We start from the raw sequence: 69234 nt of genomic DNA on the forward strand, positions 1-69234 counted from the left end.
GAAAAGGCTTCAGATTCAAAGTGTTGTAGTCAAGACCAGCAGCGTCGTCAGGGGTGGGGGGGCAGGGGGGGCCGGGGGGCCACGGCCACCCTGAGAAAATTGCTGGTCCCCCCACTAACCCCAGTTCTGCTAGAAAGCTGCTGGATATCAGTAGTTCTCATTTTTGTAGAGTAACATGTAAAAAGTTGTGTTATACCTGTGAGGCATCGGTCAAGTTTGTCCTGAGTTGCAGTCTGACAGACCCACTCATACAGGCATATTGCCTGTGCAGGCCTCGGCTCTGTGGTGCCCTATGCAGACGTGTTAGCTCTCATCTGCAAGAACGATCTGTTGACCTTCACATTCATTTACGAGGCAAGATGCTAAAGGTCACAGAAGGTTGTAATGATTCACTGTATAGAGTCATCTCTAAGATGGAGTCTTATTAGTCTTTTAACAGAGAGAGAAAATGAGAGGGGGGATGACTAGTATTCAATAACTGTATTTGATGATAGGGCAATTGTTTTGGGTGACTCATAACCAGGGGTGGACATTAGCCTAGTACATCTATTTTAGTACTGTAGTTAAGTAAATTCTTCAAGTATCTGCTTTACTTGAGTTTAAATATTTTGGAAAGCAAATTACTTTTACTCCACTACATTTGAAACACAAATATGGTACTTTTGACTCCACTACATGTCTATGTAGGTTTCCATGACTCATTACTTTGGAACATACCTTTTGAAGTCAGCATATCATTTTTCTTCTCTAAAATGTGGTAGACCATACACTGTGTCCTTTTAAAGAGAAAACACAAAGCTAAAACTCACGTTTAAACGTGGTTTCTGCCTATTTTGAACAGTTAAATTTGAACTTGGCACTGGTGATTATGGCTACAGCGGATAAAGATGACTATTCTTCCCAAAATGTAAATGAATAACGTGACAAGTATTTGCCAGGAGTATCTATATTTGGATTCAAGTAATTAAGTTGTGTACTTTGTCCACCTCTGCTCAAAGCCCTGCCTGTGACCTGATCACTTGCATAGTCTCAGTCCTGCTGATGTCATGCGAGATACAGGCTTGTTACCTCGCCTCAACTGCTCAGGCTTCAAGCAACATGCGCATGAGAACAAAAACAAGGAAGTCAGTATGGGCCAACTTCCTCACCAAACCTCTGCTTTCACTCTCACCCACCCTTAGCTTGGAGATCCTGCAGATTGCTAAAGCTGGATCTCACCTGTGTGTACAACGTTTTGCTCTCCTCACTGCCCTTTTAACCACCTGCATTCTGCACGGACCTGTACAAACTGCATGGGTACGTATCTCATGTCTCCGTCTTTTGTTTTCAGCACAGATGAGGATGAGACGAGAGGAAGAGATTGCTGTAGACTATTGAGGCACAGTTTGCTTCTGGTGAGAATTCCATTCTTAGACTGCCAGTCTGGACAAGAAAGGAGGGAGGGAGGGAAATCAGAGGAATTGGAACCCATGAAATGTAAACGTTCATCTAGCTAGCAGGGTTGTATTGTGCTGACCTATTAGATTTAGACTCAGGTCACATCACATTCCCTAAATGCTTTCTCTCTTTCTCTCTTTCTCTCTCTCTCTTTCTCTCTCTTCTCTCTCTCTCTCTCTCTCTCTCTCTCTCTCTCTCTCTCTCTCTCTCTCTCTCTCTCTCTCTCTCTCTCTCTCTCTCTCTCTCTCTCTCTCTCTCTCTCTCTCTCTCTCTCTCTCTCTCTCTCTCTCTCTCTCTCAGACAGACATACACACACACGCCCGGAGCCAGCTCTCTAACCTCTCTGGTTACACCCATCCAAGCCCCTCCCTTCTTCACATCTGGGACTGTAGAGCAGCGAGGCACAGTCAGCCAGCCAGCTGACACATCAGCCCAACGATCCTGTTTCCCCCACAGCAGCCCAGCGCCAGGAGCGCCACTCAACCAGGAAGTTCTGACCAAAGAGCATCTGACCTGACAGCGACTCAGAGGATCCTGCAGGAGCCCGGATTCCAAAACCAACCCCGGTTAACTGCACAGAACGAAAACAGTGACAGGTATGTAGCATATGTAACTGTTGTGACCATATTCACATCCAGCCCCTGGCTTTCAACTCTCCTTATGTCTGTCTGTCGCTCGTGTTCACACCCTGTCTGTAACCCTGTCTCTCTGTTTCCCTCTCTCTTCCCTTCTCTCTCTAAATCTGGGAATTGTATGTTTACTGAATAGTTTATGGTTTAGGAAACAACACTAATGCAGTGCTCAGGCTTTTTTAAGCTGATCTTTGATTGGTTAAAAAGGAACTGGGGACTTTCACTCAAACCGCAGCAAGACAGAGATCACAACAGCGTATGTGGTGGTACCTCTCACATAGGGGAAGAGCAGGAAGCCATTGAAGGTGCTATGTTTATTAGAATCACTGTACGTCCCCAAACCCAGAGGGAAGATTCATCCCCTGGAAGCAGCTCTAACACTAAGGCATTGGAAATGCACATTTCAAACCCATCGTTATTTCTTTCATAATTGTAATTCATCACCCTATTGCCGTTCAGATAGAAATACGATAGATTTATGCTCATCCTAGGCAGTGAATCTGGTGACTGGTGAACGTGAGGTGAAGACCCCTGCCACAGGGCACTGAGAGATTAGAACTGCCCATAGTGTTCAATACACAGGCCTGAATCTGACTGACTGTGTGTGGGTCATGGTTGTGCGTGCCTGTATCTGGGTTCTGCACTACTGATGTCAGTGAGGATATGAGTATAGGGGAGCCTGGGGTCAGACTTGAAGGATCCAATATTTCCTGTTGTCAGACCGGCTGAGGCGGCCACCTTCGGTTTAGCTCTGGGGTGAAGACATGGGAGTATTCACTCACATTACATTTACATTACATTACATTTATGCATTTAGCAGACGCTTTTATCCAAAGCGACTTCCAAGAGAGAGCTTTACAAAAGTGCATAAGTCACTGATCATAACAACGAGATAGCCCCAAACATTGCGGGTATCCAAAACATGAAGCACACATTGTGAAAACCAAATAAGTCCCAAAGGGAAGAACCATAAGAGCATGCAGTTAAACAAGTTACAACTAAACAACATGAACCTCAAATCCAAAGAGTATTATTAATTTGCATGACATGCTTGGTTAGTAACTAATCCTATATTATTATTTTGAAGAAAATTAAATTATTACATTACATACATCAATATGTTGCACTGCTCATTTCTTGCACATACCAGGCATACCAAGGAATTTGTGCTGTTTGCAATTAGATTGTAGTATTATGCATATAGCCATTTTTATTTTTTTCTCTTTGTCATGCATGTAAGTTTGAGAGGGTCCATATTTTTAACATGCATAATGTGTAATAGATTAATAAAGAACCATACACGTGTCTGTAAGTCCAGTTCCTGTGCCTAACCAAACCCTTTTTTTTAATGGTCATGTCATTGAAGTGATACAATTATTCACTTCTCCAATTCGTCAACTCTGGTTTTCTGAAGTTGCAGTTCAGTCTTCAGCTCCTCTACCTCCGTCTCATTAGCCGAAAGTCTGGAACCTAGAGCTGACAGTTCATCCTCTTGGGCTCGAATAGGAAATAAGCTTAATCCAATTGTTTGACCCAAAGTAGAACACGCACATATCAACTGGAATGCTATTAATGACATTCAATACCTGCAGTCACTCTGGCTAGTTGTTCTACCTTACATAGAACTAAGCTAAAATGGCCCTTTTTTAGTTTAAGTCTTGCCCCCATGGCTACATAAAAGAAAAGCAAGACCATTGAAGATCAGTGTTAATATGTAATTATTAGGTTTTCTGTCCTGGCATATTAAAACACTATGCAGCAATGTTATAGAATCTGTGAAAATTGGCAGGCAAGGTAAACTTCACTTATTCACCACTCTAGGTCAGTCTGGCCTAACACCAAATAAAACATTTGTCAGCATGTCTGCTAGCAATGGTTATGATTCATGCAGATTGCAGACAAACTTTATAGCGTATCAGACCACACTGATTGGTGTCCACATAAAATCAACACAGCCCAAACTCTCGTCTGTGGAAGTGTTGATTTAACAATGTTAAATTAAATATCTGTTTGAAGCTTTTGTGTGTTGGGGTCCATAATGTGAGTGTGTACGTGTGTTTGTTTGCATGCTCTTTATTGCTTATTTAAAGTGGGTTGTCAGAGGGTGTGACTGGAAATACACAGGAAACACGGCAGTGACCTGCAGGAAGCCGCAAATGAAACAATCGCCCTTTGCTCTGACAAACACTTGAGTCACTCTAAAGAAACACCAAACCGTTTGTGGTAAAACATGTACATTCCCTAGAAAACAGTTCCCTATCGTCACACCTACAAACATATGAGTCTAGAAGGGGTTACAGCTTGGAAGACCAACGTCAGACTACTCAGACACATCTACGACATACCAAAATAAGAGCATAGGTAGCTTTATCCTCCAAAGAGTAAAAACCTACTGTTCAGTTTATATTGCTTTTCAATATCCATAATATCCACAGCCCCACTCATGTAACGCTTTCCACCATTAACTACTTCTTCGTTCTCATCCTCGTAACCATTGACGTTCCCTTTGTTTGTGTGCCCGTTTGCGTGTGTGCAGGCGGGATGCCATTGGGTGGAGGCAACAAGTGTGGCTGCTGCCAGAAGACGGTGTATTTTGCCGAAGAAGTACAATGTGAGGGGCGGAGCTTCCACAGATCCTGCTTCCTGTGCTGTGAGTAAACGCCTCCTCTCCTGTGCTCCCCACGGCCTGTCCACCAGGAGGTTTGAACCGTGAAACCCACTGATAAACCCACACGTTATGCCCGTACAGTTGTCTAAACCTCAGGAACACTTCCCCCACACTGATAATCTGATGACCCTTCTCTTTCCCTACATGTCCATCCTCCCTCTGAATAAATACTAAACAATATAGGATCATTCCTTATCAAAGACATGCAGTAGGATGGCTATAAATAAAAACCATCCAAAAGCAACTGTCGAGTGTGTGTGGTTTGGTGTTCCGCTCTCTTCCGTCAGGATGTCGGGAATGTCCGCCCCGGAGAGAGGGGGTTGTTTGTTGAGGCCTTGTGGAATGGAGCTTTTGCACATTTTTGTGTGATCGATGAGATATGTCGATTCGCTCCTTATGTAGTCAAATGGGAGACTATGAGTGTTATGGTAATGCCCAAAATTCAGATGAATACAATGTGCGCATGAATGTGTCTCTGTGTGTTTAAACAGTGGTGTGCCGGAAGAACCTGGACAGTACTACAGTGGCCGTTAACATGGATGAGATTTACTGCAAGGCCTGCTATGGCAAAAAGTATGGTCCCAAAGGCTACGGCTATGGCCAGGGAGCTGGGACCCTGTCGATGGATAAGGGGGAGTCACTGGGCATCACCCACGCTGAGTAAGTGTGACACCCTTCTGATGACAGTAACCTAGGTTACAGCCTTGTATCAATAGGAACTCCATCTCTCTCTGACTCTCTCTGTTGTTCCCTCCTAGGCCAGCCCCTCACCAACCCACCAACATCCCAAACCCCTCGAAATTGGCTCAGAGGTTTGGAGGGTCCGACGTGTGTCCTCGCTGCAGCAAGGCTGTCTATGCTGCTGAGAAGGTGGTGGGGGCTGGGAACGTAAGTGAACACACAGACATGCCGTATCTGCGCTCGTACAAAAATGGCGGGAAAGTCAAAATGGGGTGTCAGTGTTTATGGCTCGGGTTAGCGCGAGTTGGCGTGAACAACACATACACGTCCTGGATGAGCTTTACATTTACATTTAGTCATTTAGCAGACGCTCTTATCCAGAGCGACTTACAGTACAGGGACATTCCCCCGAGGCAAGTAAGGTGAAGTGCCTTGCCCAAGGACACAACGTCATTTTTGCACAGCCGGGAATCGAACCAGCAACCTTCTGATTACTAGCCCGATTCTCTAACTGCTCAGCCACCTGACTCCCTTTGTCAACTTTGTCATGTCTCTATTCATCTCCAGGCCTGGCATAAAAGCTGTTTCCGCTGTGCCAAGTGTGGGAAAGGCCTGGAGTCTACCACTTTAGCTGACAAGGATGGAGAAATCTACTGCAAAGGTCACGCGCGCGCGCGCATACATAACAATGGCTACAATGACATAAGTGTAATTGGCACGATAGGGATTGGGCTCACAGTCTGGGAACTCAGGTTCCTTTCAAAAAACATGATACTGTTTGTGTTGTTACCTCACCTCCTCTTGTTTGTGTTTTCAGGGTGTTATGCCAAGAACTTTGGCCCCAAGGGCTTTGGCTATGGACAGGGTGCTGGCGCACTTGCACATGCTCAGTAGAGACTTGTACAGCAGACAGTGGAGAGAGGGCCGTCCACACAGCCGTGTCCGCACAGCAGTCAAGACAGAATCTTACTTTGTGTATGGCATTGTGTGAAGGTAGGGAAGTGAGGGAAAAGGTCCGTTTGAGGCTCTGTCTCAATGACATGCCACAGAGAGAGGACCAACTGCCCCCAACTTTTTGCTGCCCCTCGCCTCCCCCTTTTTTTCTCTTTTGCTCTTTCTCCCACCTCTAGGGGGAAGATGAGAACAAAAACTGCAAAAAAATCCTCAGATCATGAACATACATTTGATCAGTTTGCCTTCACATAGAATTATAGCAAATACCATCATGCTTTGAAATAGCTCAGAATAGATGTATAGATTATTTGAAACTGTAATATGTTATGATATGATGCTTGATCTGAGCTCCCTCGTTCCTGCCTCAAGTGTTACTCTCATGTTTCTCCCTTCAGCTCAGTTTAGCCCATAAAACTACTGTTAGTGATGATTGGCATGCATGCATACAAAATTGTATTAAACACACAAATATGTCAGATAACGGTTCAATAAAATGTATTCCAACACATTATTGCAGCATCTGAGCTCATGGGTGTCAGGAACAGAGTATGTGTTCGTATGTACCCTACGTGTGGGGGTGCAGTAGGGTCAAATGGTGTACAGCACCAAATGATTCGTTATTTGTTACTGTACTGAAGTATTTTTACTTTTACTTTGCTGTTTTAATTATTATTTGATGTTACATGTAAAGGGTGAGGTATCATGACAAGTGAAACACCTGACACACAGAGGTTCTCATTAACCAATCATTGCTACTTGTTAAAGCATAACAGAGAGTTACTTTTTGCTACTCATTTGATTACAAACGTAATAGTATGTCAATCTTTGAAATTCTGGGGGGGGAGTCGTGGCCTTTGCCAACACAGCATTTTACCCGTGCTTCGCAAATTTACAACTGGCTCTGGAACCAATCGTCACTCCTAATGCCTAAACCTCACAGTCAATCAGGGGCAGAGTGGGGATAGGTTTTCTACATTGATCTAGCCTCTTAATTTTGCTCTCAAAGTGCACTAGATTGATGCGTTTAACTTTAACATTTGAACGTGTTGAATTTTTACGATTCGCGATCGGGGCGGGTCCGACCTTCTTCCGAGAAAGTTCGGTCACTCTTAACACACCTCACACCAGGGGAAAGTCTGATAATATAATCTGTAGATATTCGGGACATTTCCTAGGATTGTCGGGACTTCACCTAGGATTGTCGGAAGGGGGAAATCGGCCCAAAATCAGCCCGATTATCTTGTGGTGTGTACCCAGCATTAATTATCCTGTTTTATTCAACCTTGGGAGATTCATATACAGCTGGTCACCACTCTTCCTGCAGATTTCCCTTCCTGAAGGTTTTCATTCTAACCACAATTGGAACAAATATGATTCAGCTTGTCAACCAGGGGCCTGTTGCACAAAACTAGGATAAGGGATTAAGCCAGGATATCTTGGTGATCCTGGCTCAATTGATCCGTAATCCGGTTGCACTAAAGATGGATAGGGGGCAGGAGGATATGTTATGGTATAAATTACCATGGAGATTTATTCTGTGGAGCTAGCCTGCTCCAGACCAGGCTAAATTCCAGGATCTATTTAATCTCATCCCTAATGTCAGTCAGCAGTCACCACAAATGGAAACCAATAGTTATTTCACTGCTCACTATACATTGTTATCACATATAACTAGACCCACTGTCATTATTTAAACGTTTGTGATCATTAATTTCAATGATTTTGGATAAAAAATGATTTTTAGATGATGTTGCTATCATTAGATAATTTACAGTTTCCCATAGACTATAAGGCTATATATAAAATGATAGAATATTAGGGCCACAGAGGGGAAAAAAAAACAAGTCATAATATTGTAACCAGTTGTTTTAAAGGAGGACAGTTGTTAAAATGACAGATGTGGGGCATTTCGTGAAATTGTACTTCAGTATGGTTTCATAAACAAAGACATGCTGATGTGCCAGAATATTAAGTATCACATTGTCATAAGTATCAAAACTGTAAAAACAATATGTAGCTTTTCTGCAGAAAGAACCAGCCTCATAAATTTATGACTTTATCCTTTTTCTTCAGTGTGGCCCTAGTACTCTGTCATATAAACAAATACACATTCCATATGAATATAAAAACACAATGTGTAACATTATGTTCCTTTATTGAATAAGGACAAAACAAAGCAGGTAAACCATCAGCTCCTTTCGAAACTGAAGTCACAGTGACTCTACAAGATGGAAAGCACAGAATCCAAGCATATTATACAAAATGATACATACACATTCAAAGGTCTGTATATAACACACCCTGCATGTCTGCACACTAAAATAAATGCAGGACAAATCCATACACATCAACTGAACAGACAAATGAATGGATGCAGTAGCCTCCCTGCAGCCTTGTATTACACACAGTATACCGCACAAACATCATAAGAGGCCAAATTCGTAAAAAAACGAACCCAAAAAAACCCAAATTCCTCTGCCACCGCAGGACATATTTAACCAAAATTGAAAGCACACATACTAACTAAAATAATTCAACACATATTGGTCCCTCAGCAGCCGACCACTGTCGTCATCAGGGAAGATTGCCGGATTGTCCCAGTCCATGGCTGGTGGCACTCTGGGGGCCCTCTCCTTCCTCAGGCAGGCCACATTGTGGAGGACAGCACAAGCCACAGTAATATCACATGCCCTAACAGGGCTGACCCTTAATTTGTGAAGGCAGTGAAAGCGTGCCTTCAGGAGGCCAAAGGTCATTTCAACTCTGGCCCTGGTCCTGGCATGGGCATGGTTGTAGGCCTGCTGTGCTTCCTGGGGGTCTGTGAAAGGTGTCAGGAGAAAAGGCTGGCAGCCATACCCCCTGTCTCCCAGCAACACACCAGAGAATTCACCTGTCAACACAAAATCTCATCATTACTACCTCATAAACACAGTGATATTCTTGACACAGCCATGATGGTTATAAATAGGGGTTGTGTGGCTTACCTTGTGATAGGCACTGATAGATTTCAGAGGCCCGAAAGATTCTGGAGTCATGGACTGAGCCAGGCCATTTTGCCACAACATTGCTGATCACACAGTCAGCATTGCAGACCATCTGAAATCATAAGATGAGGAATATTACACCAATCAATGCACATCACTGGCAATGCAGAGTGTTCGTCAATGGACAATATCAAAAAGTTATGTTCACCTGAACATTAATGCTGTGAAAGGATTTCCTATTCACAAAATCGGCCTCATGGGCACCTGAGGGGGCTTTTATCCTTATGTGTGTGCAGTCCACTGCACCAATGACATTGGGGAAACCTGTCACACAAAGTAATGAGTATCCTACTATGTGTTAACAGTTGTCCTGTAATTTGTAGATCCTCTTACCTGCAATCCTATAGAACTCCTCTTTGATGTCACAGAGTCTTCTGTGGCCAGGGAAGGAGATGAAGACATCTGCTAATGCTTTGATAGCCAGACACACACTCCTTATTGTGTGGCAAATTGTGGCCTTGTTCAGCTGTTCTGCATCCCCCACTGAGTACAGGAAGGCTCCACTAGCAAAAAAGCGCAAGGCCACACAAACCATTTGCTCCACACTCAGTGCATGGCTCCGTGCAGTGCGGTGCTTAATCCTGGGACCCAGTAGTCTGCATAGATACCTGATGCCATCTGCAGAAAACCTGTATCTTTCATATAGATGGTCATCAGGGAAGGCCAGTGGGTCCAACCGGTCCCTGAAGACCCTTTCTCGCCTGAAGGCTCTCCTCAGCACAAGTGCTTCTTCATCCACCACATCTCGCACGAATGGGGCATGCCATTGTCAGAGCAGAAAGGAACACACAATTTTGGGCCTTCATATAGGCTAGTGGCCACACCTGGTGCTGGGGGGGTGGGCAAAAGAGGGCGATGCCTTATAACGATGACTTGGTTGTACTGATTGCTGGGAAAATAAAAAAAACCTTAGAAAGATGCCACCGTCCTGTGTGCTCACAATAAGAGCTCATATGTCATGGCTCACTTGACTTTACGAGAATATACCTAATTTTTATTTTCAGCTGTGTCATCTTCTTGGAGCTGGGGGAGGAAAGAAAAATAATGATTAATACATTTGTGTTACAGTTAGCATACAGTGTACATTGAAGGCATATCTCACCTCCCTCTCAAGTTTTTTTATTTCAAGGTCCAGTTTCCTAATTGTCCTCTTTTTTATTTCGGACTCCAGTGCAAGATTTTCCATCTTTTTCTTCTTGTACTGAATGTCTATGTCTGCCAGTTCTATTTGGCGCCGGAGGTGGTTGCCATACAACTTTCTGATAGCTTGTGAGCTCTGTGAACACAAGACAATTAGCGCAGCTGGAATTTGGCAGGATGTGGTGTCCTTTTATTAATACGCACTATGTTGCCAGGCTGGTTTTCCCACTGTATAGCATCTGGGTCCTGTAAAAGAAATTAGATTTTTTGATTTTGATGAGGACTCCTCACCATTGTAGAGTAAATAGTACTTTCACAGTCTTAACATGATACCTCATGCCTTCTGGAATCCAGAGAGATGGTCTCCTCCTCATCATCGTCTCCATCATGTGCTGTTGCTGCTGCACTGGGGCCTTCACCCTATCACATTTAATCGGATTCATATTGAAGCTAGTAGACAAGACATGCCAGGCCTACAGTGTGCCTTTGATGGAGTACTCACTGGATCAGCATCGTCTGGTGCTTGTGCTGGTGGCTCTAACAGGAACACAGTGCTGCCAGACACTGCAAGGCAATAGGTAAACCAAAGTCAGACAGTCCAAATTGATTCAATATGAATGTGGTTGTATCCCATGTAGAGATGGAAGGACATACCTTGAATGAAGCGGGTGGCATCTTGGGAGGAACCTATGCTCGTCTCTTTCCCCCCAGGGATCCCCTCTAAGACGGGCCTGCCTTTATTTAGCTCCAAGGCCATGTCCTCTGCTGGGGTAAGGTCAGCCTTTGGTGACCCACCACCCGTGCCTTGTCTGTGGGTATTCTTTTTCACTGCTAAAACAGTACAGACAATGTGTGAGCAGGCACCTTCTGGGTACAATATATGCTTGTGCTTTGTTAAATATTAGTCAGGGACCATACCATTCTGCAGAATGTTCTTGTATTTGATTTTGACCTGCTGCCATGTCCGTTTTGGCCCGTTCATGTTTAATCTACACACACACACACACACATTTAATGGAGTCACACTGCAAAAAATTACTTGGTATTTTTGTCTTGTTTTCAGTAAAAATATCAAAAAATGTATCATAGCTTTATACAGTGTGATGGAGTTACTTTACACAATTTCACTCATATCTGCAGTGCATTTCAATTAAAAATTTAACCGTTTCATAATTACAGTACAACTGCATTTTTGGAGATGTGAATTAAATATTTGAATTGTAATTGTGATGTTTCAGCGGAGCGGTGAGTGTGTAATTGTGCACTACTTACGCATTCAGGCGGTCTGCAATACTTTGCCACGCTTTTTCTCTTTGCTTTATCACTGTGGCGGTGTTGCCTTTCTTCTTAATTATATCTTTTACCTCCTCGTATGCCTCCATGAGGATTTGTGCTTCCGACGGGGAAAAGTACGCGGCTCTAGTTGCCATGGTAAATCAGTTAATCTGTGATCTGTGGCGGGGTCTATTTGAGTGAGCCGTGAGCGCGCACCTATCCAGGATTGGTTTCACCTGGCTTAATGAATCCGTGTCTGCTCATCCTGGCTTGGTCTTTGTGCAACCAATTAAGCCTGGACGCACATGTTTTGGCTTCATTGAGCTCAGCTGAGTCATTTATCCCGGATGTCTTAATTCTACTTTTGTGCAACAGGCCCCAGGTAATTAGAATCTGGTGTTTTGGATTAGTGTTGAAATCAAAAACATGTCCCTCTGCAAATACAATGACTAGTTACACACCTACATATTCAACACATGCAGCTGCCAAATTGGGGATTTAACTTGCTATTTGTTCAAGAGTGGGAGTTAGCCTCTATTAAAACGGTGTCTGAGGAGAGGTTGTCATTCGTATAATATCTAGAAACACCATGAGTCTTCGTCTCACGCTGGGTGCTCTGATCTGTAAGTATCTGGTCTCTCTGGGGAGGGGGGCAGCTCCTTAGAGAGCTGAAAGACTAGTTTATATTTACATCATTAAAGCTTGTCAGTGTTTGATGTTGTAGAATTGGATTATGGTTTGTGACTGGATTCACTGTAAGGTAAATCCTATAGATCCCATTTTTTAAATGTAACCTTAAATGTTATGGAATGATCACAGTTCCATAGACAAACATTTCAAAGACTCTTGTTCAGAAGTTACTTGCTCTGAGATACTGTAATGAAGGGTGTATCTAACATTCCCACTTTTTGGATATTTGTACATTTTAAAGCAACTGTTTGTTTAAGATGCTAATCTTTGAGTGATTTTTGCATAACACCGAGTGTTACATATACACCCAATGCAGGCAATGACAATTAAATATGTGTAATACTTTATTGTATTAGTGTTACTCTAGGGCAGGGTTCTCCAATCCTGGTCCTCAAGGTCCCCTGTCCTGCATGTTTTAGATGTTTCCCTGCACATCTGTTTCAAATGAATGGGTTGTTATCAAGCTCTTTGGAAGCCAGGTAATGGCCATTCATTTGAAACGGGTGTGCTGGAGCAGGGACAATTCTAAAACATGCAGGACAGCGGCCCTCGAGGACCAGGATTGGAGAACCATGCTGTAGGGGGATAAATATTGGCCAAACAACTGACTGTTCCCCTACGGTTTAAAGGAAGAAGGGTACACTGAACTGTTGACATTAACCAAGTAATACCAATACCATTTGACTATGGGTTAAATCAGAGCAAGAATAGTCAAAGGTTAAATGGATATTTTAACAACAAGGAAAACATTTTACAAAATGAAGGTTTTAAATCTTACCTACTCCACCATGATTATTGTAAATCAGAGAGAAAACAAGAGGTGGATAAGGAGAAGGAGTAGGACAAGCCAGAGCTGAAGTCCTCAAGAGATGAAGAATTCACAATTCCCTTTATACACAAGAACAACCAATCACACCAAATCTTCACCTTTATCAACATATGACTAGCAATGCAACAGTAAGTTACACAATGAGGTGTGAGACATTCACATTTACATTTTGTCATTTAGCAGACGCTCTTATCCAGAGCGACTTGCATTAAGTACTAACATTCCCCCAAGGCAAGTAGGGTGAAGTGCCTTGCCCAAGGACAACAACGTCAGTTGGCATGACCGGGAATCGAACTGGCAACCTTCGGATTACTAGCCCGATTCCCTCACCGCTCAGCAACCTGACTCCTCAAGTAGAGACTCAGATTTTAGCATATGAGGTGTGGGCAGGGTGGCACCCAGCCTTGCATTACTATAATGAATTGTTAAAGTTTTGTTTATGAAATGTAAAGGGGTGTGGGTGAGTTTCCACAAATATCCAGATTGAGTTGTAGATGTTGCAACTGGGACTAAATCCAACTGTATACAATACTGTAGTAATGTTCACCGTCCGTATTTGACCAGCTGCCAGATTGTGATTGTGGTCTTTGTGTCTGTTTCAGTGATGGCATGTTGCATGTCTACAGGAGCAGGTAAAACTCAGAAGAACGTGATTGTCCAAGCGAGGATCTGTTTGTGAAAGTGTAAACAATTGACAATTATCATTTGTACCGTTTTAGAGACGACAGACATCTGCGAAGGTCAGCAGGCCACCCTGAACTGTGGTATGTTGCTACACTGTTACACTGTTACTGTTGTCCTGCCATACTGTTAGTTTCTCATTACATTCAAAAGTTACATTAACTTTAAGAGCATAAGAGTTAACGTCTTCCTGTTTCCAGGGAGTTCTGTGATCAACGTGGTCAGTGCTAACTATGGACGCACAGTGTGACCTGCATCTCTGGTCGTCCAGCCAATCAGATTAGCAAGACGGACTGCATCAACCCCACAACCTTCCCGTTGGTGGCAAGCATGTAAGACACACACACACACACACACACACACACACACACACACACGCTCTCTTGCACACATACTTATTTTGCTCCTTCCACCTTCCCAGATGCAATGCAAAGACAAGCTGTTCTCTGGATTCCTCCAACTCAGTGTTCTCTGAGCCCTGTAATGGAACCTACAAATACCTGGATGTTACCTACACCTGCATTCCCCCAAGTTAGTAGTGTGAGTGTGTGTGTGTGTGTGTGTGTGTGTGTGTAGACCGTAGACACTGATATTTATTTGTACTGTTTCAGTGAGGACAGTGATCTGTGAAGGTCAGCAGGCTACCCTAAACTGTGGTAGGTTGTTGCACTGAATGCGGTTACCCTGCTATACTGTTATAGTTCCACACTGCATACACTTAAACTACACTAACATTGATGGTAAGAAAGCAAAGGTATTTTCTTCCTGTTTCCAGGGAGTTCTGTGATCAACGTGGTCAGTGCTAACTATGGACGCATAGACAGTGTGACCTGCTTCTCTGGTCATTCAGGCAGTCAGATTAGCAAGACCGACTGCATCCTTTCCACAACCTTCAGGATGGTGGCTATTATGTAAGATGCGTGTGCACACACACACACACATACACATAGACACGCTCTCTCGTGCACACTTATTTTGCTCCTTCCACCTTCCCAGATGCAATGGAAAGACGCGCTGTTCTCTGGATGCCTCCAACTCTGTGTTCTCTGATCCCTGTATTGGAACCTCAAAATTCCTGGATGTGACCTATATCTGCGTTCCCACAAGTAAGTGATCTTTGCATCAGTGTGTGTGTGTGTGTATATTTGATTCTGGCACATTTTCTGTTTCAGTGAGTATTGTTGGAGTGGACCCCTACTGGACCACTCCTTAACGACTTCTGCAACAGCCTGGACCTGGATGTGAACCTGTTCCAATGACGAAGACTAATTTAATACTGAATAAATTCCTACATTTACATGTATCGGTGTGTTTTGGTTGTTTCCAGACACAGTCATAAACACATCAGGTCAGTGAGAAGCACATCAGGGTCAAGATGATCAGTGATACAGGAAGCACTTGGTTTATTAAACCCACTGAGACCAAAGAAGTCCAGAGCAAAGCTCTGAGTAAAAAAACAACTTGGTTTCAAATACTTTTCCCAGGCATCACCACATCCTTAATAATCCTGTTTTCTTAATCAAGTGTTCTTATGCAAAATGTAGACCCATATGAAATGTTAACAGGAAGGTTTAGCAGATAATATTGACAGTACACCAATTCATTTTCTCATGACGTGTTAGCTGTGCTAGAAACCCTTTTAACCCTTCTCCGCTCAGTGAGCTGTGTAGACATTCTAGCACGCTGGGTCTGTTGACCAGACGCATCACACAACACCTGTCCTCTATGAATACAATGACTAGTTACACAACAACATATCCAACACATGTAGCTGCCAAGTGGGAGATGCATCTTGCTGTTCGTTAATGAGGGTGAAGTTGAGTTATTTGTATAATATCTTGAAACTCCACGTGTCCTCGTCTCACACTGGGTGCTCTCACCTATTTGATACTGTAATATGTTATGATATTACATGCTGCTTGATCTGAGCTCCCTCTCTCCTGCCTCAAGTGATACTCTTATGTTTCTCCCTTCAGCTCAGTTTAGCCCATAAAACTACTGTTAGTGATGATTGGCATGAATGCATACAAAACTGTATTAAACACATGTCAGAGAAAAGTTCAATAAAACGTATTCCAACACATTATTGCAGTATCTGAGCTCATTGATGTCAGGAACAGAGTTTGTGACTGTGTTCATATGTACAGTAAGTGTGGGGGTGCAGTAGGGTTAAATGGTGTACAGCACCAAATGATTCATTATTTGTTACTGTACTGAAGCATTTTTACTTGTACTTTACTGTTTTAATTATTAGTTGATGTTACATGTAAAGGGTGAGGTATCATGACAAGTGAAACACCTGACACACAGAGAGGTTCTGATTAACCAATCATTGCTACGTGTTAAAGCATAACAGTTAATTTTTGCTACTCATTTGATTACTAACATAATATTATGTCAACTTTAGAAATACTGACAGAATAATCACGTGCAAATACAGTCACTGTAAGAAAATCACATTTAACAATAGATACAGACATGAGCACATCAGAGTACACTGACTGGTATCCACATAAAATAAACACAGCACAAAGGCTGGTCTATATAAGAGACCAGACGGAACAATATGATTAAATAGAAAATAATCTGTGACGAGAGTTTGTTTGTGATAGAGTTGTGACACAACAGTGCAAATCCACAGTTAACAAACCAAAAATGGTGTACTCAGCATCAGAGAATCACGAAGGTTTGGCACCAAGTATCAGGAACTGGAAAACAAACACAAAGGCCCAGTTTCCCAGACATGGATAAAGACTTGTTGTAGACTGATTATTTTTTTCATTAGAGATCTTCATTTTTCTCTTACATTTACATTTAGTCATTTAGCAGACGCTCTTATCCAGAGCGACTTACAGTAAGTGCAGGGACATTCCCCCGAGGCAAGTAGGGTGAAGCGCCTGCCCAAGGACACAGTGTCACTTTGCACGGCCAGGAATCGAACCTGCAACCTTCTGATTAATAGCCCGATTCCCTAACCACTAAACCATCTGACCCCCTCTTAGCATGTAAGACACACACACAGACAGACAGACAGACAGACAGACACACACACACTAAGACAGACAGACAGACAGACAGACAGACACACACACACACACACACACTAAGACAGACAGACAGACATGCTCTCTCACTCACATTTTTCTCCTCCCACCTCTCCAGATGTGATAAAAAGAAAAGCTGTTCTCTGGTTGCCTCCAACTCTGTGTTCTCTGATCCCTGTTATGGAACCTACAAATAACTCGATGTGACCTATATTTGCGTTCCCACAAGTAACTGATCTTTACATCAGTTTGTGTGTGTGTATATATTTGACTCTGGCACACTTTCTGTTTCAGTGAGTATTGTTGGGTAGAAGTGGACCACTCCTGGAACAGGACCTGGACCTGGATGTGAACCTGTTCCAATGACGAAGACTAGTTCAATATTGAATACATTTATTTACATCCATTTACACCACATCCTTAATTATTTTGTTTTCTTAATCTAGTGTTTTTATGCAAAATGTAGACCCATATGAAATTTAGTGTTTATTTAACAGGAAGTCTTGTTAGCAGAGCATATTGACAGTACACCTATTCATTTTCCTTTTACAGTTTTTTTCAACTGCTTACACACAAAATACGTACTTGTTACAGTGGTGGGTTGTGGTGGAAATTTGGAATACAGTTATAATGTGTGTGTTTTATATATGAGGAATGTGTTTTAAGGGAAGTCTAAAAGTTGGTTAAGAAGCTTGATACAGTGAAAGTTGATTCAACTAATTTGGTAGAGATGCCACCTGTAGTTTTATAACACCTAACTAGGAGACGTGAAGTCTAGGGACGGGAAGTCTGGGTGACCTTGGAGAGTTCTTGTCACCTGGGGAGGAAGAGATAGCTGGGAACTGATAAAGCTGCTCTGACCCTTCCTGTTGCATGGGTGGTGTTAATTAAATACTTGTTTGAAGTTGCCCACACAAAGGACAGTTGACCATTTGACTGATCAACTTCTGTGGCTTTAGTATCTATTGATTTGGGGAGAGATGCCACATCAAAGAACTGTGGGACAAATGGTATGGAGATGTATTGTTTCAAACTGTCACTGAGTTGAGTTAGCCAATCACAGAGTTTGCTACATTGATGGATTGACCTTATAGAATGCCATTTGATCTAAAGTTTATATAAGGTAGCGTTTATGATTGTTCTTCATCACTTTTGCGAACGATCTGTGGCTAGCACCTCCTTCGTTAGACTGATCACAAAGTACTTTGTTAAATCTTATGCTAATGTGCAAGCTAAATAAATTAAATTGAAACCGCCATCTCTTGACTATTCAAATCTACACAGTGCCACTAGAATTATTCCACAACAGGGTATAATTTGAACCTTTACTGTAGAAATGATAACAGGTATGTAACAATCTACTATAGTGTAAACATGTTTTAATGTGCACATAATAACTGTTTCATTTTGTTTCAGATACTTTACACTGGCTCCCTGTTACCTTCAGAATTGACTTTACTGTAAGGTCCTTCCACGATCTCTCAATCATCGGTGTGACCTGCATCTCTGGTCATTCAGGCAATCAGATTAGCAAGACTGACTGCATCCTTTCCACAACCTTCCAGATGATGGCTATCATGTAAGATGCGTGTGTACACACACACACACATTCTCTTTCTCTCTCGCACACTTATTTTGCTCCTTCCACCTTCCCAGATGCGATGGAAAGACCAGCTGTTCTCTGGATGCCTCCAACTCTGTGTTCTCTGATCCCGGTTATGGAACCTACAAATACCTGGATGTGACCTATATCTGCGTTCCCACAAGTAACTGATCTTTACATCAGTTTGTGTGTGTGTATATATTTGACTCTGGCACACTTTCTGTTTCAGTGAGTATTGTTGGGTAGGAGTGGACCACTCCTGGAACAGGACCTCGACCTGGATGTGAACCTGTTCCAATGACGAAGACTAGTTCAATATTGAATAAATGTATCCATTTACACCCCATCCTTAATTATCTTGTTTTCTTAATCTAGTGTTTTTATGCAAAATGTAGACCCATATGAAATGTAGTGTTTATTTAACAGGAAGGCTTGTTAGCAGAGCAAATTGACAGTACACCTATTCATTTTCCTTTTACAGTTTTTTTTCAACTGCTTACACACAAAATACGTACTTGTTACAGTGGTGTAACAATCAGGTATGTAACAATCTACTGTAGTGTAAACCTGTTTTAATGTGCACATAATAACTGTTTCAGTTTGTTTCAGCTACTTTACACTGGCTCCCTGTTACCTTCAGAATTGACTTTACTGTAAGGTCCTACCACGATCTCTCAATCACCCTGGGATCTGCGACGGTGACCCCTTCATCCTCTGCCAGGAACCTTGGGGTTACCATGGATTATGAGCTCTCCCTCACGGACCACATTGCTGCAGTCTCCCGGTCGTGTAGATTCACCCTCTACAACATCCGGAAGATCAGGAGATACCTGTCTGAGCATTCAACCCAGCTGCTAGTCCAAGCACTTGTTCTCTCAATGTTGGACTACTGCAACTCGCTTCTCGCCGGTCTCCCAGCATGCGCAACCCGCCCTCTCCAGAGGATTCAAAACGCAGCGGCCCGCCTGGTCTTCAACCTACCCAGACGCTCCCATGTTACCCCACTCCTCATGTCCCTTCACTGGCTACCCATCACGGCCCGTATCAGATTCAAGACCCTGGTACTGAACTTCCGAGCGGTGCAATGCTCCACAACATAGCTGTGAGAGCTACAGCACCCTTGGGTCCTCATGAAGAGCAGTTGGAGGAGGACGGTGAGGAAGAATGAGATGGGCCCCCCCTGCAGAACCACGATCCCCGGCATGTCCAGTATGTTGCTGGCTTTGAAGCACGGCAACATCTCATCAACGATTTTTTTGTGTAGGCTATCTTCAATGGCTTTTATGATTTTTGTATGAGTTTTCACTCCCTCCCAGCCCCTTCACCCTGTGTGACTTCCCAGTCAACACTGTGGAGACTTCATTTGGGCGCTACCATCTCCCAACATCAGGCCCGGCTCTGCCACCAGCCTCTTCATCCACCGGGCTTGGCGTGCTACCAGCCCTATAATTCTAATAAACATCTTCAATGTTCAATTATTGTTGTGTTATTGCACTCGTAAAAGCGTTTTGTTAATGCACTTCTAGTTACTATTGCACATTACAACAGCCATGTTTAAATGTTATAGTATTTTTAATAAGAGTGACATTTGTTTGTTAAATCTACCTTAGTTTATTGCATGCGCCAACCCACAAAATCAAATTATTTTGTGTAACCAAAATTTACTTGACAATAAACCATATTCAAACCGTATTTGGACCAATCATCACCTCCCATGGCTTCTCCTACCACTGCTACGCTAACGACACGCAGCTGTACCTGTCGTTCCCCCCGACCGATTCGGGGATCTCAGCTAGGATTGAGGCCTGCCTCACAGACATCTCCGCCTGGATGACCGAGCACCACCTCCAGCTGAACCTCGCCAAAACAGAGCTTCTCATCATCCCGGCCAAACCCTCCATCTCCCACGATCTCTCAATCACCCTGGGATCTGAGACGGTGACCCCTTTGTCCTCTGCCAGGAACCTTGGGGTTACCATGGATGACGAGCTCTCCCTCACAGCCCACATTGCTGCAGTCTCCCGGTCGCGTAGATTCACCCTCTACAACATCCGGAAGATCAGGAGATACCTGTCTGAGCACTCCACCAGCTGCTAGTCCAAGCACTTGTCCTCTCCAAGTAGGACTACTGCAACTCGCTGCTCGCCGGTCTCCCAGCATGCGCAACCCACCCTCTCCAGAGGATTCAAAACGCAGCGGCCCGCCTGGTCTTCAACCTACCCAGACGCTCCCATGTTACCCCGCTCCTCATGTCCCTTCACTGGCTTCCCATCACAGCCCGTATCAGATTCAAGACCCTGGTACTGAACTTCAAGTCCCGCCATCTACGGTCTTCTTTTGACAACCGTCTGGTGGTCCCACCGCTCAAGAGCGCCCGGTCCCAACACAAGCTCTTCTCCTGTCTGGCCCCCCAATGGTGGAATCAACTCCCCACCTCCATCAGAGACACTGACTGTCTCCCCACCTTCAAGAAAAGGCTCAAGACGCACTTGTTCCAGGAGTACAACGGTACTTAGGAATGATTTGCTGGACCTAATGTTAGTTTCCTCCAGGATCACAATGACTCGTATTGAGAGACTTGTTGCTCTTGTTGGTTAGCTGTAACGGATTTAAATTATTGTACTCGCTGTGAAATATTTTACTGTCGATTGCTTTTCTACAGGTACACTCTTGCACTTTTTGAGGTTCATGTTTAATTGTAACTTGTTTACAGTTTTTTTCAAATGCTTACACATTTTTTTTAAACTTGTGCTCTTCTTTTCAAAACTTAACACACAAATCCAACAATTGCACACACAAAATGCTAAATGCCTCGCTTCTCTTGCAAAATGAAGCACTACAATCAAAGTATCACAAACACGTCTCAAAAGCACACATTTGTCTCATGTTGCAAACACTTTTGCCATTATATTACATTTTTGGATATATCATATACACACAGTTATTCAAAACCTAAAGCTCTTCTTTCATGAGCTCCTTTGTTCATTTCTGTACAAGATTGAAAGTAAATGGCAGAGATGATGAAAAATTCATGGTAAACACGAAAACAAGATTGAAACCAAACTTATTTTTTTTACTATAAGCATTTGTGGTTGTGAATACAGTATTACACAGTACAAAAGAAAGAGTGTAGTAGGACAGAAACCAAACCTAATTTTGAAAAAGGTGATTACGGAATGGTGTGTCTGTGTGTGCCATGAACTGTTCATTTTGCAAAAGATTGGAGGTGTTCTGCTACTTGTGTGTCTAGTTGTGTGAATCGTGTGTTGTGTTTTGACAAAGTGAGCCCTGTTTTCAAAATTGTGCTTACAGTTTTTCTCGATTGGTTACACACATTTTCTGAATGCATACCTCATACTCTCAGAACTCTACACACAAATAAAAAAAACACACACACAATGGGCAAAACCCCTCACTTCTCCTGCAAAATTAAACTTAACATTCAAAACAATGTTATTTAATCTCAAAATGGTATTTTGTTTTCAAATGACAAAAACAAACCATCATATGAATAGACATTTATAAGAACCATTTGAACACTGATGTGCTCAATATAAAACACTATGATGAATGGAAAACACTTCTTCTTCATTCATCATAGTGAGTTAGGCCTTTTTTTGTTCAGTGTTACATTTACTACAGACAGTACATACATAAGTGTGTTGTAAAATATTTGAGAATATTGTTTTTATACTCAGAACACAGAAATACACGGTAACAAATATATTTTACATATTTTTCCCAGAAAAACAATGTACACAGTGTACATCCCAACCAACACAAAGTTGCACGTACAGTGGTCTAAATACAAAACAACAGAATAATTTACTGTATAGTGTATACAGTTACATTATTATTATTTTTCTTTGTATTTGCCGTAATGTTATGGCGTTATTTTCTAGGACCATGTTCATGATTTCAGTTTCCTGTTCAGGAGACAGAAGACGTTCCCGACCACCTTGTGTTGGTAATCTTTCAGTTCTGCCAAACAAATAGTAAAATACTGTAAATACTGTGTAGGAATACAAAGTAGGAATACATTTTCCAAATACTTGAAACATTGTTTATTTTTACAGTCCTACAGAACAGTCCACAGGCAATACTGTACTACTGTACTCATTGAGTACTGTATTGATATGCAGTAGGCCTACTGCAATTTTGTATTGAGAGTAGATTTCTTACCTATTCTCATTTCGGAAAGTCCGGATGATGGTTGCTACAGTGTACCTGCTCAAATTTGGCTGTACTCTTTGCCCAGCCTCCCTCATTGTTAGACCATGGTTGACTTTATGGTCAACCAAAGCGGCTCGGATCTCATCAGAGATTATGGTCCTTGGCCTTCCTCATCCTCGTCCTCCCCGTCCTCCTCCTCTTACTCTCACTCCTCTGCCTCTGTTTCCAATGTTGGCATCCATTGCTCAAAAACAGAAAAGGTCACCTGTTGCCCTTTTACAGTTTTTCTCAATTGCTAAGACACATTTCTTGAATGTGTACTGTGTTTTCTCCAAACTCTAAACACACATCTTCATACTTACACTGTTTTGGCCAAACCCTTGACTTTTGACCCAAAATCAAACACTGTAGTCAAAACCATATTATCTGTCGTATAAACCTAACTTTGCATTCAAAATACACACAAAGCCCTCAAATAAGTTCAACCTTCTGAATACCCTTTAGACACTGATGGGCGGATTTGAAAACACTATTATAAAAAGGTTTTCAAGAACCATTGACTATAACATGTCCCTGAATTTTAGATATGTTACACCTCATGAGTTTGACATGTCATAAAACTCACAATTACTGCAATTGTCTTTCTTACAGGCTGTTTATTTTCTATTTACATTATACAGCAATTGCATTTTGAGCTATTGTTACTGTAGTGGTCACAGTATACAAATAGTAGTACTGTTAGTCAACAACACAAATGTATTGCTGTAAATTGTAATTTGGGGAACAAAGGCTAAGAAATCAAGGAAATAAACAAATATTTTTTACCTGGGTAACAGCGCTTGAGTACAGCACTGTTCATTGTGGGTCAGCATCCTATCTCTGACCAGGGTCAGGCCAGAGATTTTCCTCAACATCACAGGCAATGTTTTCTCTAGCCAAACAGCAGGGAAAATGCCCCTGAATGCCTGAGCCATCCATGACAAGACTCAAGAGCAATGTCCCCACAAACTTCTTCCATGGCTTGGAGAAGGTTGTTCTGTCATAGGGATTTCTGTCATAGTGTGGCATGGATCTTATTTGAGATTATTGTTCTTCTTCCTCTGCCTCTTCCTCTCCCTTGTCCACCTCCTCTCATTTGGACAATTATTCCTTTTCTTCTGATATTTGCATCCATGATTTCAAAGTACAGATGAGCTTACCTTTGTATTCATTCCAAACCCCTGATTGCTTGTTGAGTATATTTGCTTGTTAGTGCTTACACACTGTTTGAATTGCGCTGTTTTGGGTTTACTTATCAAATGGCAGTGTTTTCTGAATGACATAATGGTGATAATTGTGTCTTATAAAGTAAGAGGTGTGTTTAGACTTTTGCAAAGAAGTGTGAATGAACCTGAGAAATGTGTCAAAAAGGGTAAATTGTGTTTAAAGACTGGGGTACATGGTCTTTCTGCTGGGATTTGGCAAAATGGTTTTGTGGGGGTGGCTTACACATACCATTTTAGTGTGTTAGCAATCGAGAAAAACTGTATGCTAAAGCTCTGATTGCTAATTGTAAAACTGTGTGACAGGTGTTTGTCCATGCGATGAGTCAGTGTGCGTATTTGAATGGCAGTGTGTTCCTTGTGAAAACAAAAGATTTTCTTCATGAAAATTGTGCCAAATGCAGAGAATTGTGTGTAGTGTTTTGAAAAAAAGTGTGTTTTAGAACTGCAATTTGAGTGTAAAGCAGGAATTGTGCTTGTAGTTTAGCAGAATTGGTTCATGGGGTTGATGCATGAGTTACATGTTGTGGTCATTGTGTCTCAAGTACCAGTATTTGTGTGTAAACAATTGAGAAAAACTGTATAGGCCTATTCTAAAGCCATGATTGGTTGGTGTTGAGTAAAGCGTTGCGTGTTGCGTGTTGAGTGTTTGCACATGTGAGAAGTTAGTGTAAGGCACTGATGAATTAGTGTGGCATTTTGATTGGTTGTGTTTTACAGTTTTTTTGGATAGCTTACACACTAAAATTAAAAGTAGTACACTATTAGCAAAACTTTACACTCAAGAAGCAAAACATCAGCCCATATTTGCACAACTATAAGCACATTGTCAACCTCACACTTGTTGCAAAATTCTACACACAGTGATTTGCAAAACACTAAACACACTTAACATACATTACACACAAAAATCTATCATGAAGTCACTTCCTTGCAATACCAAAGCACTGACTGTCAAATTAACGCACCTTCCAACCAATTGGTTCAACACAGTCATCAGGTGTGCAAACACTTGTTTGCTTAATTGTAGACACACCAATCAGGTGTGTAAGCACTATAAAAAGCAGCAGGTGAGTTCATCGGTTTTTAAGCACAATGGAAAGAGTCAGAGAAAGAGTAAGACGGGGAGGAGAACGAGGAGGAGTACAAGGAGGAGGAAGAAGGGGAGGAAGAAGGGGAGGAAGAAGGGGAGGAAGAAGGGGAGGAAGAGGAATCAACAGAGGAAGAGGAAGAGATGGAGGCCATGCTGGAGGTAGAGGTAGAGGAAGAGGAAGAGGAAGACAAGAAGGTGCTCAAAGAGGACCGAATCTGACAAATGAGATCCGCGCAACACTGGTTGACCACGTTGTCAACCATGGCCTGACGCTGAGGGAGGCTGGACTGCGAGTACAGCCAAATCTAAGCCGATACACAGTGGCAAGTGTGATAAGAACATTTCGACTGGAAAATAGGTATTGTAAAAATATCATCATATCAAACACATCTGCACGGTTTCAGTAACTGCTTACAGTACTGTATTCTATGCACTATCAGCACTTCTGTTACCTTTTCCTGTGAAATTACTGTACTATTGTATACTGTTTTTTTTTCTACATAGGATTGAGGGTCAGGAACGACAAGGGGGAAGGCCTCCTATGTTCACAGAACAGCAAGAGAGGGAGATAGTAAACATGGTTTTGGCCAACAATTCTATAACACTCAATCAGCTCCAAACTAACATTGTCAATGACCACGCCAGTTTCAACGATATCCATCAGGTCTCAACATCAACACTGGCACGCATCCTAAAAAAAAAACATATTCAAATGAAGCAAATTTATCGAGTGCCTTTCGAGCGCAATTCCGAAAGGGTGAAACGACTGCGGCATGATTATGCAGAGGTATGTATTCACTTTAGCAGTGTGATCTTGCATACTGTCTCATAATCTTTTACTGTACTGTAATATGTATACTACATCTACACTGAACTACACAATTTTGCCTGACACTGTTCTTCAGAGAGTTTTACGAATGGATGGAGAGGAGATCCAGCATGAGTTCATTTACGTAGATGAGGCTGGGTTCAACCTGACGAGAGCACGAAGGAGGGGAAGAAACATCATTGGCCACAGGGCTATAGTCAATGTCCCAGGGCAACGTGGGGGTAATATAACACTCTGTGCAGCCATTACACAGAATGGGGTCCTCCACCGCCATGCCAATATGGGCCCTTACAACACAGCACTCATACTTACATTCTTGGACCAATTGCACAACATAACCGCAGCAAATCAAATCGATCATATGCAATACATTGTTGTCTGGGACAATGTGTCTTTCCACCGCTCTGCTCTGGTTCAGAACTGGTTTCAGCAACATCCACATTTCACCGTCCTATATCTTCCACCATACTCTCCATTCCTCAACCCTATAGAAGAGTTTTTCTCGGCATGGCGGTGGAAGGTATATGATCTCCGTCTCCAGGCTGAGGTACCCCTCATCCAAGCCATGGAGGAGGCCTGTGACCAGATGGAGGTAGCAGCAATGCAAGGATGGATTCGTCATTCAAGACGTTTCTTTCCAAGGTGTCTTGCTAATGACAACATTGCCTGCGATGTTGATGAAATTCTCTGGCCAGATCCAGCTAGGCGAAGAGACAATGTCTAGTTTTGTTGTGTTTGTTTTTTACAGTAAACTTACAGTACAATACGTAAAGTGACATTTTGTTACAGTATTATGAATCTCCATGTCAACATTTTGGGCGTGTTGAGAAATAAATGAGTTTCTTCAGTCTGCAACATTGGTCTTGTGTAGTGTTTGGTGAATTTACATGATATTTGTACTTTGTTGATGGTAGCCTACTCTAATCATAGGGAAGTAGAAGTGCTAAAAGTGTTTTGGGTTTATCACAGAAGAGTGTAACTTGTGCAAACAGAGTATAGTAATGTGAAACGTGTGTGTTTCATATGGTAACAAAGTGTGGTTTTTAAACAAAAGTGTATAGTTTTTACAAGAGTGTTTAATTATGCAAAGGATCTGTAGTGTTTTGCTAATTGTGTGTGTGGTTGTGCTAATTGTGTGTAGTGTTTTGAAAACACGGGCCCTGTTTTGAAAATCGTGCTTAAGCAATCCAAAAAAACTGTAAAAAGGAAATCAAGATGCTTCCCGTTAGAATTTTGTGTGTTACCTGAAGAATTGTGTGTTGTGTTTTGCAAAAAGTGTTTTATGAAATTGAAAACTGAGTCAAAGGCCCAAAATGTGTGTATGGTTTTGCAGATTTGAGGTGAGGTTCTGGTGTTTGAGTGTCAGGTTTCAGAAATTGTGTGAAAAGTAAGGAATTTGTGTGAAAGCATTTGAAAAAAACTGTAAGCAAACAAGTGTTTGCACACCTGATGACTGTGTTGAACCAATTGGTTGGAAGGTGCGGTAATTTGACAGTCAGTGCTTTGGTATTGCAAGGAAGTGACTTCATGATAGATTTTTGTGTGTAATGTATGTTAAGTGTGTTTAGTGTTTTGCAAATCACTGTGTGTAGAGTTTTGCAACAAGTGTGAGGTTGACAATGTGCTTATAGTTGTGCAAATATGGGCTGATGTTTTGCTTCTTGAGTGTAAAGTTTTGCTAATAGTGTACTACTTTTAATTTTTGTGTGTAAGCTATCCAAAAAAACTGTAAGACACAATTGTCACCATTATGTCATTCAGAAAACACTGCCGTTTGATAAGTTAACTCAAACCAGTGCAATTCAAACACCCTTAACAACCAATTATCCATGTGTAAGCACTAACAAGAAAATATACTCAACAAGCAATCAGGGGTTTGGAATGAATACAAAGGTAAGCTCATCTGTACTTTGAAATCATGGATGCAAATATCAGAGGAAGAGGCAGAATTGTCAGAATGAGAGGAGGTGGACAAGGGAGAGGAAGAGGCAGAGGAAGAGGAAGACGAACAACAATCTCAAATGAGATCCATGCCACACTATGACAGAAATCCCTATGACAGACCAACCTTCTCCAAGCCATGGAAGAAGTTTGTGGGGACATTGCTCTGGAGTCGTCAGGGATGGCTCAGGTATTCAAGGGCATTTTCCCTGCTGTTTGGCTAGAAAAAAACATTGCCTGTGATGTTGAGGAAAATCTCTGGCCTGACCCTGGTCAGAGACAGGATGCTGACCCAGAATAAACAGTACTGTAGCGTACTCAAGCCCTCTTACCCAGGTAAAAATGATTTGTTTATTTCCTTGTTTTCTTAGCCTTTGTTCCCTAAATTACAATTTAGAGCAATGAATTTGTGTTGTTGACTAACAGTAGTACTATTTGTAGACTGTGACCACTACAGTAACAAGAGCTTACTGTAAAATGCAATTTCTGTAAAATGGAAATGGAAATAAAAAGCCTGTAAGAAGGACAATTGCAGTATTTGTGAGTTTTATGATTTACATCATGTCAAACTCATAAGGTGGAATAATTCAGGGACACGTTATAGTCAATGGTTCTTGAAAAACTTTTTATAATAGTGTTTTCAATTCCTCCCAGCAGTGTGTAAAGGGTATTCAGAAGGTTGAATTTATTTGAGGGTTTTGTGTGTATTTTGAATGCAAAGTTAGGTTTATACGACAGATAATATGGTTTTGACTACAGTGTTTGATTTTGGGTTAAAAGTCAAGGGTTTGGCCATCTTTGGTCGTCCAGCCAATCAGATTAGCAAGACCGACTGCATCAATCCCAAAACCTTCCCGTTGGTGGCTACCATGTAAGACGCACACACACACACCATGTGAGACACACACACACCATGGACACACGCACAGACACTCACACACATATACTCACATTTTGCTCCTCCCACCTTCCCAGATGCAATGGAAAGACAAGCTGTTCTCTGGATGCCTCCAACTCTGTGTTCTCTGATCCCTGTTTTGGAACCTACAAATACCTGGATGTTACCTATGTCTGCATTCCCCCAAGTTAGTATTGTGTGTGTGTGTGTGTGTGTGTAGACCGTTGACACTGACACCTATTTGAACTATGACTTTTTCAGAGATAACAGTGATCTGAGAAGGTCTTGTGTGAATATGTGTAGGCATTTGAAAATTACATCAATTTGTACTGTTACAGTTTCAGAGACGACAGACATCTGTGAAAGTCTGTTTATAAATGTGTAAGCAATTGACAATGATCATTTGTACGGTTTCAGAGACGACAGACATCTGTGAAGGTCAGCAGGCCACGCTGAACTGTGGTATGTTGTTACACTGTTACACTGCTATACTGTTACAATGATAGTTATACTGTTGCAGTATCCATTACACTGCTACTCTGTTATACTTGTACTGTTATACTGTTGCTCTGCTTTACTGTTAGTTTCACACTGCATACACTTAAACTACAGAGTTTCATCAAAAGTAAGCGAGCATAAGAGGTAATAATGTCTTCCTGTTTCCAGGGAGTTCTGTGATCAACGTGGTCAGTGCTAACTATGGACGCACAGACAGTGTCACCTGCATCTCTGGTCGTCCAGCCCATCAGATTAGCAAGACCGACTGCATCAACCCCAAAACCTTCCCGTTGGTGGCTACCATGTAAGATGCGTGTATACACACACACACACACGCTCTCTCGCACACACTTATTTTGCTCCTTCCACCTTCCCAGATGCGATGGAAAGGCCAGCTGTTCTCTGGATGCCTCCAACTCTGTGTTCTCTGATCCCTGTTATGGAACCTATAAATACCTGGATGTGACCTATATATGCCTTCCTCTCATGAGTGGTCTTTACATCAGTCTCTGTATGAGGGTGACATTATGTGTGTATATATTTGACTCTGGCACATGTATTCCTCTTTCAGTGAGTATTGTTGGGTAGAAGGAGTGGACCATTCCTGGAACAGCCTGGACCCGGGGGTGAATCTGTTCCAATGACGAAGACTAATTCAATATTGAATAAATTCCTCCATTTGCATGCATCAGTGTGTTGTGGTTATTTCCAGACAGGTCAGTCAGAAACACATCAGGTTCAAGATGATCAGTGATTCAGGAAGCACTTGATTTACTAAACCCACTGAGACCAAAGAAGTCTAGAGCAAATCTCTGAGTTAAAACAAACACAACTTGGTTCCAAATACTTGTCCCAGGCATCATTACATCCTTAACCCTTGTGTTCTCTTCGGGTCATTGTGACCCTTCAGTCATTGTGACCCACCGTCGTATTGCGACAACTTTACCTCATACAAAAATAAACTGTCTTCGACCCCCCACAGCACGAAGGTTAAAAGTTGTCGCAACACATTTACATTTAGTCATTTAGCAGACGCTCTTATGCAGAGCGACTTACAGTAAGTACAGGGACATTCTCCCCCAGGCAAGTAGGGTGAAGTGCCTTGCCCAAGGACACAACATCATTTGGCGCAGGTGGGAATCGAACTGGCAACCTTCAGATTACTAGCCCGACTCCCTCACCGCTCAGCCATCTGACACAACGATGGGTCATTGTGAACCTTCGGGTCATTGTGTCCCGAAGGCAGCACAAGGGTTAAGAATCCTGTCAAATAAAAAAAAACGCTTAAAAAGGGCATACCCAAAGTATATTGAAAGCTGTTCTTGAACCATTTGGCGTACATGCATGATTGTGGTCTCTTTTGAAAGGTGACTGTATATAAAGGTATTTCCCCTGTTGTCAGGACCCCTGTAAGTCTTACTGGTTTTGTGTAATAGAAGCTTCAACACAAGGAAATTTAACGTTTTTATTTCCGCCTGGATTTTGTTTTAAAAACACGTGCCTGAAGAGGCCTAGAGGTGGTATGTATTAGCTGGAAGACAGAATTGTACCACAGCATGAAGCCTTATCTAATTCAAGTCAAAATTATTTTGGAGACTCCAAAAGGACCCTTGGTAAGCAAGGTCAAATACTTGGATAAAAGGATAAAATGTATTATTTTTCATAATTGTTATCTCTAATGAAAGGTGGTACTTAGAACTATCATATATTATAGCTACATCCCCCATTACTATTGCTGAAACACAAAAACTGAAGCATGAACACATTGGAGTGCTATGGAAAGGGTATGGAAGCTCCTATTGGGTGAAATGAGGTGTCAATCGAAAGGTCAGAGTGTAGTGGCCATTTTAAGCCTATTCTTTCGTAGATATTCAGAAGCTAACTGACTTTATGACCAATTGAACTTGAGTGACTGCACTGTTCAGTTGGCGAAGTCAGAATGATGCAACAAGAGATTATGGCTATTTCTGGATGTAATACATTGTTTTGGATGAAATACATTACATGGCTAGATAGTTTGGACCTTTGGGAATGTAACCAGACAATTTTTTCTCAGACCGGCCCACCACAATCGGTCAGATGGAGGGGTGGAGCCTGTTAAGAGATGTGATTGGGCCAGCCCACTGTCAGTATGGAAAATGAACCAATGGGCCGCTGTCCCCATAGATATATATAAAGACTAGATGTCTTACGGCGGAGTCTAGAATGCATACTTCTATTCAATTTTTTTTAAATAACATAATTATTCATAAGTATGCAGTGGCATAACAACATCTCTGACGTTGATAACAAACCAAACCGTTTAAAATCGGTTGAAAATTGAGCCTGTAAAAATGAAGGGTTCGAAACCACTTGTAGGGGACAGGGAAGAGACCGGAAACACAGACTTAAGCAAGCCCACAGGCTTAGGGAGCTGGCCAGGACGAGGGGCGACTGGTCTCTGCTCTAGCTTCATACACATGTCCCGACATGTATGACATGTCCAGTTCGATGGCAATAATAGCACTCCCGCTCTTCACCTGTGCGAGGTGGGAGGGCTGCGAAACCATGCTTAAACTGGGGGCTGTGTGAGGGCCCCGGGTGGGGGCGCAGCGGGTCCTACTCTGTAGGAGGGGGAGTAAACACTGTCTTGTGGGTCAGAACGAACTCATCAGCCAAAACTTCAGCCTAGGATAAGGACGCAACCTTGTGTTCCGTTACATAGACCACTAACCGGTCAGGCAGGCTGTTCTTAAATTCTTCGACTAAAACCAAGTCACGGAGAGAAGCAAAAGAATCACAACCAGTGGCCAGACACCATCTGTCAAATAAGATTTCCTTCTCTCATGCAAATTCCACAAACGTTTTGTTTGGACTTTTCTTGTGGTGTCTAAATTTCTGGCGATAGGCCTTGGGCACCAGCTCATACGTCCATTGAAAGGCAGCCTTCACACAGTCAGTTTTCACGCTTTCCTCGAGAGGCAAAGCCGAAACCACTTCCTGGTCTTTACCTGTCAGCCTGCACTGCAGCAAGAGAGCCCACATCTCTCTAGGCCAATTCAGTGAGGCTGTAATGCGCTCAAACACGCTAAAGTATGAGTCAACCTCCGACTCTTGAAACAGCGGCACTAGGGCAATTTTCCTGGTAATGTCAAACTGGGCAGGCGGAGCACGAGGCTGCCCAGGATCAGACATGGACAATAGAGTCGATCGCACCTGAACCAAAGCTATCTTCTAACTTGCTATAAGCTAACTTGCCCTCAAGTTCAAGCTTCTACACCTCGAATTTATACTCGTATTCTGCCTTCCTAGCGTGCTCTTTGTCGAGCTTCTCCATCTGGAGACGGGAAATGCGGACTTTAATATAGGAGCCCTCTCCTGAGCCCGCCATCGACAGGGACTGGGGGTCGAACCGAGGCAAAGTAAACGGGGTTTTGACTTCCTCCGTGACTGACTCATCCTGTTTCTCTTCCTCACTGCTCTCAGGGGAAGGCAGCACCTTCTTTTCTGCAAGTGCCTCACAAACACCCTGCTTGAGCACAGCCTTGACTTGGCTATTGGCTATAGGCAGACCATAATGGTCAATCAAAGCACACAGGTCAGCCTTACAGCATTGTTCCAGCAGTTCGCTGGATAGTGCATCCAAAAACTGCTGTACTCTTGTTGGAGCCATGACCAGAACACAAAACACGAAAACACACAACCCTGTCGCTGTCGACACTGAAGAAACTGGGCAGCATTTCCCCAAAGCATCGTAAGCCAAAGTTGATCGTAGAATCCGTCGTACGATGGATCTTAGTTTTACTGGCCGTTTCCCGAAGCCATCGTAGCTAAAGAGGCTCTTGAAAATGCTCATAGATTAACGAGAGCTCCAGATCAGTCGTAGATCGCCAAGTGCCTCTTACGTAAGCAATGAGACTCAGTGGAGACACACGTAGGCCGACCATGAAAACTACATTTAACTAATGCTGAAAGGTACTTCAGATGGAAAATAAGATTATTTTTATACAATTCACGCTGGAACTGGGATATTTGTTAGTGAACCATACAAGTTTAAGTGTCGAAAAAATATCTGAATATGGTTTATTGTCAAGTAAATTTAGGTTACACAAAATAATTTGATTTGGTGGGTTGGCGCATGCAATAAACTAAGGTAGATTTAACAAACAAATGTCAGTCTTATTAAAAATACTATAAAATTTAAATATGGCTGTTGTAATGTGCAATAGTAACTAGAAATGCATTAACTAAACGCTTTTACGAGTGCAATTACACAACAATAATTGAACATTGAAGATGTTTATTAGAATTATAGGGCTGGTAGCACGCCAAGCCCAGTGGATGAAGAGGCTGGGCAGAGCCGGGCCAGATGTTGGGAGATGGTAGCGCCCAAATGAAGTCTCCACAGTGTTGACTGGGAAGTCACACAGGGTGAAGGGGCTGGGAGGGAGTGAAAACTCATACAAAAATCATAAAAGCCATTGAAGATAGCCTACACAAAAAATCATTGATGAGATGTTGCCGTGCTTCAAAGCCAGCAACATACTGGACATGCCGGGGATCGTGGTTCTGCAGGGGGGGCCCATCTCATTCTTCCTCACCGTCCTCCTCCAACTGCTCTTCATGAGGACCCAAGGGTGCTGCAGCTCTCACAGCTATGTTGTGGAGCATTGCAGTTACTGCAATAACTGCACAACATTTCGACGGGTGAAACAGAAGACTTCCAGCAGACTTGTGGATATTATTATTATTATTATTTGTTACTGTACTGAAGTATTTTTACTTGTACTTTACTGATAATTGTTATTTGATGTTACATGTAAAGGGTGAGGTATCATGACAATTGAAACACCTGACACACACAGAGGTTCTGATTAACCGATCATTGCTACGAGTTAAAGCATAAGAGAGATTTACTTTTTGCTACTCATTTGATAACTAACATAATATTATGTCAACTTTAGAAATACTGACAGAAGACTCACATGCAAATACAGTCACTGTAAGAAAAGCACATTTAACAATAGATACAGAATCTGTAAAAGACATAAGCACATCAGAGTACACTGTTTAATGTCCACATAAAATAAACACAGCCCAAATGCTGGTCTATATAACAGACCAGACGGAACAATACGATTAAATAGAAAATAATCTGTGACGTGAGTTTGTTTGTGAGACAGTGATACAGTTGACACAACAGTGCAAATATACAGTTAACAAACCAACATTTAAGCAGGTGTGGTTCTTTGGTTTCATTTATATCACATTTAAACTGTTAAAGCTCTTTCCGCTTCTCCAAATGGGACAGACCGGCGAGACCCGAGTCTCACCTGCTGAGACTGCCTTAAGTATGATGAACCCAGGTGTGGGACTTTTACTTTTGAAGGAAACCAGGAAATGAGGGAAGTTTCAGGGTCCAGGCAGGCTGCATTCAGGTGATCTGTAACTCCATCCAACACAGGCTGAACAGGACTGAGTGTCAGAGAATCACAAAGGTTTGGCATCAAGTATCAGGAACTGGAAAACAAACACTAAGGCCCAGTTTCCCAGACATGGATTAACCTTTGCTGCCCTCTATGAATACTCATTAATGACTGATCAAACACCACATGGGGCGTATTCCAGAAAGCTAATTCAACAAACTGTGAACCTAACCCTGAACTCTGAGTTGATTTACTCTAACATGGGAAACCCTGACTTTTCGGTTCCAGTAAAGCTGATATGAATGAGTTAAATCAACTCAGAGTACGTCCACTCTGAGTTAAGCGCGGGCATGAGAACTATTAAAAGCCAACATCAATGGAACTCCGATACTAGGATCCACCATGGCACCCGGCGACACGTTGTCCTACTTCACCACACTTCAGATATACGTGTTTATTGTGAATCTGAGCACATATTCCGCAAAACAGCGACACGCTGTAGCAGCGTAGGAGACAATTGAGGTCGGAGACAATTGCTGGCCAAGTCAATGCATACATTTGAATGCATTAGCCAGTCTATACATTGAACATTTAACCACACTGTCCGTTAATATTACTTGTGAAATAGTGGTGGACTTAATGGACTTAAAATAGCATGTTAAATGCTATATTAAGTATAAAAACATACTATGAACAGGTAATGCATATTTTGCTTAGGCCTATAAGCCTGTGATTGTAGCGTATACGTTACCTTGGTTTTAATCATATTTGACATGATACAAAGTAAATATCAGTTGGTGCCTTTTTCAACTTGTAGTACAAGTAACCCCCAACAGAATGCCTTTCATCACAGGATGATGATGATTATGATGATGAAGAGACGTTGACTGCTGCCGCAGAGATGGATGCAGAGAGGCCTACATGTATGGTAGCTACTGGTAGTTTTCTCCCCATGTACTTTTATTTACAGACTTGTGTGGAATTGTCAGTTACACTGAAATTATGAGAATAATGAATAAAAACGATTTGCACATTCTGATCCTGTTGAACAGAGCATGGAGAAGAATAAAGGCTGATCTTGTAAGGCTGGGTGTCAACCTGCCCCCACCTCTCATATGCTAAAATGTGGAGTTACTGGACGTCTCAACTTGATGGCTCTCACACATCATTGTGTAACTTACTGTAGCATTGCTAGTCATATGTTGATAAGAAAGGGTCAAGATTTTGGTGCGTTTGGTTGTTCTTGGGTATAAAAGGAATTGTGAAGCATTGTTCCGTGGATTCTTGATCTCTTGAGACCTTCTCCTCAGCTCTGGCTTGTCCTTGTACTCATTCTCCTTCCTCACCTCTTGCTTTCTCTCTCTGGTTTACAATAATCATGGTAGAGTAGGTAAGAGTTAACCTTCATTTTGTAACATCATTGCCTTGTAATTGATTTCATTCATTTGCAATCTTCCTTCAAACCATTGGGGAATTTTAGGTTGTTTGGCCAATATTAACCCCCCACAGTTACAGGAGGGTACATGGTCACAGGTGAATCATGTAAATTGTAGGAACAATAGCCGATATAAATACCCATTGTTGGATTTCATTTGTAAGCAATGAAGAAGACCAAATACAGTTTCAATGATTTGTCTTTATTTCAGTGGCAAAAAGCATTTGGTCTGTTCTGAGTGCACGTCCACAGTGTGGAAGCGATGTAAGGGTTGAAAATGTTGCTAAAATAAATTATGGAGTGTGTGACGGGAAACGGTAGCTAATGTTAATTTAGGTATTCATCAGGGAATTAAAACACATCGAATCGCAGTTTTATAATCCTCTCCCGGCGTATAACTAAGTGAATTAAATTTTGTTCGAGATCGTTCGGCTGAACCAGGAAAGGACACCACATGTCTGCCAACTGTATCAGGCTCATAAAGAGGTAGGGGATAAGTAGAAATGCAGTTTGTCATGAAAAACCTGCTAGCGAGTAGGTTAGGTTCACAGAGTAAGTTACCATGGACACTGACCAAAGGTTTTCGTTACTTCTCTTTCTGGAACGGAAAACCCAGAGATTCATTTTAGGGTTACCCAATCAGGGTTTTACAAATCGCGCTTTCTGGAATACCCTGCTCTCTATAAACACAATGCAAATGCAAACACAAAAAGCACACCTCCAACGCATGCAGCTGCCAAGTAGGTGATCAAGTAGGTGCTATTTGTTCATCGGTGGGAATCTTAGCCTCTATAAAACAAGTTTTCTGAGGTGAGGTTGTTATTCGAATAATATCTAAAAACACCATGAGTCCTCGTCTCACTCTGGGTGCTCTGATCTGTAAGTATCTGGTCTCTGGGCAGTGGGGCAGCTCCTTGGAGAGCTGAAGGACTAGTTTATGTACATCAATAAAGCTTGTCTGTGTTTGAGGTTGTAGAACTAGATTATGGTTTGTGAATGGATTCATTGTTGGGTGAATTATAAAGCTCCCATTATGAAAATGTAAAGATAATATGAGCACAATTCCACAGACACCTACGCTTTTCAAAAACACTGTTAAACTGCCAGATTGTGATTGTGGTCTTTGTGTCTGTTTCAGTGCTGGCATGTTGCATGTCTACAGGAGCAGGTAAAACTCAGAAGAACGTGATTGTCCAAGCGAGGATCTGTTTGTGAAAGTGTAAACAATTGACAATTATTATTTGTATTGTTTCAGTGACGACAGACATCTGTGAAGGTCAGCAGACCACCCTGAACTGTGGTACGTTGTTACACTGTTACACTGTTAGTTATACTGTTACTTTGTTACACTTGTACTGTTATACTGTTGCCCTGCTATACTGCTATAGTTTCACACTGCATACACTTAAACTACACTTACATAGTAAGTGAACATAAGAGGTAATAACGTCTTCCTGTTTCCAGGGAGTTCTGTGATCAACGTGGTCAGTGCTAACTATGGACGCACAGACAGTGTGACCTGCATCTCTGGACGTCCAGCCAATCAGATTAGCAAGACCGACTGCATCAACCCCACAACCTTCCCGTTGGTGGCAAGCATGTAAGACGCACACACACACACCATGTGAGACACACACACACCAAGGACACACACAGACACCCTCACACACACTCACATAAACACACTCACACACTCCTATTTTGCTCTTTCCACCTTCCCAGATGCAATGGAAAGACAAGCTGTTCTCTGGTTGCCTCCAACTCTGTGTTCTCTGATCCCTGTTATGGAACCTACAAATACCTGGATGTGACCTATATCTGCGTTCCCACGAGTAAGTATTGTGTATGTTTGTGTGTGTGTGTGTGTGTGTCAAGGTCATTATAGTTTTGCATTTTTCATTAGTTTTTATTTCGTTTTGACTTTTTGTTTTCAAATTCAGTTTAGTTTTAATTGGTTTTTAAAGCGGGGTTTCTAGTTTAGTTTAGTTTCTATTTTTTGAAAATGCTTAGTTTTAGTTTAGTTTTTACTAGTTTTAGTGTTAGTTTAGTCTTTTGTATTTACATACTATAACCAACGCTTCCTCCCGTTTGTGGTGTTTTCTGTGTATTTACTAACCAGCAGCCATTGGTTCGCCGGTGAAAGCACTGCTGTAGTGTTCTCTGTCCTACGGTTGTCCGTCATGCTGCCTAGCCCTGTACCGGGGTTAGCTTCTGTTTCAGGGGAGGGGGCTTGGTGTTGTCCTTTACCTTATTAAGGTAAACTAGGTTAGCCTCCTTGTGCGCACTTCTGAAATGTACTTTCAAACTCGTGGGATTTTTCCCTTTAATAAATTGTCCATATTTCACCACCTTCCACTGCAAGCGTAAATGGCTCGTTATACCATTTGTGTTATATGGTTATTTAATTATTCAAGAAAAACCGAAACAACCAAAAACAAGCCAATGTGTGTTTGAGTTACTAAAGTGACAAAACGATATTACGCCCTATTTTGCGTTTGTCAACACGGGTTGCAAAATAGAAAAAACAATGGCCACAAGGTACACGGACCGTACTGGCACAAGTGAAAAAGAGAGAGAAGGGGAGAGACGTGTAATGATTGGGGGTGTTATTACTTCCGAACACCAGAGAGCAGCAACGACTAGCTTTTTTTTTTTTTTTTTTTGTGATATGTAGGCCTACAATCTTCACGACATAGCAGCAGGTTCTTCAGTAGAAGACAAACACACCAAACTGGAGGCACATGTTGACGGAGTTTGCTAGTTGATACTTAGTTAATAAATCTTTGATGAACCCTAGTTTCTTTAATATATATTAGAAACATTACAAGACGGGGCTCCAGTGTGTGTTCAAACAATGCCAAAAGTGCCAGACGGTATCAGTTGAAAAAGACAATCACACCCGTGCAAGAAACACTTCCCAACCCTCCCTCCCCCCACTTAAATTACTGCTTTCAGCTCTGTTGTACGTTTTAATGAAGTGCATTGAGGCAATCATAGTGAGCAAGTTGAGGTCATGTGGGCTACCTTTGCAGTTTACATAGACACACAACTGACAGAGACTGTTGTGGATACTTTTTTCAAAGTTCGTAGAAGACACACACACCAAACTGAAGGCACATGTTGACCGTGTTTGCTAGTTGCTAGTTAATATATATTAGAAATATTACAAGACGGGGCTCCAGTGTGTGTTCAACAAGGCCAAAAGTGCCAGACGGTATCAGTTGAAAAAGACAATCACACCCGTGCCCCCAACCCTCCCTCCCCCGACCTAAATTACCGCTTTCAGCTCTGTTGTACGTTTTAATGAAGTGCATTGAGGCAATCATAGTGAGCAAGTTGAGGTCATGTGGGCTACCTTTGCAGTTTACATAGACACACAACTGACAGAGGCACTGTTGTGGATACTTTTTTCAAAGTTCTGATCATATTCTATGTCCAAATTCAACTTCTTCAAAGTCCAAAAACAGCACGGAACAGCAACGAGAGGGTTCCCAGGAAAATCTGATTTCCTTTGTCTGTGTTGCACCTTTTATATCCAACAAATGACACCCAAACTTTAATGAAGTGCATTGAGGCAATTGAGCAAATCTTCCCTTTTTATTTATAAAAACGTAATATTATTTTCTCATGTAACTTTTATTCAGTTTGGATTAAATGTAGAGTTAACTTGACCCAAAACATTAAATTTAAATCTATTCAATTTTGCAAAAGGCCATTGTAGTGACAATACAATTGTTGTCCTTACATCCATCAATGTACAACACATTTTAGCCTACATCAATGCATTCATACCCTGTTACACACATTTTAAAAATATCCTTTGAAAGAAAATTGCTGTTCTGCTTGTGACGATTCGTATATCAGCCTACACTTAAAGTTAGTATACTAGCTTGAGACCACCATAGCTATGGGAATGAGAGTGAATGCAATTAGAGGAGCTGTGTCTACATACAATTTTTCTTGTTGTTTGTTTATAATTTGCATATAAATGTGTACACAACAGTTAGTTCCAACCAAGTAGGTCTACCTTAATTGGACAGGAGGCATTCCATGAGTGCTGACATTTGATGACCTCAGACAGCAGGGGGAGGGGGGGGGGGGGACTGGCAGTTACATTGGGGCCAGAGGTTCTGTTAGAGGGGCCAGTTATATTAAACATTATTGTTGCCATATAGTTTTCTTCACTGCAGTGCAGGCATTAACAGGCAAAAGCAGTGGCACCCCCAGAAATGTTTTATAGGAGTGGCCAGAAGGGGCCACTGAAATCCTGGGGTGGCTTTCCAAAATCAAAAGCCATAACTGAATTTCAGGAATTGTATTATGCTGTTGTAGTATATAGGTTAGTTGAAAACAGCAGCGGACTGGGGAAGGGTGACAGGATTTGAGTGTGGAGATACGTGGATTTATATGCCGGAATGTTTTATATACAGTACACAGTAATCTTTTGTGCAGAATATAGAGAGAATAGAGTATAGAGACTTGTTTAAAAAATTGGAAAGCGTGAGAAGGTAAATAAGTGAGTGGAGAAAAGAGAAGCAGAAAAGGGCAACACCCTCCCATTACCATTATCTCTAAATCACTCTCCTGAGTCTCATCTGTGTTGTATGTCTGCAAACTGCTATAGTATGGACCTACACGAAAGTTATTAAGTCATTGGACTTGTGTGGGGAGGGTTTGACAAGTGTGATGACTGAATTCCTCCACAGATACCATGGGCTTGGACATGGAGTTGGACCAGTTACTATTCACTTGATGGGTGTGACCTGTGAAGAATGAATGGCACCATGCAATGGTGAAGGGCTATAACCCAGGGTTGATTGCAATTGGTGTTGGAAAACACATGTAGTAGGGCAGAATAGAGGAACTGGGCACAAGGTACTGGTTTGGTCCCTGGTTAGTCCCCAATAACGTGCCAGAAACAGCAGAAAATATTAGATGGCATTGCATCAAGGCCCAATTGGAGCAGAAGTCATAGGATATTTACAATTGTAGTAGGCCAATAGATCTGTTTTAAAAGTTCAGGGGTGTAATTTGTTGGATATAAAAGGTGTAGCACAGACAAAGGAAATCAGTTTTTCCTGGGAACCCTCTCGTTGCTGCTCCATGCTGTTTTTGGACTTTGAAGAAGTTGAATTTGGACATAGAATATGATCAGAACTTTGAAAAAAGTATCCACAACAGTGCCTCTGTCAGTTGTGTTTCTATGTAAACTGCAAAGGTAGACCACATGACCTCAACTTGCTCACTATGATTGCCTCAATGCACTTCATTAAAACGTACAACAGAGCTGAAAGTGGTAATTTAGGTGGGGGGAGGGAGGGTTTGGTGCGGGCAGTGTTTCTTGCACGGGTGTGATTGTCTTTTTCAACTGATACCGTCTGGCACTTTTGAACACACACTGGAGCCCCTTCTTGTAATGTTTCTAATATATATTAACTAGCAACTAGCAAACGCGGTCAACATGTGCCTTCAGTTTGGTGTGTGTGTGTCTTCTACTAAAGAACCATGTCGTCAAGATTGTAGGCCTACAGATCACAGGAAATTATTTTAAAAAGCTAGTCGTTGCTGCCCTCTGGTGTTCGGAAGTAATAACTCCCCCAATCATTACACGTCTCTCCCCCTCTCTCTTTTTCACTTGTGCCAGTATGCATAATACGGCCGATCAAACAAATGAGTAAATGGCTCGTTATACCATTTGTGTTATGTTATATGCATATAACACAAACGGTATTACGAGCCATGGGTTGCAAAATAGAAAAACCAATGGCCACAAGGTACACAGACCGAGTATTGTTTCTTCTCCAAAGTAATGGAGAATAAGCGAAAAGGAGAAAAGGGTGGCGCAGAAAAAATCAGAGAAAAGAAACATCGAGCACTCAAAGCTAATCCTTCAAAATGTAAAACAATACCACACGTTTAGACCACTTAGTGAGAGCGACAGTCAGCAGCCCGGAGGTGCGGCAGTACTAGAGACGTCAGGTGCCTGCATTTATATATATTCTTAATTTAATTAAGAAACATATATGCCCAAGAGAAAGGGACACTAATACATACCTATGCTCAACATGGTTTTATTGGACTTATATTTAGAAAAGGTGCTATGGGGATCAAATGCAATTGTCTTAATTTTTCTGCTCTGCATGTGAAATCAGCCACAGGTGACGCTGGGAATGAGGAGACTGAGAAAGAGATGGAGGCAGCTGTGACTGTGGTGACAGGGTCCAGTGCAGAGATTATGACAGGTGCAGCAATGATACTGTGCACAATTGAGTATAAGTTAACACCAATACATCTAATGTTGTTAACAGCCATCTAGCGCTGCATCATCATTTATTATTATATAGTGGATGGTGTGTGAATTTGTGTTTGGGACTGTACACGGTCATGGGCCGGTCTGCGTTTCAAAGTCCCGGGCCATTTTTCAGTCCCAGTCCAACCCTGTGTGTGGGTAGACTGTTGACACTGACATCTATTTGTACTATTACAGTTTCAGAGAAGACAGTGATCTGTGAAGGTCAGCGGACTACCCTGAACTGTGGTATGTTGTTACACTGTTACATGGTTACACTGCTACTTTGCTACACTGTAATACTGTTATATTGATATAATATTACAATTATACTGTTGCCCAGCTATACTTTTATAGTTTCACACTGCATACACTTAAACTACAGAGTTTCATCAATAGTAAGCGAGCATAAGAGGTAATAACGTCTTCCTGTTTCCAGGGAGTTCTGTGATCAACGTGGTCAGTGCTAACTATGGACGCACAGACAGTGTGACCTGCATCTCTGGTCGTCCAGCCAATCAGATTAGAAAGACCGACTGCGTCAACACTGCTAGATCACTGCCATTGGTGGTTAGCATGTAAGACATATAAACATACACACAAACACTTTTTCACACACAATCTCACAACCTTCCCATTGGTGGCTAGCATGTTAGACACACACACACAGACAGACAGACAGACAGACACACACACACTAAGACAGACACACACAGACAGACAGACAGACAGACATGCTCTCTCACTCACATTTTTCTCCTCCCACCTCTCCAGATGTGATAAAAAGAAAAGCTGTTCTCTGGTTGCCTCCAACTCTGTGTTCTCTGATCCCTGTTATGGAACCTACAAATACCTGCACGTTACCTACACCTGCATTCCCCCAAGTTAGTATTGTGTGTGTATGTGTGTGTGTGTGTGTGTGTGTGTGTCAGGTTCGGACTGGCCGTCGGGAGAGTCAGGAGATTTCCCGAACGGCCGGACAAAGTAACGGCCGCGGCATAACGCAAAAAATATATATTAATTGTATGTATATTTTTTTTTATATAAACCTATATAATGGTTTAATCGGCCGCGTTCACTTTGAGCGCGGCATTAAATACTATACAACCGTTTTACTTGAATGAGCTCGGGGAAAACTTGAACAGTGCATTTGTGCATCCGTTTTACAGACCGTGATTGGTCAATACATCCCCGTCTTCCAGGTTCAGAGTTGGAGCGGTGGTGAGTCAAGTGAGTCCGGGCAAAACAATAGCCTACAGAGTTTTGAAAGTTTATTACGTGTTTGTTTCTTCTCCAAAGTAATGGAGAATAAGCGAAAAGGAGAAAAGGGTGGTGCAGAAAAAATCTGAGAAAAGAAACATCGAGCACTCAAAGCTAATCCTTCAAAATGTAAAACAATACCACACGTTTAGACCACTTAGTGAGAGCGACAGTCAGCAGCCCGGAGGTGCGGCAGTACTAGAGACGTCAGGTGCCTGCATTTATATATATTCTTAATTTAATTAAGAAACATATATGCCCAAGAGAAAGGGACACTAATACATATCTATGCTCAACATGGTTTTATTGGACTTATATTTAGAAAAGGTGCTATGGGGATCAAATGCAATTGTCTTAATTTTTCTGCTCTGCATGTGAAATCAGCCACAGGTGACGCTGGGAATGAGGAGACTGAGAAAGAGATGGAGGCAGCTGTGACTGTGGTGACAGGGTCCAGTGCAGAGATTATGACAGGTGCAGCAATGATACTGTGCACAATTGAGTATAAGTTAACACCAATACATCTAATGTTGTTTACAGCCATCTAGCGCTGCATCATCATTTATTATTATATAGTGGATGGTGTGTGAATTTGTGTTTGGGACTGTACACGGTCATGGGCCGGTCTGCGTTTCAAAGTCCCGGGCCATTTTTCAGTCCCAGTCCAAACCTGTGTGTGTAGACCGTTGACACTGACATCTATTTGTACTATTACTGTTTCAGAGAAGACAGTGATCTGTGAAGGTCAGCGGACTACCCTGAACTGTGGTATGTTGTTACACTGTTACATGGTTACACTGCTACTTTGCTACACTGTAATACTGTTATATACTGTTACTGTTTCACTGTTACTGCTACACTGCTACACTGCTACAGTGTTATACTGCTATATTGATATACTATTACAATTATACTGTTGCCCAGCTATACTTTTATAGTTTCACACTGCATACACTTAAACTACAGAGTTTCATCAATAGTAAGCGAGCATAAGAGGTAATAACGTCTTCCTGTTTCCAGGGAGTTCTGTGATCAACGTGGTCAGTGCTAACTATGGACGCACAGACAGTGTGACCTGCATCTCTGGTCGTCCAGCCAATCAAATTAGAAAGACAGACTGCATCAACACTGCTAGATCACTGCCATTGGTGGTTAGCATGTAAGACACATAAACATACACATAAACACTTTTTCACACACAATCTCACAACCTTCCCATTGGTGGTTAGCATGTAAGACAGACACACAGACAGACAGACAGACACACACACACACACACACACACACACACACTAAAACAGAGACACAGACAGACAGACAGACAGACAGACAGACATGCTCTCTCACTCACATTTTTCTCCTCCCACCTCTCCAGATGTGATAAAAAGAAAAGCTGTTCTCTGGTTGCCTCCAACTCTGTGTTCTCTGATCCCTGTTATGGAACCTACAAATACCTGGATGTTACCTACACCTGCATTCCCCCAAGTTAGTGGTTTTTACATCAGTCTCTGTATGAGGGTGACATTATGTGTGTATATATTTGACTCTGGCACATGTATTTCTCTTTCAGTGAGTATTGTTGGGTAGAAGGAGTGGACCATTCCTGGAACAGCCTGGACCCGGGGGTGAATCTGTTCCAATGACGAAGACTAATTCAATATTGAATAAATTCCTCCATTTGCATGCATCAGTGTGTGGTTATTTCCAGACAGGTCAGTCAGAAACACATCAGGGTCAAGATGATCAGTGATACAGGAAGCACGTGATTTATTAAACCCACTGAGACCAAAGAAGTCCAGAGCAAATCTCTGAGTTAAAACAAACACAACTTGGTTCCAAATCCTTATCCCAGGCATTACTACATCCTTAAGTATCCTGTTCTTAGTCTAATGTCATGCAACTATACTCATATGAAATGTAGGCCTAGTGTTTAACCCTTTCCAGCCGGATCATGCAAAACAATTATTCCAATGGTCCCTGCCTTTATTATTTTCGCTGTCCACACAGATTTTTTTTTCTGAACTGCCAGACACTCGTGACAACATAAGCTGAAGCACATCTAATTGGTTAAGGGGTTACTGGGCATGAATAATACACGTATCGTTAATATTGCCAACATCTTCCCCACATATTTGAATGAGCCTATTTTGGTCCTGAGCTGAGCGGACAAAAAATCAGTTGGCTAACATTGAAAAACATTAGATTTTTTATTGCAAAACGCAATTAATGTTTGTAAAAAACGTTAAATAACTTTTAACGTTAAATAAAAAAATAACTATGGACGCACAAACAGTGTGACCTGCATCTCTGCATAATCTGCCAATCAGATTAGCAAGACCGACTGCATCAACCCCAAAACCTTCCAGATGGTGGCTAGCATGTAAGACGCGTGTATATGAGCACACACACATTCTCTTTCTCTCTCGCACACTTTTCACAATCTCACAACCTTCCCATTGGTGGCTAGCATGTAAGACACACACACACAGACAGACAGACACACACACACTAAGACAGACAGACACACACACACACACACTAAGACAGACAGACAGACAGACATGCTCTCTCACTCACATTTTTCTCCTCCCACCTCTCCAGATGTGATAAAAAGAAAAGCTGTTCTCTGGTTGCCTCCAACTCTGTGTTCTCTGATCCCTGTTATGGAACCTACAAATAACTCGATGTGACCTATGTTTGCATTCCCACAAGTAACTGATCTTTACATCAGTTTGTGTGTGTGTATATATTTGACTCTGGCACACTTTCTGTTTCAGTGAGTATTGTTGGGTAGAAGTGGACCACTCCTGGAACAGGACCTGGACCTGGATGTGAACCTGTTCCAATGACGAAGACTAGTTCAATATTGAATACATTTATTTACATCCATTTACACCACATCCTTAATTATTTTGTTTTCTTAATCTAGTGTTTTTATGCAAAATGTAGACCCATATGAAATTTAGTGTTTATTTAACAGGAAGTCTTGTTAGCAGAGCATATTGACAGTACACCTATTCATTTTCCTTTTACAGTTTTTTTCAACTGCTTACACACAAAATACGTACTTGTTACAGTGGTGGGTTGTGGTGGAAATTTGGAATACAGTTATAATGTGTGTGTTTTATATATGAGGAATGTGTTTTAAGGGAAGTCTAAAAGTTGGTTAAGAAGCTTGATACAGTGAAAGTTGATTCAACTCATTTGGTAGAGATGCCACCTGTAGTTTTATAACACCTAACTAGGAGACGTGAAGTCTAGGGACGGGAAGTCTGGGTGACCTTGGAGAGTTCTTGTCACCTGGGGAGGAAGAGATAGCTGGGAACTGATAAAGCTGCTCTGACCCTTCCTGTTGCATGGGTGGTGTTAATTAAATACTTATTTGAAGTTGCCCACACAAAGGACAGTTGACCATTTGACTGATCAACTTCTGTGGCTTTAGTATCTATTGATTTGGGGAGAGATGCCACATCAAAGAACTGTGGGACAAATGGTATGGAGATGTATTGTTTCAAACTGTCACTGAGTTGAGTTAGCCAATCACAGAGTTTGCTACATTGATGGATTGACCTTATAGAATGCCATTTGATCTAAAGTTTATATAAGGTAGCGTTTATGATTGTTCTTCATCACTTTTGCGAACGATCTGTGGCTAGCACCTCCTTCGTTAGACTGATCACAAAGTACTTTGTTAAATCTTATGTTAATGTGCAAGCTAAATAAATTAAATTGAAACCGCCATCTCTTGACTATTCAAATCTACACAGTGCCACTAGAATTATTCCACAACAGGGTATAATTTGAACCTTTACTGTAGAAATGATAACAGGTATGTAACAATCTACTATAGTGTAAACATGTTTTAATGTGCACATAATAACTGTTTCATTTTGTTTCAGATACTTTACACTGGCTCCCTGTTACCTTCAGAATTGACTTTACTGTAAGGTCCTTCCACGATCTCTCAATCATCGGTGTGACCTGCATCTCTGGTCATTCAGGCAATCAGATTAGCAAGACTGACTGCATCCTTTCCACAACCTTCCAGATGATGGCTATCATGTAAGATGCGTGTGTACACACACACACACATTCTCTTTCTCTCTCGCACACTTATTTTGCTCCTTCCACCTTCCCAGATGCGATGGAAAGACCAGCTGTTCTCTGGATGCCTCCAACTCTGTGTTCTCTGATCCCGGTTATGGAACCTACAAATACCTGGATGTGACCTATATCTGCGTTCCCACAAGTAACTGATCTTTACATCAGTTTGTGTGTGTGTATATATTTGACTCTGGCACACTTTCTGTTTCAGTGAGTATTGTTGGGTAGGAGTGGACCACTCCTGGAACAGGACCTCGACCTGGATGTGAACCTGTTCCAATGACGAAGACTAGTTCAATATTGAATAAATGTATCCATTTACACCCCATCCTTAATTATCTTGTTTTCTTAATCTAGTGTTTTTATGCAAAATGTAGACCCATATGAAATGTAGTGTTTATTTAACAGGAAGGCTTGTTAGCAGAGCAAATTGACAGTACACCTATTCATTTTCCTTTTACAGTTTTTTTTCAACTGCTTACACACAAAATACGTACTTGTTACAGTGGTGTAACAATCAGGTATGTAACAATCTACTGTAGTGTAAACCTGTTTTAATGTGCACATAATAACTGTTTCAGTTTGTTTCAGCTACTTTACACTGGCTCCCTGTTACCTTCAGAATTGACTTTACTGTAAGGTCCTACCACGATCTCTCAATCACCCTGGGATCTGCGACGGTGACCCCTTCATCCTCTGCCAGGAACCTTGGGGTTACCATGGATTATGAGCTCTCCCTCACGGACCACATTGCTGCAGTCTCCCGGTCGTGTAGATTCACCCTCTACAACATCCGGAAGATCAGGAGATACCTGTCTGAGCATTCAACCCAGCTGCTAGTCCAAGCACTTGTTCTCTCAATGTTGGACTACTGCAACTCGCTTCTCGCCGGTCTCCCAGCATGCGCAACCCGCCCTCTCCAGAGGATTCAAAACGCAGCGGCCCGCCTGGTCTTCAACCTACCCAGACGCTCCCATGTTACCCCGCTCCTCATGTCCCTTCACTGGCTTCCCATCACAGCCCGTATCAGATTCAAGACCCTGGTACTGAACTTCAAGTCTCTCCTCCAGCCTTACACCCCCACCCGCCATCTACGGTCTTCTTTTGACAACCGTCTGGTGGTCCCACCGCTCAAGAGCGCCCGGTCCCAACACAAGCTCTTCTCCTGTCTGGCCCCCCAATGGTGGAATCAACTCCCCACCTCCATCAGAGACACTGACTGTCTCCCCACCTTCAAGAAAAGGCTCAAGACGCACTTGTTCCAGGAGTACAACGGTACTTAGGAATGATTTGCTGGACCTAATGTTAGTTTCCTCCAGGATCACAATGACTCGTATTGAGAGACTTGTTGCTCTTGTTGGTTAGCTGTAACGGATTTAAATTATTGTACTCGCTGTGAAATATTTTACTGTCGATTGCTTTTCTACAGGTACACTCTTGCACTTTTTGAGGTTCATGTTTAATTGTAACTTGTTTACAGTTTTTTTCAAATGCTTACACATTTTTTTTAAACTTGTGCTCTTCTTTTCAAAACTTAACACACAAATCCAACAATTGCACACACAAAATGCTAAATGCCTCGCTTCTCTTGCAAAATGAAGCACTGCAATCAAAGTATCACAAACACGTCTCAAAAGCACACATTTGTCTCATGTTGCAAACACTTTTGCCATTATATTACATTTTTGGATATATCATATACACACAGTTATTCAAAACCTAAAGCTCTTCTTTCATGAGCTCCTTTTTTCATTTCTGTACAAGATTGAAAGTAAATGGCAGAGATGATGAAAAATTCATGGTAAACACGAAAACAAGATTGAAACCAAACTTATTTTTTTTACTATAAGCATTTGTGGTTGTGAATACAGTATTACACAGTACAAAAGAAAGAGTGTAGTAGGACAGAAACCAAACCTAATTTTGAAAAAGGTGATTACGGAATGGTGTGTCTGTGTGTGCCATGAACTGTTCATTTTGCAAAAGATTGGAGGTGTTCTGCTACTTGTGTGTCTAGTTGTGTGAATCGTGTGTTGTGTTTTGACAAAGTGAGCCCTGTTTTCAAAATTGTGCTTACAGTTTTTCTCGATTGGTTACACACATTTTCTGAATGCATACCTCATACTCTCAGAACTCTACACACAAATAAAAAAAACACACACACAATGGGCAAAACCCCTCACTTCTCCTGCAAAATTAAACTTAACATTCAAAACAATGTTATTTAATCTCAAAATGGTATTTTGTTTTCAAATGACAAAAACAAACCATCATATGAATAGACATTTATAAGAACCATTTGAACACTGATGTGCTCAATATAAAACACTATGATGAATGGAAAACACTTCTTCTTCATTCATCATAGTGAGTTAGGCCTTTTTTTGTTCAGTGTTACATTTACTACAGACAGTACATACATAAGTGTGTTGTAAAATATTTGAGAATATTGTTTTTATACTCAGAACACAGAAATACACGGTAACAAATATATTTTACATATTTTTCCCAGAAAAACAATGTACACAGTGTACATCCCAACCAACACAAAGTTGCACGTACAGTGGTCTAAATACAAAACAACAGAATAATTTACTGTATAGTGTATACAGTTACATTATTATTATTTTTCTTTGTATTTGCCGTAATGTTATGGCGTTATTTTCTAGGACCATGTTCATGATTTCAGTTTCCTGTTCAGGAGACAGAAGACGTTCCCGACCACCTTGTGTTGGTAATCTTTCAGTTCTGCCAAACAAATAGTAAAATACTGTAAATACTGTGTAGGAATACAAAGTAGGAATACATTTTCCAAATACTTGAAACATTGTTTATTTTTACAGTCCTACAGAACAGTCCACAGGCAATACTGTACTACTGTACTCATTGAATACTGTATTGATATGCAGTAGGCCTACTGCAATTTTGTATTGAGAGTAGATTTCTTACCTATTCTCATTTCGGAAAGTCCCGATGATGGATGCTACAGTGTACCTGCTCAAATTTGGCTTTACTCTTTGCCCAGCCTCCCTCATTGTTAGACCATGGTTGACTTTATGGTCAACCAAAGCGGCTCGGATCTCATCAGAGATTATGGTTCTTGGCCTTCTTCATCCTCGTCCTCCCCGTCCTCCTCCTCTTACTCTCACTCCTCTGCCTCTGTTTCCAATGTTGGCATCCATTGCTCAAAAACAGAAAAGGTCACCTGTTGCCCTTTTATGCTAAAGCTCTGATTGCTAATTGTAAAACTGTGTGACAGGTGTTTGTCCATGCGATGAGTCAGTGTGTGTATTTGAATGGCAGTGTGTTCCTTGTGAAAACAAAAGATTTTCTTCATGAAAATTGTGCCAAATGCAGAGAACTGTGTGTAGTGTTTTGAAAAAAGTGTGTTTTAGAACTGCAATTTGAGTGTAAAGCAGGAATTGTGCTTGTAGTTTAGCAGAATTGGTTCATGGGGTTGATGCATGAGTTACATGTTGTGGTCATTGTGTCTCAAGTACCAGTATTTGTGTGTAAACAATTGAGAAAAACTGTAAGCAATTGGAAAAAACTGTATAGGCCTATTCTAAAGCCATGATTGGTTGGTGTTGAGTAAAGCAATGAGTGTTTGCACATGTGAGAAGTTAGTGTAAGGCACTGATGAATTAGTGTGGCATTTTGATTGGTTGTGTTTTAAAAAGGTGTGTTACCTGAAGAATTGTGTGTTGTGTGTTGCAAAAAGTGTTTTATGAAACTGAGTCAAAGGCCCAAAATGTGTGTATGGTTTTGCAGATTTGAGGTGAGGTTCTGGTGTTTGAGTGTCAGGTTTCAGAAATTGTGTGAAAAGTAAGGAATTTGTGTGAAAGCATTTGAAAACAACTGTAAAAGGGTTTTTAGCACAGCTAACATTACAGTTTTTCTCGATTGCTAACACACAAAGCCATGTGTAAGCCATGTGTAAGCCATCCTCAGAAAATCATTTAGCCAAATCCCAGCAGAAAGACTATGTACACCAGTCTTGAAACACAATTTACCCTTTTTGACACATTTCTCAGGTTCATTCAAACTTCTTTGCAAAAGTCTAAACACACCTCTCAGTGAAAGTTATCATTCATCCATTTCTTTATTGCCGACAAGCAGTTGGTAATGAAATTCATGGCTGTTGCATTGTTAGGTTCAGCGGGTGTCATCCGCATAGCTATGGAAATCTGTATTATACTATGAATACAATGACTGATCAAACACCACCTGCCCTCTATAAACACAATGACTGATCAAACACCACCTGCCCTCTATAAACACAATGAGTAGTTACACACCTACATATCCAAAACATGCAGCTGCCAAGTAGGTGATTTATTTTGCATGAGTAGGAATCTTAGCCTCTATAAAACGAGTTTTCTGAGGTGAGGTTGTTATTCATATCTAGAAAACACCATGAGTCCTCGTCTCACGCTGGGTGCTCTGATCTGTAAGTATCTGGTCTCTCTGGGCAGCTCCTTGGAGAGCTGAAGGACTAGTTTATATTTACCTCATTAAAGCTTGTCAGTGTTTGAGGTTGTAGAACTAGATTATGGTTTGTGAATGGATTCATTGTTAGATGAATTATAAAGCTCCCATTATGAAAATGTTAAGATAATATGAGCACAATTCCACAGACACTGTGACGCTTTTCAAAAACACTGTTAAACTGCCATATTGTGATTGTGGTCTTTTGTCTGTTTCAGTGCTGGCATGTTGCATGTCTACAGGAGCAGGTAAAACTCAGAAGAACGTGATTGTCCGAGCGAGGATATGTTTGTGAAAGTGTAAACAATTGACAATTATTATTTGTATTGTTTCAGTGATGACAGACATCTGTGAAGGTCAGCAGACCACGCTGAACTGTGGTATGTTGTTACACTGTTACACTGATAGTTATACTGTTGCAGTATTCATTACACTGCTACTCTGTTATACTTGTACTGTTATACTGTTGCTCTGCTTTACTGTTAGTTTCACACTGCATACACTTAAACTACAGAGTTTCATCAAAAGTAAGCGAGCATAAGAGTTAATAATGTCTTCCTGTTTCCAGGAAGTTCTGTGATCAACGTGGTCAGTGCTAACTATGGACGCACAGACAGTGTGACCTGCATCTCTGGTCGTCCAGCCAATCAGATTAGCAAGACCGACTGCATCAACCCCAAAACCTTCCCGTTGGTGGCAAGCATGTAAGACGCACACACACACACCATGTGAGACACACACACACCAGGGACACACGCACAGACACTCACACACACATATACTCACATTTTGCTCCTCCCACCTTCCCAGATGCAATGGAAAGACAAGCTGTTCTCTGGATGCCTCCAACTCTGTGTTCTCTGATCCCTGTTTTGGAACCTACAAATACCTGAATGTTAACTATGTCTGCATTCCCCCAAGTTAGTATTGTGTGTGTGTGTGTGTGTGTGTGTGTGTGTGTGTGTGTGTGTGTGTGTGTGTGTGTGTGTAGACCGTTGACACTGACACCTATTTGAACTAATATTGTTTCAGAGATAACAGTGATCTGAGAAGGTCTTGTGTGAATATGTGTAGGCATTTGAAAATTACATCAATTTGTACTGTTACAGTTTCAGAGACGACAGACATCTGTGAAAGTCTGTTTATAAATGTGTAAGCAATTGACAATTATTATTTGTACGGTTTCAGAGACGACAGACATCTGTGAGGGTCAGCAGGCCACCCTGAACTGTGGTACGTTGTTACACTGTTACACTGCTATACTGTTACACTGATAGTTATACTGTTGCAGTATTCATTACACTGCTACTCTGTTATACTTGTACTGTTATACTGTTGCTCTGCTTTACTGTTAGTTTCACACTGCATACACTTAAACTACAGAGTTTCATCAAAAGTAAGCGAGCATAAGAGTTAATAATGTCTTCCTGTTTCCAGGAAGTTCTGTGATCAACGTGGTCAGTGCTAACTATGGACGCACAGACAGTGTGACCTGCATCTCTGGTCGTCCAGCCAATCAGATTAGCAAGACCGACTGCATCAACCCCAAAACCTTCCCGTTGGTGGCAAGCATGTAAGACGCACACACACACACCATGTGAGACACACACACACCAGGGACACACGCACAGACACTCACACACACATATACTCACATTTTGCTCCTCCCACCTTCCCAGATGCAATGGAAAGACAAGCTGTTCTCTGGATGCCTCCAACTCTGTGTTCTCTGATCCCTGTTTTGGAACCTACAAATACCTGAATGTTAACTATGTCTGCATTCCCCCAAGTTAGTATTGTGTGTGTGTGTAGACCGTTGACACTGACACCTATTTGAACTAATATTGTTTCAGAGATAACAGTGATCTGAGAAGGTCTTGTGTGAATATGTGTAGGCATTTGAAAATTACATCAATTTGTACTGTTACAGTTTCAGAGACGACAGACATCTGTGAAAGTCTGTTTATAAATGTGTAAGCAATTGACAATTATTATTTGTACGGTTTCAGAGACGACAGACATCTGTGAGGGTCAGCAGGCCACCCTGAACTGTGGTACGTTGTTACACTGTTACACTGCTATACTGTTACACTGATAGTTATACTGTTGCAGTATTCATTACACTGCTACTCTGTTATACTTGTACTGTTATACTGTTGCTCTGCTTTACTGTTAGTTTCACACTGCATACACTTAAACTACAGAGTTTCATCAAAAGTAAGCGAGCATAAGAGTTAATAATGTCTTCCTGTTTCCAGGAAGTTCTGTGATCAACGTGGTCAGTGCTAACTATGGACGCACAGACAGTGTGACCTGCATCTCTGGTCGTCCAGCCAATCAGATTAGCAAGACCGACTGCATCAACCCCAATACCTTCCCGTTGGTGGCAAGCATGTAAGACGCACACACACACACCATGTGAGACACACACACACCAGGGACACACGCACAGACACTCACACACACATATACTCACATTTTGCTCCTCCCACCTTCCCAGATGCAATGGAAAGACAAGCTGTTCTCTGGATGCCTCCAACTCTGTGTTCTCTGATCCCTGTTTTGGAACCTACAAATACCTGAATGTTAACTATGTCTGCATTCCCCCAAGTTAGTATTGTGTGTGTGTGTAGACCGTTGACACTGACACCTATTTGAACTAATATTGTTTCAGAGATAACAGTGATCTGAGAAGGTCTTGTGTGAATATGTGTAGGCATTTGAAAATTACATCAATTTGTACTGTTACAGTTTCAGAGACGACAGACATCTGTGAAAGTCTGTTTATAAATGTGTAAGCAATTGACAATTATTATTTGTACGGTTTCAGAGACGACAGACATCTGTGAGGGTCAGCAGGCCACCCTGAACTGTGGTACGTTGTTACACTGTTACACTGCTATACTGTTACACTGATAGTTATACTGTTGCAGTATTCATTACACTGCTACTCTGTTATACTTGTACTGTTATACTGTTGCTCTGCTTTACTGTTAGTTTCACACTGCATACACTTAAACTACAGAGTTTCATCAAAAGTAAGCGAGCATAAGAGGTAATAATGTCTTCCTGTTTCCAGGGAGTTCTGAGATCAACGTGGTCAGTGCTAACTATGGACGCACAGACAGTGTGACCTGCATCTCTGGTCGTCCAGCCAATCAGATTAGCAAGACCGACTGCATCAACCCCAAAACCTTCCCGTTGGTGGCAAGCATGTAAGACGCACAAACACACACCATGTGAGACACACACACACTAGGGACACACGCACAGACACTCACACACACATATACTCACATTTTTCTCCTCCCACCTCTCCAGATGTGATAAAAAGAAAAGCTGTTCTCTGGTTGCCTCCAACTCTGTGTTCTCTGATCCCTGTTATGGAACCTACAAATACCTGGATGTTACCTACACCTGCATTCCCCCAAGTTAGTGGTCTTTACATCAGTGTCTGTATGAGTGTGACATTATGTGTGTATATATTTGACTCTGGCACATTTATTCCTCTTTCAGTGAGTATTGTTGGGTAGAAGGAGTGGACCATTCCTGGAACAGCCTGGACCCGGGGGTGAATCTGTTCCAATGACGAAGACTAGTTCAATATTGAATACATTCCTCCATTTGCATGCATCAGTATGTTGTGGTTGTTTCCAGAGAGGTCAGAAACACATCAGGGTCAAGATAATCAGTGATACAGGAAGCACATGATTCACTAACCCCACTGAGACCAAAAAAGTCCAGAGCAAAGCTCTGAGTTAAAACAAATACAACTTAGTTCCAAATCCTTATCCAAGGCATTACTACATCCTTAAGTATCCTGTTCTTAGTCTAATGTTATGCAATTATACTCATATGAAATGTAGGCCTAGTTTTCAACCCTTTCCAGCCGGATCATGCAAAACAATTATTCCAATGGTCCCTGCCTTTATTATTTTCGCTGTCCACACCTATTTTTATTTCTGAACTGCCAGATACTCGTGACAACAGCTGATTAACATCTAATTGGTTAAGGGGTTACTGGGCATGAATACTACACCTATCGTTAATATTGTCACATCTTCCCCACATATTTGAATGAGCCTATTTTGGTTCTGAGCTGAGCGGACAAAAAAACAGTTGGCTAACGTTGAAAAACATTAGATTTGTTATTGCAAAACTCAATAAAAAAACGTTTCACAGTATCTCTACTTTACCCAATGATTCTCGTGTACTTTTACACCATTGCAGCAGTGGCGAAAATCTGCTATCAACTTTGGGGGGGACAATTATATGACATTTTCTCAAGAGCAATTCCTGAGGGGGACACCAAAATTACTGCTGTAACACATAGCACATTAAAAAAGCGCCATTGTGTCCATAATCAGCAAAGTGCTTTCATTGCGTATAATTAATATTATTGAAATTACATATTTATGTTTACAGTGATTTATTGGGAGGGACAAATCATATTTTTCCTAGGATGTGGGGGGTCGTGTCCCCCGGGATTTCCGCCTATGCATTGCAGTACAACGTGGTGAATCAAATCAATAGGTGCGTTCGACTTCAAGCAGCGCCGGCGTCGCTGCAGCCGCCTGTAGCCCAGCTGACTTGAAGCAGCCAATGGCATTCTCAGATTCAAGGCAGCCGGCTGCAGCCGGCTGTCAGCGCCGCCAGCGCTGCATGAAGTCGAAACCACCTATTATTTCTTCCACCGCCAGAGGGCCCTGCATCACTGACACTCTATTGATCACACGGAAGTGACGTAGGTAATAGGCCTTGTCAACCGGTCTCTTTCTGACGTTCCACTTATTGCACGATGGTAAGCTTTTCTTTATTACCCAGACATTTAAAAGCAATTTTGAACATGACAACTTTTCAAAGGTACCTTTGTTTGGGAAGGATGGTACATCACAATTTACATTTTGTCAGCAGTATGTTTCTCTAAATGTTGTTCGCCGTTTACATCTAAAATGTGTTTAACAAGAGATATTTTCCTCGCGACGTGTTAAAGCACTCGGTCCCTGGGTTAGGGTTGTGCAGAACATTGCGTAGTGCTGCAACCTGCGTCTGTGACAGTCATAGCTAGCTGCTGATGTTGATGAGTAACGTATTTTTCTCATTCTAATCATGGTAAAACTGAATTGGAAATAATTGTCCCACCACCAGACAAAAAAGAGAAGGAACAACGGCCGCGCCAAGAAGGGCCGTGGACATGTCCAGCCAATTCGCTGCACCAACTGTGCCCGATGTGTACCGAAAGATAAAGCCATCAAAAAGTTCGTCATCAGGAACATCGTCGAGGCTGCTGCAGTGAGGGACATCACAGAGGCCAGCGTGTTTGACTGTGAGTATCCGTCCTCTGCACATGATACAGGAGCAGTTTCTGTCCTCCTGTGACCACCTTTATAGCAGACCAGTAGCATTTGCTATGCCATAGCTCCTCTTGTTTCGCAGTTCAATTTCATGCCCATACATGATGCACATTATTTGTTGTTTGTACTATCACACACCATTGAACTTTATGTATGTTCCTTGTCTTCTATATCATTTGCATATTGCTTAATAAATGTGTATCGTCTGTAAATATAGTCTATGCTAGAGGCATCATTGGCCAGAACCAAATTCCTTGCGTGTTAACATAATTGGGCAAAACATCTGATTCTCTGTTTAAACACCAGTAGTGGCTGATGTTAACCCCCCCCCCACACACACACACACATCTCCTAAATATGTTTCACCCTCTATTTGGACTGATTTTACATGTCTGTCTTTCCCCCCAGCATATGTGTTGCCCAAGCTGTATGTGAAGTTGCACTACTGTGTGAGCTGTGCCATCCACAGTAAGGTTGTCAGAAACCGCTCCACAGAAGCCCGGAAGGACCGCACTCCTCCTCCCCGCTTCAGGCCCAGTGTAAGTGTTACCCCTGGCTCACAGATTCAGGAAGTCTACAATTGATATGTAAATGTGTTCCTAATGGCGACCAACAATACTGCTGTGGAGTAACGGGCAAAATGGCATTGTCTTAGAACCGTTTCTTTATCTGATCGTAATGTTTGACGGCAGGTTGTCCCTGTTGTCGAGAGACGCCTCTCTTTGTTTCATTCATCCGCCCCAATCAAAAGTCCGTTTAGTACCCTTTTGTAATAGTTTTGCGATGTTGTTTTCCATGATGGTTCTGGAAACCAAAACTGCCTACAATACTTTCAGTTTGAATAATAACAAAACGTTCGTTTAGCAGACGCTTTCATCCAGAGCGACATGCAAGTGATTCAAACCTGCGAATATACAATTCGTTAGCAGTACCACTGAGTACTCATGACTCTGCAGAGTTTTATTGACCTTGTTAACTGTATATTTCTAAAGGGACAAAGCATTGCAGTGAACGTGCGAATCAGAACACCGTCATAACTGGTTTGAAGTGCATTGCATGCGTGTCTAAATATATCCTTTGTTTCCCTCATAGGGTGGCCCCCCAAGAGCTCCGCCGAAGCCCATGTGATGTGGAATATTTAAAGTGACATTTTCATTCAATTAAAGTGACTTAAGAGTACCCGTTCTTTCTCTTTTTTCTTTACAATGGTTCACAGGGTTCGACCAGCCCACACATAGAAACCTGTGGTTTTATCCAGAACAGAGATATGTCATTTTGACTGAATCCATTTGAAAGTTACCATTGCTATCATTTGAGAGTTGCAATTGTTGTCTGAGAGGAAGTAATGTAAAGTAAAATAATAGGGTAAACAGAGTGTTCCAGATGTGCCAGGCCATACATTGTCTCCACTGATCTGGAAATAACTTGAGAGCCTAAGGCAGATATGTATCCATGACCTTGAGGTAATGTTTCTTTGTTGAAGCTAACTTCATTAGTTTACAAATAATCAATGTGTCATACAAACATGGAAGTTTTGGTGGGAAATGCATACATCCTTCTTTACTGATTGTTATCATTTAGGAAACCAATATATTTTTTACAATATTGCCAATAGATAGAATAGAATATTGCCAGATATCTTAATGTACATTTTTGTGTGCAAGAGAATACAGGATACAATGGGCTCTACTTTGGTTCAATGAAATTCACAAATACAAATCTATGTAAATGTAATCGTTTAATTGTGTTTTAAAATGTTCCCAGAACATATTGGAAAATATGTTTGACAAAGCAAGCCATGCATTTAGGATGTTTTTATATGACAATCCTCAATAATAATGACCCATGGGCACCTAAATACCCCTGAGCCAACGTCCCAACAAATTCTGAACTTACTTTGATTCCTAGTAGAACCTTTATTTGGAAATGTTACCCCGGCTTTGTTAAATGTGTTTCACCCTTGTGTTATCTTCGGGTCATTCTGACCCATCAGTCATTGTGACCCACCGTCGTATTGCGACAACTTTACCGCATACAAAAACAAAGTGAAGCATTTTCTTTTAACCGTTGGGCTGTCTCAGACCCCCCACATTGCGAAAGTTAAAAGAAAATTATTTTCATTTGTGTTTGAATTGGGTAAAATTGGGTAAACACAACGATGGTTTGTTATGAACCTTTGGGTCATGTGACCCGAAGGCAGCACAAGGGTTAAACAAACTGAAAAGGGTCCTGAACAGGGTTTAGACTACAGAGTTCTGCTAAAACAGAAGCAGAGCTCATCATGGTTTCAGGGAGAACCTTGTTTTGGGGTGCGTTCCTCTCCCGAGGACGTGTTCTCCACGGACGATGTGGGAGGTGAACTCGAAGCGGTCTCTGCTGCGGTGACCACAGAGGTTGCACTCCAAGGGCTGGCGGAAACCATGGCAACCCATGTGGAGGGTGAACATGACGTGATCCAGGAAGAGGATGTGACAGTGCTCGCAGCGGAAAGTACACAGGATTCCCCCCTTTCCGTCCACCACCTGAACCTCCTCCCTGGAGGACAGGGCCCAGTCAGGGCCCCTCCTGGCTGCAGTGGTGACGCCAGGCCTCCTTTTACCTTTCAAGTCGTGGCTGGGGCTGGCCCTGAGGCTGGGGAGCGTGGAGGTCGGGGAGTTGTTTGACTGCACTCGGGCTGAGATGGCATTCTGCTCCTCGGCTGTGCTGTCTGTGTTGGTGGAAGCGTGGCAGCCTTGGCTGTGGCTGCGGCCCTCATCCGCCTCCCATCCAGCCGAGGCCCCACCTCCCCCACAGTTGAAGGCCCAGGGTCCGTCAGGAGCCTTGTAGCTGGAAACAGGTCTCACAGATACGAGCTCAGGCAGGCAGGAGAGCTGAGGTTCTTCTAGTTTGGCAGAGTTCTGGTCCTTCGCTCTAACCTTGGACCCTGTAGGGTGCCTGCTCACCATCCCCACCCACCTGGCGAGGTCCCTCCCTGGGTGTAGGCTGTACCTGTCCCCCTCCTTAGAACCAGGGGGAAACTCAAAACGGGCATCTTGCATGGAAAGCCACAAGTGCTTTCCCCCTGTGCAGAGAACAGTCAGGTTATCAGTCAGATGCATGTTTTACAGCTCAGTTGTACAGTCGTGTTTTCAGTGTCTGCAGTTTGTGTTTAATACATAACCATCTCACCTAAGAACTTCTGAGGTGTTGAGCTTTTGCGCTTGGTGATGCTGTTGGCCAGATGGGCTATTAGGGGGAGTATTTCTGTGGATGACTGAAGTTCGGGCTCTGTCATTGACCCCATGCTCTTAGACTGTTTTCCTGCTTACAGTAGCACACACAAAAATCCACCAGCATCAATCTTTGGAAAACCTGCCCATCATAGAGTCAAATAGATCCCAAGTTGGTTGGGGTCTAAAACACAGGTCTACTGACTTGAACTTTTCTGTCTCCAGTGCCTCACACAAGGTGGTTTTATACATCTGTAAGTGTGTGTGTGTTTTACCCTGTGCGGTGTGGCCGCTGAGAGCAGCAGGGTTCTCCAGGCTGTGTACGCCGCTGTGGCAGTGCCCGCGGTGTTCCTCCAGAGCGCTCTGCTGCGTGTAGCTGCGACCACAGTTGCTGCACTTAAAATGCTTACCTGTTGTTGAGCACCCTGAAACACGCAAAACCAAACATTAACATGGTCAACTGGCCAGTTTCTTACGCTTTCTTGTATGGTCTGCGTTGCTAAAGTGATGCCTTAAATTACACTGCTGAAAAGAATAGTTTCTTATCTTAGTTATTTTGATAAAACGTTGTTAATCAGGAACATTTGTCTATTTCTGCACTAAGGGGAGTGAATATGTTCCCTGCTAAGTTGCTAAATGACGGGTCACACATTAATTCCAAATATGCAACAAAAATATATATAATAAAAGGCGCCTATGACGTTGAAAACACACCCATTTCTTCACCGCAAAGTTCCGACTTAAGAAACACCCGGAGAAGGGACTGACGTCACTTCGCTGAAATCCAAAGTTTGCAAACATCTTTTCTTTGAAATGGAAGCAATAGAAAAGACCCACCTAGGCCATTCACTAGATCAACACCTGTGTGAATGTGTCTTCATCAATTGAAAACACCAACAGGATATCCTGTTTTTTAAAATGTTCTAAATGTCATCTTGTCTGTGGGGAACAGCATATTCTAGTAAAACAAATATATATTGACTGAAAGCTGATGTAGTTTGACCAAGTTTCCAAAAGAGACTTGAGTCCTTGTTTACACAAAGAGTGGGTTTAGAATGCACATTATTTAATTTTGCCACTGATTATGCGAGCAAAGAGTAACAGTAAAATAAAGTATTAAAATGTGTTCGAAGTTTAGTAAAAAATGTTTGCAAGTTACAGAATCCCTCTAATTACGTATGGAAACCCACAACAGGTGGCCCCTGCCAAGCCAAGGGCCCTGTGACTCCTTTTCCCCCCGGGCTGTTTCTTACCCGCGTGGGTGCGGAGATGACCAGCCAGTGCGTCTCTCCGACGGCAGGCATAGTTACAGTGGGGGCATTTGAAAGGCTTCTCTCCTGAATGCAGCTTGGTGTGGCGCAGGAGGTTCCCCTTCTGTGTGAAGGCGGCGCCACACTCCTCACACTGGAACGGGCGCTCACCTGCCGACCAGCACGGGGACACACTGGTCATGGTTTCCTCTTCAAAGGTATTAAGGAATTTGTCTCGTTAGCAGAGGATAGAGAGTGAGACACTCTACTGAGTGATTCTTTGGGGATTTTTTAAGAGCTACAGTATCGGTCCAGTGCACACACCCACTGGCCCCTCCATCCCAGCTCACCTGTGTGACTGCGTTTGTGGACCATCAACACGTTGGGCCCATGGCACATCATTCCACACACGTCGCATTGGAGCTTCCCATTCGGCAGTCGTACGGGGCCCAGGGATGAGGCTTTCAGGCTGGCCAGCGCACCCTCACTGGTTCTTCTCTGCTTTCCTCGCCGTGCAGCACTGACCCCTGCTCCAGAGACTTCTCTGTCCTTCAACAGGTCACCTTCCCTCACTTCCCCTCTCTCTGGTGGCGAGGCACCAGATGACTGCCCGCTGTAGAGCTCAGTGTTGACAGAGGTGGCTGGGTGAAGTACAAAGTACTCAATACATTGATTGGTACATACACAAGCATTTTACAGTGTTTGTGCAGAGGGATAACACATGATGTACATGTATATATATATATATATATATAACATATATATCACATGTAGATTGTATACAATGTATATAACCCACATGTTCCAGAAAACGAACCAGTGATGAAGCAGTTTGGGGAGGACTGCCGGCTGTTGGAAGTGCTTTCTGACAGAGCCCCGTCCCCTCCATAGAAGTCCCATTCTGTGGCAGGATCCACTGTTCTACCTGTAATGAAACACAGTTTGCATTCCCCTATTGTTTGACTTCTATTCTGACAAGATTTCCCCCAAGGCCAGATGCACTACTTGATCATCAGACACGTCGTTTCTCCTTACCTGAAACATAAGGGGCTCCATTGCGGTGATCAGCTGTGTTCATTCTCACCGGATATCTGAGGAAAGGGACATTTAGAGACACAGAAGAAGCCTTAAGCCTTCTTTGCAAAGCAACAATTGTGTTGTTTTGAAACTGTCACATTTGTAAAAGTCAAACTTGTAAAAGTATATATTTTCCCCCTTTACCAGTTGTCTTCCTATTGTTGAACGGAGGACTGCAGAATTCAGTCTTTAGATTCTCCTATTTTGCCCTCATGTGAGCTCCTCAGAAGCTGTCATCAGAGGTGCAGCCTACTGACATAAACTGCCCCTCCTCCTCCTTCAACAGTGAAGAGTGAGATTGCAAAAGACAGCTGGGTCATTCCAAGGAAAGTGAACATTTTAGATTGTATAGATTGTATAGATTGTATAGATTTGTAAAAGTGATATCAGATTGCTTTCTGCTTTACGCACAAAAGACAAAAAATGAAAAAACAAGTACATGTAATGTTTTTAAAATATGTTTTGTATTTTTTTTAGCTTGTGGTCTTCTATAATACCCCCAAGGGGATAATTGTATTGACACTGTAAGGATCAGAATAAAGGAACAGTTTACCTGTTTGCATTATTAGCTGCATGTACAGATATGGATGTTCCTGTGGATCACTGAAGCATTGCCTCCTATTCAGTCTGCAGGATGATGAATTGCAACCCGAAAAAACTAATAGTGTCTAAATAAAAAGTTTTCTTTTAATGATTAATGTAATATCAAGCATACACAGGGACAGGAAACTTAAATAGCCAGAAATAGTCTCAACGCTTTATTTCAAATAAACACATTTCTAATAAACATGACACTTACTTGCGGACATGATGTTCTCTAATTTGCCACAAGATGTCAGCAAAGGACTTGGGCTGATTGTTCATTACATCTGAGAGACAAACACGTAATCCACTGCATAGTACAAAGCCTTAAAATAATTGGTATCTATAATTACGAAATCTTGGTATTGTGTTGGTATCTGATGAAAAATTGATGAAAATACATCTCCACAATGTGACAGTGATTTGGTGTGATTACTAACTAGCTTGATATTTAAAGTCAGTACTCGCACAGCACAACGCATTCCTCCAGACCACTGAAGGGTCAGTGTGCGTTGAGGGCGAGTCACTTGTGTCGATCAAACTTGTGCCTTCGGAGCAGAATCTCGTAAGCTTCCTGGATCTTTAGGAACATCTCCTCTGCCTGGGCTGCCTGGCTGGGGTTGTGGTCTGGATGCCACACCTTCACCTGCTCCCTGTAGCTGTGCGTGATGTCCTCCAGAGACGCCTCCTCGGTCAATGACAAAACCTGACAAAGCACACATGTGTAACTTCATCATTATGATGAGCGTGATACTATTTTCTCCAGGAATAATAAGAAGAAACGTATTGATCATGCGATGTGACACGCAATGCAGAGCCGTGACATGACAGAAAACTGCTTTGTGTTTTTTTTTTTTTTTACAGTTGTGTCCACACACTGCGACACAGTTAGCACTCACCCTTAATGCCTCTCTCTCTTGGTGACTGTACTCCTTGAGGAGTATTTCTAGCACCTTCTTCCAGGCCTCCTCAGTATATCCCCCTCCCGTGAAGAAGCACAGCATCCTGTAGGGTATCAGTAGGAGGTACTCCACCACACCTCGCAGCCAGGGAAAGAACCAGAACACATCCAGCAGGGCTGCCAAACAGTCTGAGATGTAGTAGAGCGTAGCGGTGGTGTTGTGGAATATACAGTATCCCAGAGGAGCGGAGAAGGCCAGCCAGGCCAAAGCCAGCCGGGTCAACCGTGGCACTGTCAGTGAGACGACACAGGAAGTTGATGAGTCAGAGTCAGAATCAACAAGGTATTGCTGGAGACCAACTATTCAAACCGAAATTGGTAAACAGTGAAATTGGAATCACAGAGGAAAGACAGAGGGGCAAAAGAGGTACTGGACAGAAAATAAATCAATAGGAAAAAGCAGGACAGTGCGCCGTGAAATGCCCACCTAGTTTCTGACTCTCAGGTGACTGAGGGGGTTTGAACTTGCGGTGCTGGGCTGCTGTGAAGCTGGCAGCCAGACTGATAGGCAGAGGAGACAGGCTGCTGCCATAAAAGATAGGGGAAGTGACCACGCAGGCCGTCAGTGTCTTGTGGAGATCTGAGGTCTGCTGGCCCACGCTGGACACCAGGTGCACTCCTGCACCCACCGACAGCGGCAGGACCAGCAGGTAGAAGAAGCTGAGCGTGTTCAGGCCTATGAGAGCCACCACGCCAAAGTAGACCCCGACACAGACCTGCCCGGCCAATCGTACCGGGCCCACAGCAGGGGGCGCAGGTCTTCTTCTCACACCTGCTGCCTCCTTGTTAGCTTCGGACACGTAGGCAGGGATTCGGTAGAAGTCTCGAGACCAGCCCACACCGAAGCCCCCGAAGGTGAGCATCCACAGCAGTGCATGGCTGTCTCTTCCTAAGTATAAGTGGTGCAGGCCCAATGGTCCAGCCATCGCCCATAACGCATAAGTGACTGTCACTCGTTTCCCCATGGTAGGTCCTCAGTAGATCACTGCTTGGACGATGGAAGAAACTGAGCTGACATCCTTCCCAAAGAGAGCCCGCAGTTCAGAAGCAAGCTAGGGAAATGAAGGGAAGGGTCAAATGAGGTTAGTGTTGATGTTTCCTAAATGTGTTTCAAGGCACAATTGTTTCATTTTTCTGAATCTGAGGGACAGATTACCCAGTTATTAACACATTTGCAGCAGTCACTAAATTATACAAGTATGCTACGTTAGTTACGGTTATATTAAAACACCCTTGAAAAGATTTAATCACAAATGTAATCTGAATAACCACGGTATCTCTCATTCAGTTTTAATCTGCGCTCTAATTCAGTTTTATAAAAGGCACAATTTATTCCGAGGACACTTTTGAAAAATTCAGAGTGTAAAGCTGTTCACATCCCACACAGAAATAAAAAAGCTACTTGGTATTCATAGGTCATCTGCAGTATAGCCAGCCGTCTGATAGATTCACTTACTTGAAGTTGTTCAAAACTAAAACCATGTAAATGACTCGTTATTCAACATGGCCGTATATTTCAATTTACTTGATTGATTAATTCATTTGAAGTTTTAATCTTACCCCAACAAATCTTTTCCACTTGCCTACAACTTCCGTCTTTTAGAGCAAGTCGTTGCTTCAGTTCTATGGACTTTGGATGATGACAAAAAAAATTGTCACTGCGCACTGGCTTGAATGGGCATGGACTTAATTGACCCCTCAAATCAACAATAGGCTACTGAAGTCCGGTTTAATGTGGTTTCGGCCTTAAACTTTAAAGTTTGGGAGGTATTCAGATTCTCATTGTTCATAGCTTATTATTTATATTATTTTAAGTGTCTAGAATTTTTTGTGTTTAACTTTTTATGTTGTAGATTTGACTAAAGTACTTTTAAGCCATGCTTGCTGAAGCACTGGATTATAGACACTTGAATGAATTTTGGACTGGCCATGCTTACAATATACAACCAATCATCTCGTGAGGAAGTTCGACCTGACATGATATGTGTCTACAATCGTTTATTATCACATGGCGGCGCGTGTGTTCTTAACTGCGATGGGCATCCATTGGTCATAATGTAACCATTTTTTATTTGAGCACTGATTCATTGTAGCACAGTAGGAAGCATGCGTGGCTACGTCCCCACCCCCATACTACCTCTCTTTTCTTTAACCGCCCTCCCCTTTCTCCGCCCCGTCCGTGATCATTGATTGCAGGCTACACTTCAGGATTCGCTCCCGTGGTCTTGGTAGTTCTAGTGTGACTTGAAGGAGATCGTCCATCTATCACCGCATTAACGTAAAGCAATGCGGGACCGTTTAAGATACAGTAACTGTTTGTTCTAAATTCAGTTGACATCGTTTTTAGCCAGACGGACCCTATTTGACGTTTTTTTAGTTAGTAGGTTATGGTTGCGGAGGATGGATGCTGACGACGTGTCGGTTAGAGAGAAACTTTTCCACAACCGTGTTCGAGAGACAATAGTAAGTTCATAAAAACAGTGTTAGTTTTTTACGTAGACAGTAACTAGTTTAGTTTACAACTAGATACACATGGAATCAAGTAGCTGTTGGTCGTTGAAGTGGGAGCAATACTGAACCGCCACGTTATTGTATAAAATCAACAATGGTTTTGGAAATCATTGAATGTGATTGTAATAGTTCAATGCATGGATATCGGGAGTGCTTAGTTGTATGTCCTCATTGTGTAGTAAACAACAAACAACGCTCTGTAGATTTTAAGTGTCTGCAGCTGGTCATTTGGTAAGAATGTTGCAGAAACAAGGGGGGAGTGGGGACGACTGTAATATTGAGCTAACCTCTTTGGGTAGCCTACGACCCAGCCTTGCATCTGGGGCCCTGTAAAGGCCCCTAAATTACATAACTGTCAGTCTCAAGTCCAGTTCAGATGTCTTTGTCTCTGTTTGCATTTTTGGAATGCTATGATATTCTTTTTATAAATTATGTTGGATCAATTTACCTGAACTGATGGAATGTGAATCTGGAACGGAGTGGAAAGCTCATGCTGAACTTCAGACCTGACTGGCTTTAGTTACAACACGGCACACGGATATTAATCTTTAACCCTGATAATCACAGCAATTCCCATGTGTGCACTTCATGTACCATAACAGCTGGAGATAATTTGTACAGTGTTGCGCTGTACACACCCATAACTTGTTTTGGTGATAACTTGATGACATGCATCTTGAGTATGTTTGTTTAAACATGTTTTTGCTTGCTTTGTACAGTACTCTCAGTAGGTGTACTTCCTGCTCCATGCTTAGCTATAATGCTGTCAATGTCCTCAAGCAGTTGTTTGCATTTCACACACAACTTGTTCACTGTCCACTAGGTTTTCAATAAGGCCCACAGGTGAGACTGACTTCGCCATGTCACGTCACACCTGCAGTCAGGGAATACACTTGTAAACAGAGTTGCATGAACGAATGAGACGGCTTAGCCAAACATGCTTAGCTCTTTGGGGTTGGAACAACATTGCCCTGCAAGGGAGGTCAGGTCATTGAAATGGAATTCAGTTTTTTTTTTAATGTTCTTTTCACAATGTGCCACGGCGTAGTAGAGGTTCTTTGGTATGGTACTTGTTAGGGATGAACAAAATGCTGACTATATATTTCATGTTTCAGTAGCTGATAGTAACCTAAAGCGTACAGCAAGACAGGAAAGATGTTAGGCCACAGCTTTGTAAGAGAGGCAAGGCAAGGAGCAAATTCACCAACTTTTGTTCCCTTTAAAGACTTGAAGGTCTTAATTTGGATTTTTGGAGCCAGTGTTCAGACATCCACAAGGAAAAATCCCCACAGCTGAGATGCTGATATTCTGTTACACCAGCTAGCCTTGGAGTTAGCCAGATGAACCACACTGCACAGAGACAGCCAGACACCCGTTCGGTTTCCAGCTGTCTCTTAGTTGGGTACGCAGATTTACTGCCATAGTTAGACCTCCGATTTAAAATGATTACTGGCTGATCTTTGTTTGGGAGCTTCCACTTGTAATCATTGTTTCTTGCTAAATATCCCCTCTGTATTGCAGCAGGCTACGATTTCCTGGTAGACAAGCCACATGTTTGTCAACAATAGGGCCCCAAATCTAAAGATGTTTTTTTATCAGGTGTGCACTGGATTAAGGATTATTGAACTATGCAACTCTTGATTCGCTAAATTCTTTAAAACCAAATACTGTTGCATGTTTGATATTCTGTTTTGTTTTGCAGGGACCAGTCACTGTGTATACATACAAAACAAACATGCTGATCTCTCTTTAGTCTCACTGGACACTGTCATTATCCTCTTATTCTCTATACAAGAAACCATACTGCAGTTAGGGGAACTTCATTGGGGTTTGACATCTCTCACTGCACGGGAGGAGCACTTAGCGACCCTCAAAATGACATTGTTGTCATTTCCAAGTGGGTCACACTGCCGGGTCCACCATGGAAGAGGCGTGGG

The 69234-nt window shown here is 42.2% G+C and overlaps 8 protein-coding genes and 1 long non-coding RNA gene across 17 annotated transcripts in view; 5 read left to right on the forward strand and 4 right to left on the reverse strand.

The window, feature by feature from the left end:
- The first annotated feature begins 1146 nt into the window (after positions 1 to 1146).
- On the forward strand, positions 1147 to 6878 carry LOC134018523 (cysteine and glycine-rich protein 1-like). 4 transcript variants are annotated; one of them, XM_062458507.1, is made up of 7 exons: positions 1147 to 1296; positions 1738 to 2033; positions 4606 to 4719; positions 5229 to 5397; positions 5496 to 5625; positions 5986 to 6079; positions 6236 to 6878. In XM_062458507.1, the coding sequence occupies exons 3-7, from the start codon at positions 4611 to 4613 to the stop codon at positions 6310 to 6312; spliced, it is 579 nt and encodes a 192-aa protein (XP_062314491.1). In that variant the 5' UTR covers positions 1147 to 1296; positions 1738 to 2033; positions 4606 to 4610; the 3' UTR covers positions 6313 to 6878. The 4 variants fall into 4 exon arrangements, with proteins under 4 accessions (XP_062314491.1, XP_062314494.1, XP_062314493.1 ...); XM_062458510.1 differs by having other exon boundaries at positions 1148 to 1296; positions 1894 to 2033; XM_062458509.1 differs by having other exon boundaries at positions 1151 to 1296; positions 1742 to 2033.
- A 1632-nt stretch (positions 6879 to 8510) lies between these two features.
- On the reverse strand, positions 8511 to 12203 carry LOC134018524 (uncharacterized). 4 transcript variants are annotated; one of them, XM_062458515.1, is made up of 12 exons: positions 11829 to 12203; positions 11475 to 11545; positions 11211 to 11387; positions 11059 to 11120; positions 10890 to 10976; positions 10761 to 10802; positions 10519 to 10692; positions 10404 to 10439; positions 9750 to 10305; positions 9565 to 9680; positions 9357 to 9468; positions 8511 to 9262 (listed from the first exon to the last, which is right to left on the reverse strand). In XM_062458515.1, the coding sequence occupies exons 1-8, from the start codon at positions 11984 to 11986 to the stop codon at positions 10404 to 10406; spliced, it is 807 nt and encodes a 268-aa protein (XP_062314499.1). In that variant the 5' UTR covers positions 11987 to 12203; the 3' UTR covers positions 8511 to 9262; positions 9357 to 9468; positions 9565 to 9680; positions 9750 to 10305. The 4 variants fall into 4 exon arrangements, with proteins under 4 accessions (XP_062314499.1, XP_062314496.1, XP_062314497.1 ...); XM_062458512.1 differs by having other exon boundaries at positions 9750 to 10692; XM_062458513.1 differs by lacking the exon at positions 9565 to 9680 and having other exon boundaries at positions 9750 to 10692.
- Positions 12204 to 12261: 58 nt separating this feature from the next.
- On the forward strand, positions 12262 to 45441 carry LOC134018527 (rhamnose-binding lectin-like). The gene is given in 16 exon segments (XM_062458519.1): positions 12262 to 12454; positions 13953 to 13982; positions 14070 to 14114; positions 14232 to 14273; positions 14276 to 14363; positions 14453 to 14562; positions 14643 to 14687; positions 14807 to 14942; positions 18732 to 18841; positions 42706 to 42750; positions 42941 to 43079; positions 43276 to 43385; positions 44485 to 44529; positions 44782 to 44920; positions 45137 to 45246; positions 45332 to 45441. Coding segments are annotated over 16 exon segments (1245 nt in total). The 5' UTR covers positions 12262 to 12420; the 3' UTR covers positions 45349 to 45441.
- Positions 45442 to 52201: 6760 nt separating this feature from the next.
- On the forward strand, positions 52202 to 56895 carry LOC134018528 (rhamnose-binding lectin-like). Its single transcript, XM_062458520.1, has 15 exons — positions 52202 to 52315; positions 52572 to 52601; positions 52689 to 52733; positions 52922 to 53057; positions 53164 to 53273; positions 53542 to 53586; positions 53791 to 53926; positions 54033 to 54142; positions 54363 to 54407; positions 54612 to 54747; positions 54854 to 54963; positions 55184 to 55228; positions 55433 to 55568; positions 55675 to 55784; positions 55870 to 56895. Exons 1-15 carry the CDS (start codon positions 52282 to 52284, stop codon positions 55884 to 55886), a joined length of 1245 nt encoding a protein of 414 aa, XP_062314504.1. The 5' UTR covers positions 52202 to 52281; the 3' UTR covers positions 55887 to 56895.
- A 131-nt stretch (positions 56896 to 57026) lies between these two features.
- Positions 57027 to 58886, forward strand: rps26 (ribosomal protein S26). Its single transcript, XM_062458523.1, has 4 exons — positions 57027 to 57154; positions 57502 to 57679; positions 58116 to 58246; positions 58800 to 58886. Exons 1-4 carry the CDS (start codon positions 57152 to 57154, stop codon positions 58833 to 58835), a joined length of 348 nt encoding a protein of 115 aa, XP_062314507.1. The 5' UTR covers positions 57027 to 57151; the 3' UTR covers positions 58836 to 58886.
- A 552-nt stretch (positions 58887 to 59438) lies between these two features.
- ikzf4 (IKAROS family zinc finger 4) lies at positions 59439 to 62889 on the reverse strand. The gene is made up of 6 exons (XM_062460499.1): positions 62886 to 62889; positions 62517 to 62807; positions 62170 to 62337; positions 61192 to 61341; positions 60876 to 61007; positions 59439 to 60768 (listed from the first exon to the last, which is right to left on the reverse strand). The coding sequence occupies exons 1-6, from the start codon at positions 62887 to 62889 to the stop codon at positions 59987 to 59989; spliced, it is 1527 nt and encodes a 508-aa protein (XP_062316483.1). The 3' UTR covers positions 59439 to 59986.
- Positions 62890 to 62986: 97 nt separating this feature from the next.
- LOC134019509 (uncharacterized) lies at positions 62987 to 63467 on the reverse strand. The gene is made up of 3 exons (XR_009930026.1): positions 63388 to 63467; positions 63202 to 63257; positions 62987 to 63091 (listed from the first exon to the last, which is right to left on the reverse strand). It is a non-coding gene; the product is annotated as an uncharacterized LOC134019509 (long non-coding RNA).
- Positions 63468 to 63978: 511 nt separating this feature from the next.
- dnajc22 (DnaJ (Hsp40) homolog, subfamily C, member 22) lies at positions 63979 to 66770 on the reverse strand. The gene is made up of 4 exons (XM_062458521.1): positions 66347 to 66770; positions 65214 to 65838; positions 64725 to 65017; positions 63979 to 64531 (listed from the first exon to the last, which is right to left on the reverse strand). Exons 2-4 carry the CDS (start codon positions 65749 to 65751, stop codon positions 64349 to 64351), a joined length of 1014 nt encoding a protein of 337 aa, XP_062314505.1. The 5' UTR covers positions 65752 to 65838; positions 66347 to 66770; the 3' UTR covers positions 63979 to 64348.
- A 157-nt stretch (positions 66771 to 66927) lies between these two features.
- Positions 66928 to 69234, forward strand: part of lmbr1l (limb development membrane protein 1-like) — a 12194-nt gene continuing 9887 nt past the window's right edge. The window contains exons 1-2 of one of the 3 annotated variants that reach the window (XM_062458517.1): positions 66928 to 67064; positions 67168 to 67249. In XM_062458517.1, coding sequence (XP_062314501.1) covers positions 67187 to 67249 — 63 coding nt within the window. In that variant the 5' untranslated portion in view covers positions 66928 to 67064; positions 67168 to 67186. Of the gene's footprint in view, positions 67250 to 69234 lie in introns of all 3 variants that reach the window. The other 2 variants (XM_062458518.1, XM_062458516.1) reach the window with 2 other exon arrangements.

This window comes from Osmerus eperlanus, chromosome 4, assembly GCF_963692335.1.
Source record: "Osmerus eperlanus chromosome 4, fOsmEpe2.1, whole genome shotgun sequence".
NCBI lineage: Eukaryota > Metazoa > Chordata > Actinopteri > Osmeriformes > Osmeridae > Osmerus > Osmerus eperlanus.

Bases quoted from the DNA above. Each gene is read 5' to 3' on its own strand.
- LOC134018524 (XM_062458513.1), bottom strand. From the start codon at position 11,986: ATGGCAACTAGAGCCGCGTACTTTTCCCCGTCGGAAGCACAAATCCTC. The intron at 11,546-11,828 runs GTAAGTAGTGCA...GTGTGTGTGTAG, and splicing joins ATTGCAGACCGCCTGAATGC to ATTAAACATGAACGGGCCAA. The intron at 10,693-10,760 runs GTGCGTATTAAT...TTGTGTTCACAG, and splicing joins AAAACCAGCCTGGCAACATA to AGCTCACAAGCTATCAGAAA.
- ikzf4 (XM_062460499.1), bottom strand. The intron at 62,338-62,516 runs GTGAGCTGGGAT...GCTGGTCGGCAG, and splicing joins CCACAAACGCAGTCACACAG to GTGAGCGCCCGTTCCAGTGT. The intron at 61,008-61,191 runs GTAAAACACACA...TACTGTAAGCAG, and splicing joins CAGCGGCCACACCGCACAGG to GAAAACAGTCTAAGAGCATG.
- rps26 (XM_062458523.1), top strand. The intron at 57,680-58,115 runs GTGAGTATCCGT...CTTTCCCCCCAG, and splicing joins AGAGGCCAGCGTGTTTGACT to CATATGTGTTGCCCAAGCTG. The intron at 58,247-58,799 runs GTAAGTGTTACC...TTTCCCTCATAG, and splicing joins CTCCCCGCTTCAGGCCCAGT to GGTGGCCCCCCAAGAGCTCC.
- LOC134018528 (XM_062458520.1), top strand. From the start codon at position 52,282: ATGAGTCCTCGTCTCACGCTGGGTGCTCTGATCT. The intron at 52,316-52,571 runs GTAAGTATCTGG...TGTCTGTTTCAG, and splicing joins CACGCTGGGTGCTCTGATCT to TGCTGGCATGTTGCATGTCT. The intron at 52,734-52,921 runs GTATGTTGTTAC...TCCTGTTTCCAG, and splicing joins GCAGACCACGCTGAACTGTG to GAAGTTCTGTGATCAACGTG.
- dnajc22 (XM_062458521.1), bottom strand. From the start codon at position 65,751: ATGGGGAAACGAGTGACAGTCACTTATGCGTTATGGGCGATGGCTGGA. The intron at 65,018-65,213 runs GTGGGCATTTCA...TCTCACTGACAG, and splicing joins ACCTGAGAGTCAGAAACTAG to TGCCACGGTTGACCCGGCTG. The intron at 64,532-64,724 runs GTGAGTGCTAAC...GTGCTTTGTCAG, and splicing joins AAGAGAGAGAGGCATTAAGG to GTTTTGTCATTGACCGAGGA.
- LOC134018523 (XM_062458507.1), top strand. From the start codon at position 4,611: ATGCCATTGGGTGGAGGCAACAAGTGTGGCTGCTGCCAGAAGACGGTG. The intron at 4,720-5,228 runs GTGAGTAAACGC...GTGTTTAAACAG, and splicing joins CAGATCCTGCTTCCTGTGCT to TGGTGTGCCGGAAGAACCTG. The intron at 5,626-5,985 runs GTAAGTGAACAC...ATTCATCTCCAG, and splicing joins AGGTGGTGGGGGCTGGGAAC to GCCTGGCATAAAAGCTGTTT.